This window comes from Peromyscus californicus, unplaced genomic scaffold, assembly GCF_007827085.1.
Source record: "Peromyscus californicus insignis strain IS unplaced genomic scaffold, ASM782708v3 Scaffold_4__1_contigs__length_199733344, whole genome shotgun sequence".
NCBI lineage: Eukaryota > Metazoa > Chordata > Mammalia > Rodentia > Cricetidae > Peromyscus > Peromyscus californicus.
In genome coordinates, this window is record NW_026294562.1 from 186,546,838 (window position 1) to 186,603,053 (window position 56,216).

Genomic DNA, 56,216 nt, shown 5'->3' on the forward strand with positions numbered 1-56,216 from the left:
CTTAGGAATCCTGGTTTAGGCTCCTCTTTGTCTGTAGGGGATAGAGGAAGGGGGGTTATTGAGGTTTCACATCATGTAAATTTTTATTTTTCCTGTGGAAACAAAAGCATAATTTTCCCAATATCTTGAACTGGTAATTTAACATTTCTTTTTAAGCAATACCAGGACAGAGAAGGGTTAACAAGAGAAGCTGTTGGCCAGCAGAAGAGACCTTGAAGTTATCACAGTAAAGGAAGGGAGGGGGAGCAGTGGACATAGAGCATGTCCTTGGCTGCCAGTGTTCCTGAAAAAAAAGTTTTTGTTAACTCCTCTGACTAAAGTCAGATTCTCTGCTCAGTGTTCACACAGGTTTTGCCAATTGCAGGCAGTCCCCATTACCCTGTCCAGAGCTCCTGTCTTTGCCCGCCTGTACCGAGAGCACGTACCCCCACCCTCCTGAGAGCAACCAGCTGGCTGCAGTCCTGATAGCAAGAGAGCTACAGAGGGAGGGAGGTAGCCTTTGCTATGCCTCTCTCTCCTCCTCTTCCTCTAGGAAAATAAGGGAGGTTAGTAGACAGAAACAAATAACATTTACACAGACAATTCAAGTACCGGTACATCAGCACTGAGACGATGGCCTCATTCACAGCCAGCAGGTCCCTCTTACAGTATGCAAGCCCCACCTGGCAGGAGCTACCTGTTTATCTCAGTTCAATCAGGGAGTGGGGGTGGGGGACCCAGTTCCCTCTATTGTGGCTCCGCATATCCTTTCAGTGGGCTAGGCAAAGGTCTAGTGGAGAAAAAGGGAACTGTCCCATAGCATCCGTCACAGTCAAGTCAACAATGAGAACAGTTAACATATTACACATAAGACCAAGGGCACACGAAAAAAAAAAACTTTGCCCCAACAAAACAACCAACAAAGCTCCAAGCACAATGACAGCCTGATGTGCTCTGGGGGGCAGGGGTAACCCTCCAGGCTCAGTCACACCAAAAACAATCCAGACTGGAGGATCTCTGTCCTTGATGAAACAGACATCAGGGGCTTCCACATCCCTGTCAGACATGCACCTTTTTTTCTTGGAAGAGAAGGAGAGAGTAAAGTAACAATGATCATAATAAAACACATACATATACATACACAAAAAAACCCCACAAAATGGCTCTGACAAATTCCCGGGACAAAATACAAAGTGGCACTTCCTCCCACCGTGGGGGAAGATACCCAAAGATGCTCCTAAACCAAATGGTCACCTCTGAGGTGACCTCAAATGGCTCGAGACCAAGAGGTCTCTTGCCCAAATCAGGGAATGAGACGTCTCTCTTTCCCTCCCAGGATCACTGTCCGGACACGTCTGTCCCAGTGAGAGCCTGCAAAGTACAAATCAAGCCTGCAAAGTACAAATTGAGCCTGCAAAGTACAAATCGATCGACCGGTACAAAACAAAAGTAACATGACAGACACAGACAAGACAGAGAGCGCTCTTACTGGTAGATGTCAATAAACCTCTGGACACTTGAGGGTCCTGGTGGGGTCTCTGGGGTTCCCGGCCAACGCACCAAATGTTATGCCCAGATTGGGACCCCAAAGACAAACCACCACAGACCTTAGGTTCAGAATGCAATTAGCATGGTTTATTTTTATCTCTGTTCTCTTTTAATTGGGTGAGGGTATGTAACCTTTGAATTTACTGGTTGGTGGTTACAATTTATTACTTTGGGGGCAGTCCAGCACAAGTCCCAGGCTTTGTCCTTGAGCCACCATAGGGGCTGGCTGGTCAAGCATGTACTGCACATAACTCTAAGTTGGTGAGGGGCCCCAGAAAGTAAACATCTGGCTAAACTTTGAGCAGTCTTTTGTTCATGGCCCTACCAGAAACTGCTTGCTCAAGTCTCAGAAAACTGAAATTGAGGCCTGATCTCTGAGAGAAGACTGAGCAGCCTGTTATGGCATCTGCTTGGTCCTTTCACTTACAATAGCCTTTCCCTTCAGAGCTGTAACCGTTATAAACATATCTGAGATGTGTATTTCCAGGGGTTTGCTGGGCTTAGACTACATATAGGGACTATTTTTGTAGTCAAAGTGCCTAAGTTTTCATGGTAACTGGTTGTCACAAGATCCATATGGAAAAGGAAACACATACGAGAACTATCCAGTAGACAATCATAAAACTGCACATAAGGTGCTGCAGCCCACGCATACCCCAGGAAACAAGGTTGAATAAAATATGTAAAACTACAAACTCCTGTGTGTGCTTGCACGTGCATGTGTGCTGGAGTGTGGGTGTGTGCTTTGTTCACAGGGAATAAATAGTGTGAAATGTGTTCCCTCAAATTGAAGAAGAAAAAGAATTTAATCAAAAGTTAATAATCAAATTTGAACCTACTTAGACAAGCATAGACAATTACTCACTGCCTCAAAAGGCAAAAACATAGATACAGTGTGGCCGTGCCAGGAGTCACACAAACACAGTCGACACTCAAGATCCAGTCACTTAGATTCTGCCCAGTACTGAGCTGGACTCAAGACAGAGACTCCCCCACATTCCACCATGAGTTGTTTGTGAAAAGCAACAGGAACAGTCCTCAGCTGGGCACACTCGATGGACACACAGGTTTAGAGGACTCACCCAGCAGAGTCTATCTGGCTATGTGGTCAGTAACTGTGATGCATGTGGAGTGCTGTGGATGGAGGCCATGAGGAAAGGTGGGAGAAGAATCATGACCCTACATGCCAGGGAGTTCCTATCCACCAGTAAACAGCATGTCTTGGCGGTAACTCTACTTCTAACACATCTGTGTCAGAGAGGACTCATGAGATGTCATGTGTGGCTTTCAGTCATCTGAGGCAAGTTCACCACCTGGAGCTCATCCTACCATGTCAAGTGTTGGTGTTTCTTTTCACACAGGTTCATGGAGGACACAGGGTCACTCCAGAAAGAACTTTGGCTTATGCAGAGGCAGGGAAGCTGATTTCTAGTAAACTGACTGACTTTTGCTTCACAAAAGGCTTTTTTTATTGTTATAAAATTTACACCTTAATTCTCGTATATTATTAAAGGGGCCTGCCTTAATAATATATTTCCCAGGGGCTCAGAAGAGAAACTATGAACGAGAGATTTATTTTCGGGAAATGAATCTAAGTACACCAAGCTCTTTGTCCATCTACTTTATTCCTCTTTGATAAAATCTACACAGCTACAGTTCTGTACTCAAGCCTAGTTCCTTTCTGTTTAATTCTCTCTATATTTATCTACTGTTTCCACTAAGTTCTACCTTAATTCTCTCATCTTAGTTCTATCTCCTCTAGGTCCTTCTCATCTTGTTCTTACCCATGTAGTACTTTCCCATCTGGCTCTTCCTCATCTTCCATCTTGTCCTCAGTTCTCTAGTCAAAAGTCCTCTCCAGTCCAAATCTCCAGTATCCTCTCTTCATTCTCCGTACACTTCAGTTCCCCTCAGTCTCTGAGGTGCTCAGTTATAAACCCAAGCCACAGTGGTCCTCTGACAGAGCAAGTCACCAGGCTTGAATTCTTAATGGGGTCATAAAGGCAGGTAAGAATTTTCCTCAGGCAGTGGCCCTCAGGCTTTCTTTTACAACTCAAATGGGTGCTAATGATAGGTTAGTCAAGACAGGAATTTATGTGCTCGATTGTGGGGTGTTTACCCACCAAACCCACAGTTCCCCAGAGTTTTCTTGCATGTGAGCAGCAGGAAATATTAGATAGAAGGATTTATATTGCAGAGATAAACAGATAGAAAATAAAGGATAGCCTCGAGAGGGCCTGGAACCTTTTCTAATGGGCCCCAACTGTCTCTGCCCAAGGGTATTTATAGAGAAGCCAAGGGGTAGAGCAAAAGACCTGTGCTCCTCCCCCAGCACAGCCAAGTGCAGACCATCTCAGACACCTGCACTCAGGCCCATGGTCCTAATCATCCTCTCTATGTGGACCTGCTGGGTAAAGCCACCAGGAACCTGACAACAGGCTCCCACACTAGATCTACATTCCTAGAAGAGTTTAGGTAAGAAATTAGGAATCTATTTAGTAAGACTGTAAGGAAGGAAGGTCTCACCCTAAACTGCACAAGAAATAAAGCTATCTGCCTGACCTAGGAGACAGGTGTTGTTTCATTTGGCCTTGGATGCTTGGTAGGTGTTTTAGATAAAAACACTGTTAGGAGTTCTTGGAAGCATGCACAGCATTTACAAGAAAATCACTGTAGGATCCAGCTAATATGTGTGTGTGTGTGTGTGTGTGTGTGTGTGTGTGTGTGTGTGTGTGTGTGTGTGTATAAAAGCTAAAATATCACCAAGTCTTCTTAAGCCAAGGCTTGACCTTTGGAGAAGTCCTTGACTTTTCCAAGTAGTAGCTTTGGTGATAGTAGCTGAATTCTATTACGTTTTCCTATGGCTTGCAGCCCTTAGTAAGTCAATTTCCCCATACAGGACCTCTCAATTTTCTGAGTCCTCCTACAACCAAGTTGTGCATAGGTGTGAACCTTTCAGGAAGAACTCAGATAAGATTTACATGCTTCAAGTAGAGGATATCCAACACTAAAGATAACAATCACAAAAGGCAGATCAAAGCCTAGTTGCTAAGACTCCTGAGTACAACCCAGCTGCAATGCTCTAAAGGAACTCCTGCTACAAGACCAGGAGAGGGCAGCACCTATTCTCAATGACAATAATGCCTGTGGGGAAGTAGGTGTGAAAGAGTTCATAGCACTTGGTACAACTCTGGTTCAAATCGAATGCCCAGTCACTTATTCAGGACAGGAAAAACAGCTGCCCATGAAATCAAGACCATTATAGAGAAACCTACAGAGACAACCGAACCAAGCTAGTGGGAACTCATGAACTTAAGACTGGAGCCTGCATGGGACTGGACTGGGCCCTCTGCATAAGTGAAACAGTTGTGTAGCTTGGTCTGTCTTTAAGGGGCCACTGGCAATGGATTCCGGATCTATCTCTGGTGCATGAGCTGGGTTTCTGGAGCCAATTACCTATGGTGGGACCACTTGCACAGCCTTGAGGCAGAGGGGAGGGACTTCGTCCTGCCTCAATTAAATGTACCAGGGTTGCTGACTCACTATGGGAGGTGGGCTGGGGGCTGGGGGGCGGGGACCAGGGCAGAGAAGGAGGAGGGATGAGAGGGGCATCTATGGTTGGTATGTAAAATGAATAAAAAATTTCTTAATAAAAAAAGGAATTTGAGAATGAAAATGAAATAATTGAAAATATAGGGAATATTTATATATGAACCCATATATGTCCAAGGTTATAAGAATTCGTAAAATAAATGAATAAAAATAAATCAATAGGAAAGAGATGCTATATCCATGTAACATGCTGGACATGACAACTCACAGAAGTGCAAAAGACACAGGGACCAGGGACTGGGATAGAGATATCCCCTTAGAAATGGATGTAACAAAATATGTGGGACATATCCACAATGTGAGAGCATTACAATAAACATATTTTCATTATTTCTTTGAAGACAATTACATGCATAAAATGTATTTGATCATGTTCACCACACACTCTAGGGGACTTTTCTTTCCTTTTATGAGACAGGGCCTGATATAGCCCAGGCTGACCCTAAACTCATTGCATAGTAAGAGTTTCCTTAAGCTCCCAATACTCTTAGCTCTGCCTCCTGAATGATGTACTCAAAGACTTGAGCCACAACATCAGATTTATGCAATACTGTGAATCGAAGCCAGACATCTAAGAATATCACACAAGTACTCTACCAAGTGAGCATTTTTCTGATTTAGTAAAGGACATACACAGACAGACTTACAAGATAGTAATTATTCATAATTACATAGATACAAAGAGGAAATTAAGGAAATCTTTTGGGCTCAGCAACACCAGGAGGAAATACTCAGTGATCTCTATTTCATTCTCCATGTGACATACAGGACATATGTGTGCCCTGAACCCATGCTTTGAAGTGATACTAAGTTAGAGAATTTTCTCCATGTGACACATTCCTAGCATGGGGTCATTACTGAAGAGGAGGCTGAAAATTTTTAAGACCCAGACAATGAATGATGACAATAATCTCTTTCATGGACACTGAAGAACAGTCAAACATCTGAGCTCACAGTGGTTGTGATGACATCTACAAGCCCCATCTAAGCTCAATGCAGAATAAATCCAGTACACGGATGGGAGATGGGCACAAAGTCTCACCCAGAGATGAAGAGCTATTGGCATTTCATGCCTATTGAAAGAGGGAGAGTCAGTTTTCATTACTGGTGTATGCCCAAGACTATGGGAGAACAAATTGAGCTGCATGGGAGGAAGAGAACAGAAAGTTAGGTGTGTAAGGAAAGGCAGTGGATTTTCTACAACTAGCAGATTACAGAAGGAATCAAGAAGAAAATCAGGTCAGTGAGGAAGGAACCAGCAAGGGAGGGTGAGGGAGAAGAACACAGGGTGGGAGGGTGGATTTCAGCAAAACACAATACATACTGATACGACATTTTCAAACAATTAAAATATTAAGCCCATGGCCAGGTTTGGTGGCCCACACCTTTAATCCGAACACTTGGGAAACAGAGGCAGTAGGATTTCTATGAGTTCCAGCCCAGTCTGCTTTACATAACCAGCTCCATGACAGCCAGAGCTCCACAGAAAGCCTGTCTCAAATCAACAACAAAAATAATTAACTCATAAGCATAAGAGAAAGATAGCAGATGAAAAAATTAAGTAAATCAGAAATTGAAAATTACAGAATAAAGTGCCATCAATCACTATCAATAAAGTGCCATCAATCGCTAGTACTAAAAATAAAAGGAAATAAAATATTTTTACTGAGCTCACTTTCTCTTCAACTAGGTGGCATTGCAGACACCAACATACAGGTCTTTGGCAAGGTCCTGAAGAGCAAGACCATCACCCTCCAGGGCCAACCCAGTGAGTGACTCCATTGAAAATGACAAGGCTGAGATCTAAGACAAAGAAGACAAGTCACCCTACCAGAAGTGACTGGTATTTACACTGGCAGATAGAGGGTGGCTGTACTCTGGCCAACAGCAAAGTCCACAAAGAGTCCAACACACCAACTGGTGCTGTGCCTGTGTGGTGGCATCAAAAAGCCATTCCTTTGCCAGTTTCTCCAGAAACACAACTGTGACATGTCCATGCACTGCTGCCCAGAAGTACTTCCCACATCGGCAGTCCTGTGTGGTCAACTGCCTCAAGAAAATGGGTGGCCACACCAACAACCTGTGCCCCAAGACAGTCAAATAATGCTGAAACCTTGTTTGGCCCGGGTCACCCAGGACCCAATGAATATGTTTTGCCTGAAGCAGAAGGACTAAGGAAAGTGATGATGCTGATTGGGCCATTGACACAGATCAGTGCATGAGTCCCTGCTGCCAAGCTTCAGCCCTGACTCTGACCCACATTATGCAAGGACAAATCTGCCTTCTGTAGTTGTCCTTTGACCTCTATGAGTGTGCTGTAGTACCTGTGAATGTACACACATAATGAGGACAACAGGTGTAATTGTTTATTATTAAATAGGTGTAATTTAAAGATATAAGTGTAAATAAATAATTTCAATTTAAAGTTGTAACAGAAAGTGTACACATCAAAAAAGAACAAATGTCCAGAAATAGCGGTACACATTTGAAACCCAGCACTTGAGACTATGAGAAAGAGGGTTATACATTTTATTGCATGCAGATGTACACAGTGAGACCCTTCACAGAAACCTGCGAACATTTTGGATATGAAGAAGTTTTTCACATAAAAATGTGAAAAGGAATCAAGCAAACCCACATGTGAGTTTGTATTTCTTATGCGTAATATTCATACATGTCTGATATCACTGGTCCTGGCAATGATGAGGACAGATGAGACAGACACTGACGGGATTATGGAAATATCACCCATGGAAGAATTGATTGCAGAGTCTACTACCTGACCTAGACACAGCCTTGGGGAAGTCAGCGCCTGGTGCCTGAGGAGGGCACTTCCCCTTCCTGTGTGGCTGCTAGTATAACCACGTCATGGGAAGTGCCCTGCCTCCAGAGACCACACCCTATGTCTCCTGACCCTCCAGGCAGTCTCTGTAGCTCTGCCCATAAGTACAGTTGCAGCCTCCAGGAGGAGATGCCATGACCTTCACCATCACAGCCCTGATCTATATGGGTGAGATGTGAAAATGGGGAACAGATACTGTAGTCTAGGAATAACAATGCCGCACAGCCCAGCACTGGTCCATCTGGAAACCCGAGGGTCTCAGGAGATTCTGCAGATGGTGGAGGTGGGGGGGCTGCTTAAGCTTCAGGAACAAACTGCTCAAAAGTAACTCTCTTATAGGGCTGATTCTGGGCCTCAGAATCCCAGTGCTGGGAGGTGAGTGAGTGTCTGCAGATGTCTTGACCTTCACTTCTCATCAAATCTTGAAGCCATGCCTGGGCAGTGAGGATGGAAAATAACACATGTGTGCTGCCCCTGGGGATGGCTGGAGGGTCAGGTTTGTGGACTGCAATCTGAGAATGACTGTCCTGGGTACCAGCTGCTCATTTCCTTGTAGTGCTCTCCCTAAGCCTATCCTCCTGGTACAGCCAGACTCTGTGGTCTCTGCACAGACTACAGTGACCTTCATGTGTGAGGGGACCACAGGAGCCAAAGAGTACAGTCTCTACAAAGATGGACACAAATATTTAAGGCACATAGAGATTCCACAGAATCCTAAGACCAAGACTGAATGCTCAATCGCAGAAATAGATCACCGCCATGCAGGGCGATATCGCTGTCAATATCAGACCCATGATGGATGGTCAGAGTTCAGTGACTCCCTGGAGCTGGTGGTGACAGGTGAGAGGACACATAGGGTCCCCAGCCTCAAGACTGACTCTCAAGAGGTGGGTCTATTCACAGGGCTACCCCCACCTCACAGCCATAGAGGATAAGGAGGCCTGATACATTTAACTGATTCCTCCTTTTCTCCTAGGAGTCTACAGTAAACCCAGCCTGTCAGCCCAGCACAGTCCTGTGGTGACTGAAGGAGGGAATGTCACCCTCCAGTGTGTCTCAGGGCAGTCATATCACTGGTTCATTCTGACTAAGGAAGGACCACCTAAGCACTCCTGGACACTGGTCTCACAGTATAACTACTCTATTAAAGAGATCCAGGCCCTGTTCTCTGTGGGCCCTGTGACCTCCAGCCAAAGGTGGACATTCAGATGCTACAGCTTTAACAAGAACAGCCCACAGGTGTGGTCAGAACCTAGTGACCCCCTGGAGCTCCTGGTCTCAGGTGAGGAACTCCAGCCTTTCACTAATGATGTTGAAAAGATGCAGGTGCTCAGGGAGGCCTTGGTGTGTGGTGTGTGTGAGGGGCCAGAGCTCCTGAGCCCATGACCCAGAGCATGGGAGAGAGAGGGACACAAGACACAGAATCCAAGGCAGAGAGTGACAGAAAAGCCCAGGAGGTCCAGGACGGAGATGAATCCTTATGGACCTTCTGTTACTCTGGATCAGCTCATGTGCCATCCACAACAGCTAGGGGAACCCCACAGAAAAGAGGGGGAAGTGTTGCAGGAGCCAGAGCACTCGGGACATCAAGAGAACATGGCTGACAGAATCTACTAAGCAGGGATCATGAAGACTCACAGAGACTGGAACAGCAGCCACAGCGTCTGCATGGGTCTGCCCTAGGCCCTCTGCACATGCTGTGGTTGTTTACCTTGGGTGTTTTGTTTTGTTTTGTAGAGTTTCTCTGTGTAGCTCTGTCTGCCCTGGAATTCACTATGTAGACCAGGCTGGCCTTGAACTCACAGAGATTTGCCTGCATCTCTTTCCTGAATGCTGGAATTAAAGACATGCACCACCAATGCCTGGCTCATTTGGGATTTTTGTTAGACTCATAGGAGTGGGGATGTCTCAGATTCTTTTTCCTGCACATGGAATCTTTTCCTCCTACTGGGTTTCCTTGTCCAGCCTTAATATGAGGGTGTGTGGCTAGTCTTATTGCATGCTGTTATTCTGTGTTCAGTTAATATCACTGGAAAACCTGTTCTTTCTGAAGGGAAACAGAGGAGCAGAGGATCTGGGGGAGAGAGGATGTAGGAAGGCTGCTGTCAGGATGTATTGTATGAGAGAAGAATAAATTAAAAAGAAAAAAGTGCCATCTGCAACTGTGACTTTCTCTGTGCCACATTCAGACAGACCCAACTTCTTTCTCTTACTTCCTTGCAGGGACCCTCCACAAACCCACCATCAAGGCTGAGCCAGGCTCTGTGGTCACGACAGAAAGCCCCCTGACCATCTGGTGTCAGGGGACCATGGATGCAGAAATACGTTTTCTGCATAAAGAGGGAAGCCAGAAACCCTGGGACACACAGACCCCAGAGACGCCTGAGAACAACGCCAAGTTCTCCATCCCTTCTGTGACACAGCAACATGGGGGACAACATCGCTGTTACTGTTACAGCTCAGCTGGCTGGTCAGAGCGCAGTGACACCCTGGAACTGGTGGTGACAGGTGAGGGGACAGTCAGGATCTCAGCCCCAGGCTCTGCTCTCAGGAGTATTCCCCTCCCACAGCCTAGACCTGGAGAACACTGTGGCTGTGTGAGTCTATGAAACAGTCTGCCTCCTTCTCTCCTAGGAATCCACTATAATAAACCCAGCCTGACAGCCCTGCCCAGCCCTGTGGTGACCTCAGGAGGAAACATGACTCTCAAGTGTGTCTCACAGGATGAATATGATAAACTCGTTCTCACCAAGGAAGATCAGAAGTTCCTCAGCTCCATGAACTCACAGTATATATACCATATCAGGCAGTGGCAAGCCTTGTTCTCTATAGATCATATAACATCAGACCACAAAGGGACATTCAGATGTTATGGTTACTACACCCATACCCCACGGTTGTGGTCAGTACCTAGTGAGCCCCTGGAAATACACATCTCAGGTGAGTCAGCCCCATCATTGACCAATCCTGTCCCACTAGGTAGTTTTGGGTAAAGAGTCGTTGAGGGTCATGTGGTGGTGGCACACAACTTTAATCTGTTGGCATTCACTCCATGGCAAAGGTTTAGGGTATCAAAAATGGGAGGCAGAGGCAGGCAGAGTTACAGGAAAGGCGCCAAAGCAACACAGAGAAACCCTGTCTGGAAAAAACAAAAAAAAAGTGGTTGAGGAAGAGTCTGGTGGCTGAGCCAGAGCCCTACTCTTGGGGAGAAGCAGTGACATGTGCAGGGCAGGATGGAAGGGGATAAGTGTTTGGTAAAATCCACCTCCTCAATCACTAGCCTGTCACCTTGCATCTAAGTCTGTCCAGGAAGCCCTCCTTGCTGACTCACCAAGGCCATATCCTGGACCCTGGAAAGAGCCTCACCCTGCAGTGTTGCTCTGACACCAACTATGACAGATTTGCTCTGTACAAGTTAGGGGAAGCTGACTTCACCCAGCATGGTGTCCAGTGGACCCAGAGTGGCCTCTCCTTGTCCAACTTCACACTGGACCCTGTGAGCAGCAATATTGCAGGTCAATACAGATGCTATGGTGCACACAACCTCTCCTCAGAGTGGTCAGCCTCCAGTGACCCCCTGGACATCCTGATCACAGGTGAGGGCTAAACAGATTCCCTCAGGTACCTAACCTCAGCTTGGGTTCTCATGGGGGAGTTAAGGAGGTGGTGGCTGGGATGAGGGACAGGATCTTATTAAGAAACAGATGTAGAGGCAGGAGAACAGGAGAGGGGCTCAGGCAGAGAAAAGAGACAGAGTACCAGGTGCTCAGGGCAGACCCAGGTGAGGTGTCAGCTCAGAACATTGAAGGCAGCCTCTCATCCTCCCTCTTCTCTTTAGGACAGCTTCCTGTCATTCCTTTCCTCTCAGTGAAGCCTAACTCCACAGCACACTCTGGAGACAACGTGACCCTGCTGTGTCAGTCAACATACCCGGTGGACACTTTCATTCTGTCCAAGGAGGGAGCAGCCCAAGAACCCCAGTGACTAAAACCAAAGTCTGAAGCTTGGGATTTGCAGGCAGAATTCTCCTTGAGTGCTGTGACCTCTGCCCTCTCAGGCACCTACAGGTGCTATGGATCTCAAGACTCATCTCCCTATCTGCTGACACAAGCCAGTGCCTCTGTGGAGCTCACTGTCTCTGGTAAGGTGACCCTGAACTCTCAGAGTGACTTACAATTCAAACCCTAGGAGAGCCCTTGACTTGGATGGGATTAAGGGGACAATAGGAAGGTTATTCAGAAGGCAATTTGCCTGCCACAGGAGTAGATGCCAGCCACGGTCTTTCTAGTAATATTTACTCAATCCTCTACTACAGTCTAGTTTGGGTAGACAGCATGAGAATTTTAGGGAGTTTACAGGGCAGATGTAGAAGAGCGTGCAGAGGTAGGTCCCTGGTTAACATCTAAACCTCACCCTCCTACTGTTCTTTTTCCTGGGACCCATTAGAGCCTCAAGTCCACCACCCTCAAGACCTATGCTAACAGCTGGTAAGTATCAGGCACCTCAGTGTAGGGAGTATGCTCTGTCCCCAGGCTGCCTGAGAGCTCTTAGCCTGGAAAAGTCCTCATGTCTCTGTTACTTCAGCTTGTGAGTGTGGGAGTAAACAGAGATATCAACAGAGACCCAAAAAGCCCAGGGTTTAGTTTGTGCTACAGAACGTGACATCCAGAGAGAGATTTTTAGGCTCAGCATGGAGGACTGGACAGCTGGATAAGATGGAGAACAGGAAACCCAGACACTCACCTCTCCATCCTGCCACTAAGGTCTTGAGAACACACTTCTCAGCTCTATGGAGTCAGGCACCAGAAGGCTATGTAAAGACTGTTGTAATGTGGGATCCTGATGGACAACAGCTAGTTATGGACTTCACACAGCTGCTTCTGAAAATGCTGACTTGGACAAATCCTTCTGTTTCTGGACTGCTGATAATCTTCATGAAAAAGGGAGAGTGTGGCCCACACCTTTAAGTTTCTTTCTGTGGTGACTTTGGCATGACTTATGACAGAAGAATGATCCAGAACTTGATTCTGTGGCAGATCAGTCTCACAGTGGTAGGGACATGTGCAAGGGTGAGGCACAGGGCCATGGCAGGGAATTCAGGATCCTTCTTTCTATATCATGGGGCACAGATCTAAAATACTCTGTGAGTTCTGTGACCTCCACTCTCAGAGGCATCTACAGGGGCTCTGGAGACCTCAACTCATCTCTTTATCTGTTGTCATGTGTCATTGCTCTTGTGGACAGCTCTTGGTCCCAGATGAAGTAATCCAGATCATTCTGAGTTGAAGGGGTTTCTCAACATTCTCCATCTAAAACAATTATTCGTTGGGCTGGCTGGTGGTGGTACAAGCCATTAATCCAGCAGTTGGGAGGCAGATCCGGGTGGATATCTGTGAGTCTGAGGCCAGCCCGTTCTACATAACAAGACCCAGGTCAGGCACCTACACAGAGAAACCCTGCCTCGAAAAAAATTATTGGTTGAATTGGATTATAACTGCTGCAGGGAATAATTCAGTTGGATATTCACCATTATGATGCTGGAGGCCAACATGGATATTTCTAGGAATGCTCACTATAGTTCTTGCTAGTGGAATCCAGAAGGTTTCAGTTAGTCTGAAAGAACACCTGGGGGAGGCATGGACAGACATAGGATACTAAGCAGAAAGTGGTCCCCAGTGACAACCTCTGCTCACCACTCCAATTATCAGTATTCACAGACCCTTGCACTCAGTGTACCCATAGGCCACTGTGTCTCCAGGGGATGAGGAAGCCTTGTTGCAGTAATTACAAAGCCTGCTGTACTTTCCTTCTGTTCAAAGCAGACCCACATCCATAGCTCAACTGTACAAGATATAATTCATCATGATGATTTATTATGAAGTCTGCAGCATTTCTCTTCAGGGTGAAATAGAGAAACTGAGACTGTATGGGTTCAGCCTCCTTTTGTGAGGTGACAGATAAGAATGTCTTTTGCCTGCCCTTGGTGTGCTCATCTGAACAAGAGAAGGTTTAGGGATAGGACCTCCAGGTATGATCCACCACTGACCCTTAAGTCTCTTAAGTGATTGAAGACATGAACGACACTCTCCTCACACTATACCCTGTCTGTTTGTCTCAATAACTATTATGTGTAAAGATGACTAAAATAATGGTTAGATATGTCAGTCTTGGGATCTATGCTTAGTGTGAGCTATCCAAGCTATTGGGGAAACTATTAGGTGAAACCCCAATGGCTTACTACCTACTGCCTTTCCTGGTACACACACACACACACACACACACACACACACACACACACACACACACACACAGGCACACGCACAGGCACAGGAACAGGCACAGGCACAGACACACACACACACAAACACACACAAAGGCACACACACAAACACACACATACACACATACACACACACACAAATACACACACAGAGTCACTTCACACCTTCGTTTGAGAACCAGGACTGCAGAACACTCTGTATGATACGGCCCACACCTTGATCCTGCATTTCTCACATGGTATGTGAGAGAAAAGAGATGTAGGACAATCTCCATCAGTAGGATGTGATCTTAAGTGAACTGGACATAGAGAAATTTCTTGGTCTGATGTGGCCAAGAACATCTGGGAAAGTTTAGCAACAGTAGTCAGGTTCTCAACACTCGCAGAAACTGTATCTCACCTCTGATTCTACATGGTAATTTCTCCTCAAGAACACCTGTGTGATCCCTGGATACTCAGAAGGGATCTGGGGAATGCACAGATCACAGGAGAGATAGAGGGGTCTAAGTATGAAAATGGAACAAACACTCAGCAAAAACACCCCTTTAGAAAATCATCCCAGACTGAGGATGTGAGTCCACACAACCTCTGCTGAGTTCACCAGACATAAAGACACCACACTCAAAAATGGTCCTGTGGCTGCTCAGTGCAGTGACTTAGGATCAAGGCCAATAATGTTTTAATAATTTATTCTACTCTGAATTGATATTTTCACTGATATTTGAACAATGGTGCTAAAAAAAAAACTACTAAGAATAGGGGAAGGAACCAGCTATGCCAGGGGAAAGATTCATCCCAGATCTTCCTGAGCTTATAGAATGAGAATGGAGGGTATTTACAGTAAATGAGAAAGTGAAACACTCAGGTCTGCTAAGCATGCACCCATCCTTTCCTCTTCTTTTGTTCTTGGTATCATTTGAGACTATCGCTCCATCCTAGAACATGCCTAAACTCAAGAGAGTTGAACAAAGAGAATTAAAATCATACCACTGAAAAAAGAGGGTCCAAGCTCCATCCATGGAAGGCGTGATCTCTGGTTAGATATTGAGTTATCTTGGGAACATTTAGTAATCTTGGGGGCACTTAGTTATCTCAAGGAAATTTTGACTGTTCCTAACCCCTGTAACTTCTTTGTCCACAACCACAGCCTCAGAGAACCAGGATCACACAGTGGAGAATCTCATCAGGATGGGGATGGCTGTCATGATCCTCATAGTCCTTGGGATTCTGGTCTTTGAGGGTTGGGGCAGCCAGAGACAGATCCACCATGCAGCTGAGAGGTAATCAGAAGAGAAAGAAGTACATCTCTCAAGGTTCCAGAGTCTGAGAAATAAATCTGATGATTCAAGCTTTCTGTAAGAAAATCCATTTCTTATGTGAGATAATTGTATAGGATCCAAATGTGATTTGGATGAAGAGGAAGGTGTGAGTATTGTGGTGAGATCTTTCCTCAGCCAATTCATGTCCCAACACCTGCTGTGGGCATTTGCTAACTGAACCAACATTTGTGAATCTATAAAGTGAGGGACTATGCTGTCCCATCAGTCTGACTTGGGTCCTCATTTCTGTACATGTTTTTTCTTTCCCTCCTTCTCATGTGTCGTTTTCCATTTTTATACATTGCCACATTCTCCATGGCAGGAGGCTCTGTCTGTTTGACAAAAACAAGTAAGGTGCCTCAATACCAAAATGATGAGTAAAATCAGAGCCAAGAATTCAAATTACTCTGCCTATGATGCCCCCAAAACGTCTCTGTGACCCCCCTTCCTTTCAGTCTTCAAAACCTATACTTCATGGAGTTTCTTTTTAAATATAAAACAAATAATACCACACTGGTAGAATAAGGACTGTCAAGGTAGTGTAGGTATAACAAAGAAAGTGTTTTCCTAACACAATTTCCTGATTTGTGGCATTTGCTGACCACTCTATATAACCCCATCAAAGACACCTTCACAACAGCAATGTAACATCACAGATGTGATGTTGAGAGAGTTGCATGAAGTTTATGTGTTTTTCATTTCATTCTGCACTACCTATTTTTCATATATGCAAAAGAAATTGGCATGCTAATCAAACATCTCAGAAACACCTCGCTTGGATGAATTATCATACAATGATTCATAAATTCTACATAGAAAATCATGTGTTATCTTCAAACAATGATAGAGGTGTTTATTTCTCTCTCTTCTTTTTACCTCTATTGAGATGCTCTTTTACTTTTCTGCCATTTCTGTATTAGCTAAGTCTCAAGTACAATGCTGGAAATGTGTTAAGAGAGGAGTTTCTCTTACCTTCTTCAGGATTTAATGCAAAATTTCTGCTTTCTCACCATTCAGTATGATGATAACTTTGGTGTTTTGGCACATGAAATAATTCTAACTCTAGAATTCTTTGTTCCTAATTTTTTCTAAGTGTCCATGATGAATGGCTGTGGGATATTGACAAATGCTAACTCTTCCTCAAAAGCTGTCCCCATTATGTATGTTTATAATTTTAACCTTGTTAGTTTCATTAGTACCATATGGTTTTGAACGTTGAATGGGATTCCATTATTGGGTAAATTCTACATATTTGTGAGGTATTCTTTTCATTTTATACTACATTCTCATGGCTAAAAACAGGATATGTTTGTCTTTATAAGTCACTTGGCCTTTTTCCTTTGCTGCTCTTAATATTCTTTCTTTATTCTGTATGCTTAGTTGTTTAATTATTATGTGGCGAGGGGACTTTTTTTGGGGGGTCTAGTCTGTTTGGTGTTCTATAGGCTCCTTGTATCTTCATAGGCATTTCCTTCTTAAATTGGGAAAGTTTTTGTCTATGATCTTGTTGAATATATTTTCTGTGCCCTTGAGTTGGTATTCTCCTCCTTCTTCGACCCATATTATTCGTAGGTTTGGTCTTTTCATGGTGTCCCAAATTTGTTGGACATTTTGGTTCATGACTTTGTTGGCTTTAGTGTTTTCTTTGACTGATGAATCTATTTCTTCTACTGTGTCTTCAACACCAGAGATTCTCTCTTCCATTTCTTGCATTCTGTTGGTTATACTTGCATCTGAAGTTCCCAATCGTTTACTCAGATTTTCTATTTCCAGCATTCCCTCTGTTTGTGTCTTCTTTATTTTTTCTATTTCCCTTTTCAGGTCTTGGACTGTTTACTTCATTTGTTTCATTGCTTTTTCTTAATTTTCTTTCAGTACTTTATTGTTTTTTTCCAGGACTTTATTGATTTCTTCTAATTTGTTGGCCCTTTCTTCTAGTTCTTTACAGCGTTCTTTCCATTTTTTTTGTCTTTTCCTCTACACAAGCCTCTACCTTCTTCATGATGTCATTCATAAGGCTGTTTTCTTCTGCTTCTTCCAACTTCTGATGTTCAGGTCTAGGTGTTGGAGGAGGGCTAGGTTCTGGTGATGCTGTATTGCTATTCATTTTGTTGTATGTATTTCTGCCTTGACGTCTGCCCATCTCCTTGTGGTTTGTTCTTGGCCTTATCAGCACACTTGGTTCAGACAGAGCTGACAGATTCAGGAAGTCTCTCTCTCTTGTCCAGATGGGAAGTCCAGGGCAGGATGGGAGCTCTTGTCCAGAAGGGAATTCCGGGGCAGGATGGGAGCTCTTTCTATCTCTCTCTATCTCTCTATCTCTCTCTCTGTCTCTCTCTGTCTCTCTCTCTCTGTCTCTCTCTCTGTCTCTCTCTCTCTCTCTCTCTCTCTCTCTCTCTCTCTCTCTCTCTCTCTCTCTCTGCTCCAGAAAGGAAGTCCGGGGCCAGATGGGAGCTGGGAGCCGGCCTCTAAGTCTCAAGAAGTGGCTGGGTTCTCGGGTGGATGGGCGTGGGGGCAGGGCATGGAGATTGCAGGGTCTGCCGGGGTCTTGGAGAAGGGGATCCTTCCCAGTGAGGCTAGAAGAGAACCTGCCCATTGGCCAGAACCTGGGGCCAAGTTGGGCAGGTCTTCCCAGGAGTGGCTGGTGCCCAGGGATGTGGTCTGGACCCAGCTAGGGCACTCACCTGTGCTCCAGAAAGGAAGTCTGGGGTAAGATGGGAGCTGGGGGCAGGCCTCTAAGTCTCAGGGAGAGGCTGGGGTCTCAGGCGAATGGACGTAGGGGCAGGGCGTGGAGATTACAGGGTCTTGGAGAAGGGGATCCTTCCCGGTGGGGCTAGAAGGGAAGCTGCCCAGTGGCCAGTGACTTATAAAGGCAAACCCATCAGAATAACACCCCATTTTTCAATGGAGACTTTGAAAGCCAGAAGGACCTGGACAGATGTAATGCAGACACTAAGAGACCATGGATGCCAACCTAGACTAATATACCCAGCAAAACTTTCAATCATCATAGATGGAACGAACAAGACATTCCAAGACAAAGCCAGATTTAAACAATACTTATCCACAAACCCAGCCCTACAGAAAGCACTAGAAGGAAAATTCCAACCTAAGGAAGTCAGATACAACCTCAAAAACACAGGCAATAGATAAAGCCACAGCAGTAAACCCCAACGAAGAGAAGTACACACACATCACCACCAAAAAATAACAGGAATGAACAATCACTGGTCATTAATATCCCTCAATATCAATGAACTTAATTCACCAATAAAAAGACATAGGTTTGCAGAATGGATATGAAAGCAGGACCCATCTTTCGGCTGCATACAAGAAACACATCTCAAATTCAAAGATAGACACTACCTAAAAATAAAAGGCTGGGAAAAGACTTTCCAATCAAACGGTCTTAAGAAACAAGGGGGTGTAGCCATCCTGATACCCAGCAAAATAGACCTAAAACTAAAATCAATCAAAAGAGATCAAGAAGGGCATTACATACTCATCACAGGAAAGATCCACCAAGATGAAGTCTCAATTCTGAACATTTATGCCCCAAACACAAGGCCAGCTAGACTATTTAAATAGTCCAATAACCCCTAACAAAATAGAAACAGTCATTAAATTCTCCCAACCAAAAAACCCAGAACCAGATGGTTTCAGTGCAGAATTCTACCAGATCTTCAAAGAAGAGTTAATACCAATACTCTCTAAATTTTTCCAAACAATAGAAACAGAAGGAACATTACCAAACTCCTTCTATGAGGCTACAAAATTACCCTGATTCCTAAACCAAACAAGGATACAACAAAGAAAGAGAACTACAGACTGATCTCCCTCATGAACGTTGATGCAAAAATACTCAATAAAATACTGGCAAACAGACTCTAAGAACACATCAAAACAATTATCCACAATGATCAAGTAGGCTTCATTCCAGGGATGCAAAGGTGGTTCAACATACGAAAGTCCATCAATGTAATACACCATATAAAAAAACTCAAAGAAAAAAACCACATGATCATCTCCCTAGATGCAGAAAAGGCATTTGACAAAATCCAACACCCCTTCATGATAAAGGTCTTGGAGTGATCAGGAATATAGGGGAACATACATAAACATAATAAAGGCAATTTACAGCAAGTCAGCAGCCAACATTAAATTCAATGGAGAGAAACTCAAAGCAATTCCACTAAAATCAGGAACGAGGCAAGGCTGTCCGCTCTCCCCATACTTATTCAATATAGTACTTGAAGTTCTAGCCAGATCAATAAGACAACATAAGGAGATTAAGGGGATACAAATTGGTAAGGAAGAAGTCAAACTTTCCCTATTTGCAGATGACATGATAGTATATTTGAGCGACCCCAAAGATTCCACCAAGGAACTGATACAGCTTATAAACACCTTAAGCAACATAGCAGGATACAAGATTAACTCAAAAAAATCAGTAGCCCTCCTATATAAAATGGACAAAGAAGCTGAGAAGGAAATCAGAGATACATCACCCTTTACTATAGCCACAAATGACATAAAATACCTTGGGGTAACACTAACCAAGCAAGTAAAGGATCTATATGACAAGAACTTTAAGTCCCTAAAAAAAGAAATTGAAGAAGATGTCAGAAAATGGAAAGATCTCCCATGCTCATGGAAAGGCAGGACTAACATAGTAAAAATGGCAATCTTACCAAAAGCAATCTACAGATTCAATGCAATCCCCATCAAAATACCAACACAATTCTTCACAGACCTGGAAAAAATAATACTCAACTTCATATGGAAAAACAAAAAACCCAGGATAGCCAAAAGAATTCTGTACAATAACACAACTTCTGGAGGCATCACGATCCCTGACTTCAAGCTCTACTATAGAGCTACAGTAATAAAAACAGCTTGGTACTGGCATAAAAACCGACATGTGGACCAATGGAATCGAATTGAAGACCCTGACAATAATCCGCACACCTATGAACATATAATTTTTGACAAAGAAGCCAAAAGTGTACAATGGAAAAAAGAAAGCATCTTCAACAAATGGTGCTGGCATAACTGGATATCAACATGTAGAAGGCTGCAAATACATCCATATCTATCACCGTGCACTAAACTTAAGTGTAAGTGGATTAAGGACCTCAACATAAATCCAGCTACACTGAACCTGCTAGAAGAGAAAGTAGGAAGTAGTCTTGAATGCATTAGCATAGGAGATCACTTCCTAAATAGAACACCAGTAGCAAAGACACTGAGAGAAACAATCAATCAATGGGACATCTTGAAACTGAGAAGCTTTTGTAGAGCAAAGGATACGGTCAACAAGGCAAAGCAACAGCCTACAGAATAGGAAAAGATCTTCACCAACCCCACATCTGACAGAGGACTGATATCCAGAATATATAAGGAACTCAAGAAATTAGACATCAAAATGCCCAACAGTCCAATTAAGAAATGGGCTATAGAACTAAACAGAGAATTCTCAACAGAGGAAGCTCAAATGGCTGAAAGACATTTAAGGAATTGCTCAACATCGCTAATCATCAGGGAAAAACAAATCAAAACAACTCTGAGATACCACCTTACGCCTGTCAGATGGCTAAGATCAAAAACACTGAAGACACCTTATGCTGAAGAGGATGTGGAGCTAGGGGAACTCTCCTCCACTGCTGGTGGGAATGCAAGTTTGTACAACCACTTTGGAAATCAATATGGCGCTTTCTTAGAAAATTGGGAATCCATCTCCCCCAAGATCCAGCTATACCACTCTTGGGCATATACCCAAGGAATGCTCAACCACACCACAAGAGCACTTGTTCAGCTATGTTCATATCAGCATTGTTTGTAATAGCCAGAACATGGAAACAACCTAGATGCCCTTCAACTGAAGAATGGATAAACAAAATGTGGTACATATACACAATGGAGTACTGCTCAGCAGAGAAAAACAATGACATCATGAGGTTTGCAGATAAATGGATGGATCTAGAAAAAATCATCCCGAGTGAGGTAACCCAGACTCAGAAAGACAAACATGGTATGTACTCACTCATAGGAGAGTAATAGATGTGGAACAAGGATGAGTGGACTGCTACTCACATCACCAGGGAGGCTACCTGGAAAACGGGACCCCAAGAAAGACACGGGGATGGCCAAATGACGGAGAAATGGATGAGATCTACATGAACAGCCTGGATAGGAATGGAGGTGATGAAGGGCGAGGGTTGAGGGAAAGAGAGCTTGGGGGAGGGAGAGATCCAGGCTGGATCAACAACTGAATGAGAACAAGGAATAGGTGACCATGGTAAATAAAGACCACATGAGAATAGGAAGAAGCAAAGTGCTAGAGAGGCCCACAGAAATCCACAAAGATACCCCCACAACAGACTGCCGGCAATGGTCGAGAGACAGCCCGAACTGACCTACTCTGGTGATGGGATGGCCAAACACCCTAATTGTTGTGCTAGAAACCTCATCCAACTACTGAGGGATCTGGATGCAGAGATCCATGACTAGGCCCTGGGTGGATCTCTGGGAGTCCAATTAGCGAGAATGAGGAGGGTTTATATGAGCAAGAATTGTTGAGACCAAGGTTGGATAAAGCACAGGGACAAATAGCCAAATGAATGGAAACACATGAACTATGAACCAATGGCTGAGGGATCCCCACTGGATCAGGCCCTCCGAATGGGTGAGATAGTTGATTGGCTTGATCTGTTTGGGAGGCATCCAGGCAGAGGGACCGGGTCCTGTGCTCATTGCATGAGTTGGCTGTTTGAAACCTGGGGCCTATGCAGGATTGTTTGGCTCGGCCTGGGAGGAGGGGACTAGACCTACCTGGACTGAGTCTACCAGGTTGACCTCAGTCTGTGGGGAAGGCTTTGCCCTGGAGGAGATGGGAATGGGGGGGTTTGGGGGGAAGGTGAGGGGGACGGGAGGGGGGAGAACAAGGGAATCCGTGGCTGATATATAGAACTGAATTGTATTGCAAAATAAATTTAAAAAAAGGAAAAAAAATTTAGAAAAAAGGGAAAAAATTTAAAAAAATTTATTGGTATTTACAATAAATGAAAGTAAAATGCAGAAGAAAACCCCAGCTCTCTTAAGCATGCACACATCCTATTTCTTTTCTTCTGTTCTCAGAATCACTTGAGATTTTCAGTCCTTCCCAGATCATGCCTAAACCCAACACAGTTGAACAAAGAGAATTTAAAGTCATAACACTGGAAACAGAGGATCCAGGTTTTGTCACAATAAGGCAGGGGACCTGGGTGGACATTTAGTTATCTTGGGAATATATAGTCATATTGAGGAAATTTTGACCATCAGTAACCTCTGTAACTTCTTTGTCCACAACCACAGCCTCAGAGATCCAGGATCACACAGTGGAGAATCTCATCAGGATGGGGTTTGCTGCCATGATCCTCATAGTCCTTGGGATTCTGGTCTTTGAGGCTTGGGGCAGCCAGAAGCTGGCCCACCATGCAGCTGAGAAGTAATCAGAGAAGAAAGAAGTACATCTCTCAAGGTTCCAGAGTCTGTGAAATAAATGTGATGATCCCCAGAATTCCATAAGAAAATCCAGTTCTTGCACTGAGGAACTGGAGAGAGAATGTCCAGGGAACAAATGTGTTTTGGGTGCAGAGGCAACCTTGGGTGTGATGAGATCCTTCCTCAGCAAATGACTTGACATCCCTCCACCTACTGTGGGTGTTTGCTGACTGAATCAACTCCTTTATTGATCTATATAGTGAGGAAATATCCTGTCCCATCTGCCTGGCTTAGCTCCTCATTTCTGTACATTTTTTCTTCACCTCCCCATGCATCTTTTTGCATTTTAATAAATTGTCACATTTTCTGTGGCAGAAGCGTCTCTCTATTGAACTAGAAATAAAGAATGTACCTCAATAACAAAAAAGACAAGTAAAGTCAGAGCCCAGAATTCAAAGTCACTCTGCCTATGATATCTCAAAACTCTCTTTGTGACCCTCCATCCTTTCAGGCTTCAACACATGTTCTTCATGGAGTTTCTCTTGAAATATAAAGCCAATGTTACCACACTGGTAGAATAAGGATTAGATGGCAAGACAGCGTGGGTAGGACTTTGACAGTGTTTTCTTAACACAAATTTCTGATTTGTAGCAGCTTCTAAACACTATAAACATCCCCATCAAAGAAACCTTCATAACAGCAAAGTAACATCACAGGTGTGAGGGTGGTGAGTCCTGAATGAGATTGGTGTGTTTTTCATTTCGTTTTCCACTGTCTATTTCTCACATATGAAAAGCAATTGACTTGCAGACCAGTCATCCCAGATTCACCTTGCTAGGAAGATTTATCATACAATGATTCATAATTTCTACATAAACAATCATGTTCACACAATGACAGTGGTATTTATTTCTCTCTTTTATCCTATGCTTCTGTTTCTGTATTAGCTAAATCTCAAGTACAAAGCTTAAAATGTATGAAGAGAGGTGACTGTTAACTTCAAGACTTAATGAAAAATTTCTGCTTTTTCACAATTCAGTATGACACTAACATCAGTATTTTGATACATTAATTAGTCTGACTCTGGAGGGTCTCTGTGACTAATTTCCTGTGACTGTTCATGATAAATGGCTGTGGGACACTGACAAATAATAACTCCTCATCAAAAACTGCCTCCATTATATATGTTTTTAATTTTAACCCTGTTACTATCATTAATACCAAATGCTTTACAATGTTGGATGAGATTTACATAATGGATAAATTCTACTTTTTCAGGAGGTGTTCTTTTCATTTTATAATACATTCTCATGGCTAACAGCAGGATATCATCTGAAGAACTCACATTTAATTAGTATTTTCCCGCTGTTAACATTATAGAATACTTAGCAAAGTCTCATGAATATGATGCCACAGATTACTTGCTCTTCAGGACTGTCTCTACAGGTTGCAGGAATGATATTTTTGTAGATTTTCCAGCTGTGTTCATGGGATGTTTTAACCTATAATTTGTTTCTTCTAATTACTTTTCTTGATTTACAGTTAGGTGATGCTGTCTTTATAGCATGGATTAGGTTACAAGTTCCATTCTCTAGACCTGAATGTCCAGTTAGTTAATTAGGTAGCCTGTACTCAATTTCTCCCTCTCCCTAGCAGATCCTTTTGTTTGGGTTTTGTTGTGTTATTGGGTTTTTTCAAGACAACATCACTCTGAAGAGCCCTGGCTGTCCTGGACTCACTATGAAGGCCTGGTTGTTCTTAATCTTACAGATTATCCACCTTCCTCTGCCTCAGAAGTTTGAGTTTAAAAGAATGTGCCACCAGAACTACCAGCTGGGCAGGAATTAGGAGACTATCCATGCTATCAAACACTACCTCACTCTGTCCTCATGGAAAATGTTACCTGTTCCTGTCATACTTTCATCTGAATCTTGTAGGCCCTTGGAGGGAGGAAATATGTCTTGGTCCAGAAACATGATGCCTAAGATAAATCTGGAAATTGATACTCTGATAGTTATTACATTGGAGGTCAATGGGAGACGTACAAGGAACTGGCATGCAATGTGACACCACCCAGCCGAGACTCTCTAAGGTCCTTTTTACTCTGTGCACAAAACTAGTTTACAGGAAGTTATGCAATGTGGTGAGGGGAACAGATTGCTCACTGAAGCATGAGCAGAATCTATTGTCTCTGCCTCAGGGAAGAAATGGTTGTCCTATCTTCAACCATTACCAATACTCCCTAATACTTCAGACTCTTTTACATGAAGCTGTCAGGGGAGGAATGAGCACCACCAAAGTGATCCAGAAGAGAAAGGGCTGGTTGGTTCCAGCAAAGATGCCCAGGATCTGTGAAATTGTAGACCCTCCTCCTATACCTACGTCAGTGAACTACATTCTGGCTCAGATGCAAGTGACTGTGTCAGGAGTCCCAAACCTTGCTTCCATGTGTTGTCCCTTGAGAGGGTAGCATCAGGTTCTGACGTCTCTTAGAATCATTAATCAAGAATGTGCCCCATGGTCAGGACTAATGTGTAAGCTGATCAAAGCACATCCTCAGGTGAGGTTCCCTATTTCCCAGGTGACTTTAGTCTACCTCAAGATGAAAAAACTAAACAATGCACTCTCCCACCCTGATTCTTATGCTCAGAAGTTAGAATCTATATATGAATTCTCCCACGCCACTGAACTAGTTGATTCTCACACTAACCCTGAAAGACACGGCACTGCCTCACTGTACCCAAAGAGGGGTGGATATAGATTAATACCATCTTCAGTTTGGACGTCAGCAAATGATATTCTTGTACCTTAGAGAGCAGCCAGATTATTTGATCCCCAGAGCATTAGTGCTGAGGGTATTGAGTCAGGATCTGCAGTGTGATATCAGGAACTGTGGACAAGATAGAAAGTAACAGAGGGAAAGAAGCAGAGTCAGAAGTGTGGAAGAAGAGGAGGGAGTAGGAGGGGCTTCCTGTGCCAGAAATGAGGAAGTCAGAAGGGTAAGGAAATTGCCAGTTAGAAATCACAAGCCCAGGCAACGAAGGAAGTCGGCTTCCCCAGAGTCACCTAGGGCTTGCATAACTCTGTGGAAACCTGCTCTTTCACTATCTGTGATGGCCATGGTTAATGATGAAATCAATCTCAGGGGTAAAGAGCATTATTTGGATTCTCCATCCTTCTATTCTCTTTCTGATAATAACCAAAAACAGTCCCAATCTGAGCTGTTGTGTTACTGTCCCTGGGACATCAGCACAGCCCAAGTGCAGTGAAGACTCAAGACATCTGTCATACTCTTGATTCATCCACCATCTGTAGCACTCTGGGCCTCTGTCCCCACTTCATCCTTTACTCTGTACACTTTATCCTTCTGCTCTGGGCCCTACCTTCTGCCATGCTGATAATATTCCAAAGGCTCTTCTTCCTCCAGTATCACAGAATCCTTTCCTGATGTGCACAATCAGGAAAGCTAATCTATCCCCAGCAAACCTATTCTTCCCACAAAGCAAATTCAGATGAGGACACAAGCTGCATCTACTACACAGAGAGAGAGACACAGACAAAAATATAGAAACAGGAGCAGAGACAGGGAAACAGAGGCTTAGAGAAGCCTATAGAGATATACAGAGAGAGAGAAGGAATGTGAGAGAAAGAGAGAGAGAGAGAGAGAGAGAGAGAGAGAGAGAGAGAGAGAGAGAGAGAAAATATGACCCTTCTAGCACTAAAATTCCTGTGCCTCTCACATTTGCTTTCCTAGGACTATAAGAAACTAAGGAATACCACTGCAGCCTTTGAACACTGATTTCGACAAAGAAATGAGCTCATGTTGGCCCATTGAATGGATATATATTAAGGAGCTCAGTCCTTCTTAGGGGCACACTGGAAAATCACAACTTACTACAATGGTGGACACATTGTGTAGATTCAGATTACTACTGGAGATTGATCACAATTTAGTGCAAATTGGTTCCTTCTACCATCAGCTTTCCACAACAATTGACTCCCAAGAGCAGCAACAGAGTCCAATATTCCTTTGCCTAAACATTTGCCTTATTTAAAGATGAAAGCACAGATCATATCCATTGCACAAGGGTAAGATGGAGACACAGCACTCTGCAAGAGTTTCACATTTCAGAATGGTTGTTGGTCTTCCTGGATCAATGAGCACTCCTAAATGGGTCTTACATTGTGATCAGGCCTGGAGCCCACCCTTCTTCAATGCAGCCTCAACCCTTGACTCACTTGACTCCCACTGTTAGAGAGACTTCACTCTCTAATTGCTACATTCTATGGAGCTCCCTCATGTGTAGAAAGCTGCCACTAATTTACCCATCATTGTCACTTTTGCAAATATGTCTTCAGTCCAAGGAAGGAACCAGTTGGTGACACCAGTCACTCTCTGGCCCAGGACTAAGTGGATATGACATGTTCCCAGTGGTTAATAATCACTACATGGGTATTAGAAGGAAGGAGCAATTCTTGCACTAAACAGACGTCTGGAAGGCAGGGTTTGTCTCCACAAGAACTGTAGTCATGTGATCAGTGTGTCTCCATGACTTTAGAATCCCTGGAAAAGCAACAGCCTGTATCTTTACAAAAGCATCTTCAAGACCAGGACCATAACTAGTTGTCTTAAGAAGCCAAGTGAAATCTAAATGGACAGGTTGAAGAAATGAAGGACACACATGCAGAGATTCTAAGACAGAAGGAGCAACCACCTCTCCAACACTGGGGAGATTCGATCCCCTCAGAATAGGGAAGGAGACACTGGGGTCAGAGTAGGTTCTGATTGTGGGAGCATCTGGACTTACATTTGCCTTCTCCTGCTTCAGAAAGCCTTGGAAGGAAGATAGCTTGTTCCTGACATGTATCTCTCCCTCCCATCATGTCCTAAGGTCTTTACATTTCCAAAACTCTTTTTTACGAGCCAGGAGTTTCCTTCAGCACCCTCCAGCTTGGGAATCCCCAGAGAGCAGAGCTCATGGGTCTCAAAACATGATCAAATCAGTGGTGGGACTAAGTACCTGAGATGATGTGACCAACACACTCAGAGAAACACATTCTGCTCCTGACCAACTCAGCACATAAACCGACCAATCCCTGAGCAGGAAAACCGACCAATCCCTGAGCAGGAAAACCGACCAATCCCTGAGCAGGAAATCCAGCCAATCTTTGATCGTGATAATTCCCTTAGCAAAGAGGAGAAGAGAAATAACATCTTTCACCAGAGCAGGAGCAGAACTGCTACATGTCTTCAGGTAAACTCCCTTAGCAGAGTAGAGCAGAAAAATAATGTCTCTCCTACAAGGGAGCAGAATTGCTACATTCCTGTGGGGAAAACATTCCCCCACAAGAACAGAGGTGTAAATGTTCCAGAGAAGCTAGGAAATAATAAGGACCCTGAGGGAGACTTATGGATCACATTGGGAAGGGGAAACAGTGGAGATCTCCATGAATAAACTGGGGATGTGGAGGGGCAATGGAGGGGATTGAGAACATGAGGGGATGAGATGGTTGAGCTAGGGCACAGACAGAGTGGGAGAGCAATGAAAGAGTTATCTTGATAGACGGAAACATTATGGGGCAAAGGAGAGATCTAGTCCTAGGAAAATTTCCAGGAATCCACAAGTTCAACCCCAGATTAGACTACTAGCACCTGGCCTACCCTGGTAATCAGATTAGTGAATACCCTAACTTAAATCAGATCCTTCATCCAGTAATTCATGGAAGCAGATGCAGAGATCCACAACCAAGCACCAGGTCAAGCTCTGGGAGTTCAGTTGAAGAGAGGAAGAGCGATTATAGGAACAAGGCGTCAGGGGGGGTGAAGATCATGATGGGGAAATCTACAGAGACAACTGAACTAAGTTCATAGGAACTCACATACTTTAGACAGACAGCTGTGGAACCTGCGTGGGACCAGACTAGACACTCTGCATATGTAGAGAGTTGGACAGCTGGGTCTGTTTGAGGGGCCCCTGGCAGTGTGATCAGGATCTATCCCTGGAGCATGAACTGGCTTTTTGGATCCCATTACCTATGATCAGACACTTTACTCACACTTGATGAAGCAGGGAGGGGCTTGACCCTGCCTCAACTGAATGTATCAGGCTTAACTGTCCCACCATGGTAAAACTTACTCTTTTGGAGGAAGGGATAAGAGATGGGTCAGGGGGTGGAAGGTTGGGGTAGAGGTAATGGGAGGAGGAATGAGAGGGGGATCTGTGGTTGATATATAAAATAAATTAAAAATTAAAAAAAAACAGAGGTGTAGATATTGCCTGGCTTCTGCCATTCATAATACCGTTTCCTTCTAAGATATAGGTATCACCTGGCTTCTGACGTCCAGGATAATTTTTCCTTCAGAGCTTAGGTATTGCCTGTCTTCCATTGGCCAGGATACTTTTCTCTTTAGAGCTATAGGTATTCCCTGGCTTCCGACAGCCAGGATATATTTCTCTTCAGAGCTCTAACATTTAAAAATATAGTCTGGCTTATGTTGGCCAGAATACATTTCCCTTCAGAGCTGTAAAACTTACAGGTATAGCCTGGCTTTTGACAGCAAGGATACCTTTCCCTTCAGAGTTGTAAAACTTACAAACATGCCTGAGTTGTGTATTTCCAGGAGTTCACTGGGCTTAGACCACATATAAGGACTCCTTTGTGGCCATAACATCTAAACTTCCCACTATACCTGGTTGTCAGAGGACCCATATGGAAAAGATCCTAGAACTTCCCAGGAGAGATACATATTGTGAGTCCAGTGGCTTGGAGAATGCCCCATCTTCCGTGGTCAAAATGAACCTGTCATATCTCTCCCATGAGAAATACTGGAGTGTCATGCTCCTTCTTGAGACCGCCACAGAGCTGGACAGGGCTGACAATCTAGCTGACAGGGCTGAAGAAGAATCCTACAAAGAAGAAAGTAGCATGTTACATGTGCTCATGCAGCCTACTTCATCCTTAAGAGTTTCCCTATGGGAGGAAAATACCCTTGAGAACAGACCCCTTTCATGAAGTTAGGGACTTGGTCTGGACACCTAATGTGTCCTCTTTTCTGTCCCCACCACAAGATAGGAAGGCAAACAGAGCGTACATAGCCTTTAGGTGGTGGGATCTCCCTTCTATCACAGTCTGTCCTTACATCAGCCTCAAAGGAAGAAGAATTGCTTTCTTTGGCCAACTGTCTTTGGTTTCCCAAATGCTTCAGCTCAACAAGGATCTAGATTATTATTTATAGAATGAGTTTCATGAAGCACAGGCAGTGATCAAACTCATGATGGTCCTCCCTCGGCCTCCTGTGTGCTGGGATTGTGGGCCAGTGATGAGCTAGTCTTTTCTTACAGAATGAGCTTTTCTGTAGAATCTTCTATATCAGTCTGGATGATTTTCATGTCATCAATGGCCAGGACTTAGCAATTAATGTCCTAGTTTCTTCCTGAGAAATAACTTCCTAGCTGAGAGTGATCTAGGGTGGCCATTTTCCCTCAGGCCTCCATGTCAATCTTCTTTGCTCATTCATCCAGACCATCCTCACTGTGTTGTGAGGTCCTAATCACAACCAGTCTGCTCCCAAGCTGTTAAGTAGTTTTGAAGACATTACATGAATTTTCCTGGAGACACATAAACACTGCGTACTCATCCAGATGGGGCTTAACTCACAGAAACAATGACACAACTCCACCAAGCCAGGCTTGGTGAAGGAGTTAGTTTTATTTTATAGATATGAAAGGTGAATTAGCATCTGTTTAATGTCCACATCACTGAAGAAAAGATTTTCCCCAGCAACCTTTAACTGCCTATCTGCTATCTGTCCTTTTTTTTTTTTTAATTTATTTTGCAATACAATTCAGTTCTACATATCAGCCACGGATTCCCTTGTTCTCCCCCCTCCCGTCCCCCTCACCTTCCCCTCAACCCCCCCCCCAATTCCCATCTCCTCCAGGGCAAAGCCTTCCCCACAGACTGAGGTCAACCTGGTAGACTCAGTCCAGGTAGGTCTAGTCCCCTCCTCCCAGGCCGAGCCAAACAATCCTGCATAGGCCCCAGGTTTCAAACAGCCAACTCATGCAATGAGCACAAGATCTGGTCCCACTGCCTGGATGCCTCCCAAACAGATCAAGCCAATCAACTCTCTCACCCATTCAGAGGGCCTGATCCAGTGGGGACCCCTCAGCCATTGGTTCATAGTTCATGTGTTTCCATTCATTTGGCTATTTGTCCCTGTGCTTTATCCAACCTTGGTCTCAACAATTCTCGCTCATATAAACCCTCCTCATTCTCGCTAATTGGACTCCCAGAGATCCACCCAGGGCCTAGTCATGGATCTCTGCATCCAGATCCCTCAGTAGTTGGATGAGGTTTCTAGCACAACAATTAGGGTGTTTGGCCATCCCATCACCAGAGTAGGTCAGTTCGGGCTGTCTCTCGACCATTGCCAGGAGTCTGTTGTGGGGGTATCTTTGTGGATTTCTGTGGGCCTCTCTAGCACTTTGCTTCTTCCTATTCTCATGTGGTCTTCATTTACCATGGTCTCCTATTCCTTGTTCTCCCTCTCTGTTGTTGATCCAGCTGGGATCTCCCGCTCCCCCAAGCTCTCTTTCCCTCAACCCTCGCCTTTCATTACCCCCACTCATGTCCAGGCTGTTCATGTAGATCTCATTCCATTTCTCTGTCATTGGGTGATCCCTGTGTCTTTCTTGGGGTCCTGATTTCCAGGTAGCCTCCCTGGTGATGTGAGTAGCAGACAAGTCATCCTTGTTTCATGTCTAGTATCCTGCTATGAGTGAGTACATACCATGTTTGTCTTTCTGAGTCTGGGTTACCTCACTCAGGATGATTTTTTCTAGATCCATCCATTTGTCTGCAAACCTCATGATGCCATTGTTTTTCTCTGCTGAGTAGTATTCCATTGTGTACATGTACCACATTTTGTTTATCCATTCTTCAGTTGAAGGGCATCTGGGTTGTTTCCATGTTCTGGCTATTACAAACAATGCTGATATGAACATAGCTGAACAAGTGCTCTTATGGTGTGGTTGAGCATTTCTTGGGTATATGCCCAAGAGTGGTATAGCTGGATCTTGGGGGAGATTGATTCCCAATTTTCTAAGAAAGCGCCATATTGATTTCCAAAGTGGTTGTACAAGCTTGCATTCCCACCAGCAGTGGAGGAGAGTTCCCCTAGCTCCACATCCTCTCCAGCATAAGGTGTCTTCAGTGTTTTTGATCTTAGCCATTCTGACAGGTGTAAGGTGGTATCTCAGAGTTGTTTTGATTTGCATTTCCCTGATGATTAGGGATGTTGAGCAGTTCCTTAAATGTCTTTCGGCCATTTGAGTTTCCTCTGTTGAGAATTCTCTGTTTAGTTCTATAGCCCATTTCTTAATTGGACTGTTGGGCATTTTGATGTCTAATTTCTTGAATTCCTTATATATTCTGGATATCAGTCCTCTGTCAGATGTGGGGTTGGTGAAGATCTTTTCCCATTCTGTAGGCTGTTGCTTTGCCTTGTTGACCGTTTCCTTTGCTCTACAAAAGCTTCTCAGTTTCAAGAGGTCCCATGATTGATTGTTTCTCTCAGAGTCTGTGCTACTGGTGTTCTATTTAGGAAGTAGTCTCCTATGCCAATGCGTTCAAGACTACTTCCTACTTTCTCTTCTAGCATGTTCAGAGTAGCTGGATTTATGTTGAGGTCCTTGATCCACTTGGACTTAAGTTTTGTGCACGGTGATAGATATGGATCTATTTGCAGCCTTCTACATGTTGATATCCAGTTTTGCCAGCACCATTTGTTGAAGATGCTTTCTTTTTTCCATTGTGCACTTTTGGCTTCTTTGTCAAAAATTATATGTTCATAGGTGTGCGGATTAATGTCAGGGTCTTCAATTCGATTCCATTGGTCCACATGTCGGTTTTTATGCCAGTACCAAGCTGTTTTTATTACTGTAGCTCTATAGTAGAGCTTGAAGTCAGGGATCGTGATGCCTCCAGAAGTTGTGTTATTGTACAGGATTCCTTTGGCTATCCTGGGTTTTTTGTTTTTCCATATGAAGTTGAATATTATTCTTTCCAGGTCTGTGAAGAATTGTGTTGGTATTTTGATGGGGATTGCATTGAATCTGTAGATTGCTTTTGGTAAGATTGCCATTTTTACTATGTTAGTCCTGCCTATCCATGAGCATGGGAGATCTTTCCATTTTCTGACATCTTCTTCAATTTCTTTTTTCAGGGACTTAAAGTTCTTGTCATATAGGTCCTTCACTTGCTTGGTTAGTGTTACCCCAAGGTATTTTATGTCATTTGTGGCTATAGTAAAGGGTGATGTATCTCTGATTTCCTTCTCCGCTTCTTTGTCCATTGTATATAGGAGGGCTACTGATTTTTTTGAGTTGATCTTGTATCCTGCTATGTTGCTGAAGGTGTTTATAAGCTGTATCAGTTCCTTGGTGGAATCTTTGGGGTCGCTCAAGTATACTATCATGTCATCTGCAAATAGGGAAAGCTTGAATTCTTCCTTTCCAATTTGTATCCCCTTAATCTCCTTATGTTGTCTTATTGCTCTGGCTAGAACTTCAAGTACTATATTGAATAAGTATGGGGAGAGTGGACAGCCTTGCCTCGTTCCTGATTTTAGTGGAATTGCTTTGAGTTTCTCTCCATTTAATTTGATGTTGGCTGTTGGCTTGCTATAAATTGCCTTTATTATGTTTAGGTATGTTCCCTGTATTCCTGATCGCTCCAATACCTTTATCATGAAGGGGTGTTGGATTTTGTCAAATGCCTTTTCTGCATCCAGTGAGATGATCATATGGTTTTTTTCTTTGAGTTTGTTTATATGGTGTACTACATTGACGGACTTTCGTATGTTGAACCACCCTTGCATCCCTGGAATGAATCCTACTTGATCATGGTGGATAATTGTTTTGATGTGTTCTTGGAGTCTGTTTGCCAGTATTTTATTGAGTATTTTTGCATCAATGTTCATGAGGGAGATCGGTCTGTAGTTCTCTTTCTTTGTTGTATCCTTGTTTGGTTTAGGAATTAGGGTAATTGTAGCCTCGTAGAAAGAGTTTGGTAATGTTCCTTCTGTTTCTATTGTGTGGAACAATTTAGAGAGTATTGGTATTAACTCTTCTTTGAAGATCTGGTAGAATTCTGCGCTGAAACCATCTGGTCCTGGGCTTTTTTTGGTTGGGAGACTTTTAATGACTGTTTCTATTTCGTTAGGGGTTATTGGACTATTTAAATAGTTTATCTGGTCTTGATTTAACTTAGGTATGTGGTACCTATCCAGAAAGTTATCCATTTCTTTTAGGTTTTCCAGTTTTGTCGAATAGAGGTTTTTGAAGTATGACCTGATGATTCTCTGGATTTCCTCAATGTCTGTTGTTATGTCCCCCTTTTCATTTCTGATTTTGTTGATTTGGATGCTCTCTCTCTGTCTTTTGGTTAGTTTGGATAAGGGCTTGTCTATCTTGTTGATTTTCTCAAAGAACCAACACTTTGTTTTATTAATTTTTTGTATTGTTCTCTTTGTTTCTATTTTATTGATTTCAGCTCTCACTTTGATAATTTCCTGGCGTCTATTTTTCCTGGGAGACTGTGCTTCTTCTTGTTCTAGAGCTTTCAGGTATGCTGTTAAGTCTCTAGTGTGAGATTTCTCCAACTTATTTATGTGGGCATTTAGTGCTATGAATTTCCCTCTTAGTACTGCTTTCATAGTGTCCCATAAATTTGGATATGTGGTGTCTTCATTTTCATTGATCTCCAGGAAGTCTTTAATTTCTTTCTTTATTTCTTCCTTAACCCATTGGTGATTCAGTTGGGTATTATTCAGTTTCCATGAGATTGCAGGTTTTCTGTAGTTTTTGTTGTTGTTGAAATCCAACTTTAGACCATGGTGGTCTGATAGAACACAGGAGGTTATTCCAATTGTTTTGTATCTGTTTAGATTTGTTTTGTGGCCAAGTATGTGGTCAATTTTAGAGAAGGTTCCATGGGGTGCTGAGAAGAAGGTATATTCTTTTTTCTTAGGATGGAATGTTCTGTAGATATCCATTAAGTCCATTTGAGTCATGACATCAGTTAAGTCCTTTGTTTCTCTGTTAAGTTTCAATTTGGGAGATCTGTCCAGTGGTGAAAGTGGGGTGTTGAGGTCTCCCACTATTAATGTGTGGGGTTTTATATGTGATTTAAGCTTTAGTAATGTTTCTTTTACATATGTGGGTGCCCTTGTGTTTGGGGCATAAATATTCAGAATTGAGACTTCATCTTGGTGGATCTTTCCTGTGATGAGTATGTAATGCCCTTCTTGATCTCTTTTGATTGATTTTAGTTTGAAGTCTATTTTGCTGGATATCAGGATGGCTACACCCGCTTGTTTCTTAAGACCGTTTGATTGGAAAGTCTTTTCCCAGCCTTTTATTTTTAGGTAGTGTCTATCTTTGAATTTGAGATGTGTTTCTTGTATGCAGCAGAAAGATGGGTCCTGCTTTCGTATCCATTCTGTAAGCCTATGTCTTTTTATAGGTGAATTAAGTCCATTGATATTGAGGAAAATTAATGACCAGTGATTGTTCATTCCTGTTATTTTTTGGTGGTGATGTGTGGGTATTTCTATACGTTGGGGTTTACTGCTGTGGCTTTATCTGTTGCCTGTGTTTTCGAGGGTGTATCTGACTTCCTTAGGTTGGAATTTTCCTTCTAGTGCTTTCTGTAGGGCTGGGTTTGTGGATAAGTATTGTTTAAATCTGGCTTTGTCATGGAATGTCTTGTTCACTCCATCTATGGTGATTGAAAGTTTTGCTGGGTATATTAGTCTAGGTTGACATCCATGGTCTCTTAGTGTCTGCATTACATCTGTCCAGGTTCTTCTGGCTTTCAAAGTCTCCATTGAGAAATCGGGTGTTATTCTGATGGGTTTGCCTTTATATGTCACTTGGCCTTTTTCCTTTGCTGCTCTTAATATTCTTTCTTTATTCTGTACGTTTAGTTGTTTAACTATTATGTGGCGAGGGGACTTTTTTGGGGGGTCTAGTCTGTTTGGTGTTCTATAAGCTTCTTGTATCTTCATAGGCATTTCCTTCTTTAAGTTGGGAAAGTTTTCTTCTATGATCTTGTTGAATATATTTTCTGTGCCCTTGAGTTGGTATTCTTCTCCTTCTTCGACCCCTATTATTCTTAGGTTTGGTCTTTTCATGGTGTCCCAAATTTCTTGGACATTTTGGTTCATGACTTTGTTGGCTTTAGTGTTTTCTTTGACTGATGAATGTATTTCTTCTACTGTATCTTCAACGCTAGAGATCCTCTCTTCCATCTCTTGCATTCTGTTGATTATTCTTGCATCTGAAGTTCCCAATCGTTTTCTCAGATTTTCTATTTCCAGCATTCCCTCTGTTTGTGTCTTCTTCATTTTTTCTATTTCCCTTTTCAGGTCTTGGACTGTTTCCTTCATTTGTTTCATTGATTTTTCTTGATTTTCTCTCAGTATTTTATTGTTTTCTTCCAGGACTTTATTGATTTCTTCTAATTTGTTTGCCCTTTCCTCTAGTTGTTTACAGCGTTCTTCACATTTTTTTGTCTTTTCCTCTACACAAGCCTCTAGCTTCTTCATGATGTCATTCATAAGGCTGTTTTCTTCTGCTTCTTCCAATTTCTGATGATCAGGTCTAGGTGTTGGAGGAGGGCTAGGGCCTGGTGATGCTGTATTGCTATTCATTTTGTTGTATATGTTTCTGCCTTGACGTCTGCCCATCTCCTTGTGGTTCGTTCTTGGCCTTATCAGCACACTTGGTTCAGACAGACCAGTGTTCCAAAAGGGAAGTCAGTGTTCCAAAAGGGAAGTCCGAAGCAAGATGGGAGCTGGGGGCCGGCCTCTAAGTCTCAGGAAGAGGCTTGGGGCTCAGGCGGATGGGCGTGGGGGCAGGGCGTGGAGACTGCAGGGTCTGCCAGGGGTCTTGGAGAAGGGGATCCTTCCCGGTGGGGCTAGCAGGGAACCTGCCCGATGGCCAGAACCTGGGGCCCAGTTGGGCAGGTCTTCCCAGGAGTGGCTGGTGCCCAGGGATGGGGTCTGGGGCAAGGAAGGGTACTCACCAGTGTTCCAAAAGGGAAGTCTGGAGCAAGATGGGAGCTGGGGGGCGGCCTCTAAGTCTCAGGAAGAGGCTTGGGGCTCAGGCGGATGGGCGTGGGGGCAGGGCGTGGAGACTGCAGGGTCTGCCAGGGGTCTTGGAGAAGGGGATCCTTCCCGGTGGGGCTAGCAGGGAACCTGCCCGATGGCCAGAACCTGGGGCCCAGTTGGGCAGGTCTTCCCAGGAGTGGCTGGTGCCCAGGGATGGGGTCTGGGGCAAGGAAGGGTACTCACCAGTGTTCCAAAAGGGAAGTCTGGAGCAAGATGGGAGCTGGGGGGCGGCCTCTAAGTCTCAGGAAGAGGCTTGGGGCTCAGGCGGATGGGCGTGGGGGCAGGGCGTGGAGACTGCAGGGTCTGCCAGGGGTCTTGGAGAAGGGGATCCTTCCCGGTGGGGCTAGCAGGGAACCTGCCCGATGGCCAGAACCTGGGGCCAAGTTGGGCAGGTCTTCCCTGGAGTGGCTGGTGCCCAGGGATGGGGTCTGGGGCAAGGAAGGGTACTCACCAGTGTTCCAAAAGGGAAGTCCGGAGCAAGATGGGAGCTGGGGGCCGGCCTCTAAGTCTCAGGAAGAGGCTTGGGGCTCAGGCGGATGGGCGTGGGGGCAGGGCGTGGAGACTGCAGGGTCTGCCAGGGGTCTTGGAGAAGGGGATCCTTCCCGGTGGGGCTAGCAGGGAACCTGCCCGATGGCCAGAACCTGGAGCCGAGTTGGGCAGGTCTTCCCTGGAGTGGCTGGTGCCCAGGGATGGGTTCTGGGGCCTGCTATCTGTCCTTAGGGAGAGGTATCATCTCCTGGGATTCTACATGAAAGAATACCTGAATGGGCCCAGTCTTATATTCATCACCTTTAGGCCATCATAGGGACTAGGAGATTGAGAAGGCAAGTGTAATCCCTTGCCTGCAGGACAGCATTCCACAGCAGGGGAAAATGCAATTGATGCTTCAGGGCAGATGCAAAGCAGAGAGAGAGATACAAACCACATGATTTTACAGCTCACAGGGAGCTTCTATCCTGGAGAGGAGCACAGAGAGATACCCAGGGAGATAGGGAGGGAAATGGGGCTCTTTTCTTGGCACTCTGGTTTTATGTTTCCTTTGCTAAGTTGTATCCTGTAGGTCCCTCCTCCAATTCTTATTAACACAAATCATTACATCTCCCAAGAAGCAACGTTCTCATCCATTCTTGTCTCTTTGGTATGCCATATTTCCCCATAAGATTGAATACCCTTGGTTGTCTATTTTTTTAATTATTCTCATCTTCTATGTCTATGTATTTATTTGTATCTGCTTTGTTGTACCAAAATGTTGCTCCTCTGCACCACACTACAGCTCAGTTGATTATGTTTGCATCCATGGACCCCTTATTATGATCCAGCAGTACACAAATCCAGTGTCAGGGCTCATGCCTATAATCTAAGCATTCAGATGATGGAGGCAGGACAATCATTTATGCCACACAGTGTGTGCATTTAATATCAGCCTGGGATATATCAGACCATGTCCACCAACAGACAAGTGAATGAACAAACAATCAGACACCTATACTGCACAGGTAATCCCTAACTTTTCCTCATATCCACTTCTAAGGAGACATGCTCATGCTCTTTCAGACACAGCATCACCCAAGCCCTTGCATCTTATTCATCCTTGTGTCTGGTCATACACAGTATAACACATAGTGTTTCTTTCCTAATTATTCACAGATACTTGTTTTCTCTGACCTGAGAGGATGTGATGAGCTAACCCTGTGAATCAGTCATACTTTCACTCAGGAGTCTAAAGTTTCATATCTAATTTATCATTTATCTTAACCAAGGAAGATTATAACTATCTAGTTTTTAACTACATCAAAGACCTCAGAAGGATATAATATTACCTAAGTAAACAGGAATTGCATTGTAAGCAACTTTCAAAAATCTAGAATGACAGAGACAGCTGGCTGCCTGGACAGTCACCTAAAGTTCTTCTGCAATATTGGGACATCCATTTTCAGCCCATAGGCCTAGAGTCTCAGTCATTCTTTTCTCTGTGTCCTGTAGAATGTCTGGCAGTTTCTTCCGCCCAAGCAGGAACCTGAAGGACCATCACCTTGAAAAGTTCAATGGTCATCTTCCTATGGGTCCTGCATGTCCAGTTGATACAACATTTTGTCAAGCAGTCCAGGCAAGAACAGTTTCTTGCCCAAATGGCTATGTTTTCCAAGAAGAAGATAAATTCCATATGGAGTGTCTTCGACACCCATCATCTTCCTTGAAGTAATTGGTCCTGGCAGAAGCAAACATGTCTCTTTGTCCAGAAAAGTCTAAGTTTTTAAAACATTTTAAAGCTGGGTGTGGTGGCACATGCCTTTAATTCCAGCACTTGGAGGCAGAGGCAGGTGGATCTACGTGAGTTCGAGGCCAGCCTGGTCTACAGAGTGAGATCCAGGACAGACTCCAAAGCTACATACTCTGTAGGTCTTTGAAGTGTTTAAAGATTACCTACCTAATTGAATTTATATATATATATATATATATATATATATATATATATATATATATAAACATGACTGTAAGTGTGACTATCATAGAAGACTAATTATTAATTTGTATTTCTTAATTATCCATTACAATTTAAATGAGTTGCATAAACATATCTTAAATGAGAGTAGAAATAGAAATATACATACAGTATAACAAAATTAAATTTGTATCAATAAACTAAAATCTATAGCAATATAAAACATTTTAAACAAGTTGCTCTTTAAAAGTAGGGTCAACAATCCACCCTTTTATCCTATCATATCTACATCCTCTATTTCCATATCAGAAGGGACTGTAACCCTCCAGTGTTGGTCACAGTACAGTCTTAGAAGATTCATGCTGTCAAAGGGAGGGGAACACATCATGAGTATTCTTGCACCCTAAACCCACCCCTAGTTCATAGATACACAGCATGTTCATCCTGGGCCAACAAATGTTGACCCACATGAGCTCATACAGATGTTCCACTTACTACAAGAATAAAATCACAGGTGTGGTCAATGCCCAGCAACACCCTGCAGCTTCTGGTCATAGGTGAAGAAGTCCCAACCCTATACCCCTGATTTCAAGAACTTAAGGTCTTTTCATTTCTTTGTGTTTGTGTATTTTTTCAGTATCCTTTTTTATTTAAAAGTTTTCTTTCATTTTACATATCAATCACAGTTCCCCCTCCCAACCTTCACCTGCTCACCCCACAAATTTCACCTACCCTACTCCCCTTCATCCACTCCTCAGAGAGGGTAAGGCCTCCCATGGGGAGTCAACAAAGTCTGGCAGATCAAGTTAAGGCAGGACCAAGTCCCCCCACCACCACCACTCTATCAAGCCTGATCAAAGTATCCCTCCATAGGGAATGGGCTCCAAAAAGCAGTTCATGCACTAGTGATAAATCCTGGTCCCATTGCCAGTGGCCACACCAACCCCCCAAGCCACACAACTGTCATGCACACTGAAGTTCTTTTCAATAGCTGTGTACTGAGGAGAGCCATAGATGGTGTGTTACTGAATGGAGTCGAGTTCTCCTTTGTGGAGTGTGAGATAAGGGGAGACCTGCATCAAAGGATGGGAGGGGGCAAATGTAGGGTGAGAATTAACCCACTGCCCATCCTCCAAAGAAGCATATCCAAGAATTCATCAATGGTGGCCAAGACAGGCTCTGTTCTAGGCTACTTAAGAGACTTCTGTCCAGTGTCTCCCTGATGTCCAAAGATGGAGAACTGATACCCATTGTTCTCTGGACAAAAGCTTAGACTGGATTCTCTCAGAATGACTTCCTGTTGAGCTCTGTGAGGAGCTGCGGGGCACAGAGATCAGTCTCTCTCTCTCTCTCTCTGCCCCCAGTGAGCTGCTGGACATTCTGTCCTAGAAGATGAGTCCAGCAGGTATAGTCAGAAGTCTACAATTGACACAGGTGCCACTAGAGGATTCCAGAAGGTGATAAGCATTATAACCATTTGATAACTGGAGGGATAATGTTGAAGAGCAGAGTGCTGGAAGTGGGCTAGTGATAAGAGACACAGAAACACAAGTCCTCAGAGGCTGGCATGGTGAGATTTCAGCTGAGAAAATGTAGGAAGCTATTTGAACACCCTTCTCTCCCACACAGCTCTCAATACAGCCTTCTCTGTCGGTGCAGCCAAGCCTGATGGTGTCCTTAGGAGAAGACAGGAACCTGCTCTTTCCATCATGAAGCTGAGTGGAAAGTTTCTTCCTGTCTAGGGATAGATTAAAACCCTGAACTAAGGGGGCTGGAGAAATGGCTTAGAGGTTAAGAGCACTGACTGCTCTTCCAGAGGTCCTGAGTTCAATTCCCAGCAACCACGTGGTGGCTCACAACCATCTGTAATGAGACTATGACCTCTTCTGGTCATATATGCTGTATACATAATAAATAAATAAATCTTTAAAAAATCCTGAACTAAATATTAGCAAGAAACACCCCTGGGCAAGTGGATGAAATGACAGACATGATCCAAATAAGCATACTCCAGAATGTAAGGTTAGGTTAAAAAAGGTAAAACTTCAAACTCATGTGTGTCTGTGGATATTCATTTGTGGCAGGGTGTGGATGGGTGTGCTTCATTAACAGAGAATAAATAATGGGAAGTGTTTCCCCTTGACTTGAAGAAGAAAACGAATTTGATCAATAGTCAATAATCAAGATCTGAACATATGGGAAAAGGATAGAAAATCACTCACTACAACAAGCAACAAGACACTAGACGTGGGGTGGCTGCATCAGGAGTCACACAAACACAGCCTACATTCAAGTTCCAGCCACTTAGTTTCTGCCCAGTACCGAGGTGGACTCAAAACAGAGACTCTCCTGCATCCACCATGAGCTGATTGTGAAAAGCAACAGGAACTCTCCTCAGCTGGGCACACTCTGATGGACCCACAGGTTTAAAGGACTCACTCAGCAGAGTCAATCTGGCTATTGGTCAGTAATTGTGGTCCATGTGGAGTGCTATGGGCAAGGTTGGAGAAGACTCATGACCCTACACCCCGGGGAGTTCATATCCACCAGCAAACAAGAAGCCTCTGCTGTAACTCTACATCTGACCCTTCTGTGTCAGAGAGGACTGGTGAGATGCCATGTGTGTCTATCAGTCATCTGAGGCAAGTTCACCACCTGGAGTTCATCTCACCATGTCAAGTGTGGATGTTCAGTTTCTTGCAGGTCAGTGAAAGAAACAAGGTCACACCAGGATGAATTTTAGATTTTGCCACAGCAGGGGAACCACCTTCTGGTGAACTGACTGACTTTTGCTTTGCAAAAGGCTTTTTTATTGTTATACAACTGACAAGTCAATTTTCCCATACCAAAACCTTTTATCTGAAGCTTCCCAGAGAAAACAAATGCCAAAGCAATTCTCAGGCCCAAGATGTCTCAGTTTTCTGAATCGTACTACAACGAAGTCATGTATAGGTTTGAACCTTTCAGGAAGAGCTCAGATAAGATTTACATACTTCAATCAGAGTATAGAGAACACAAAAGATAACAATCACAAATGGCAGAGCAAAGCCCAGGTGCTAACACTTCAGATTACAAGTCAGATGCACATGCTCTGCAGGAACTCCTGCTACTCAACCAGGAGAGGGCAGCATGTCTACTACTGACAGTGATGCCTGTTGGGAGGTGGGTATGAATTAGCTCACAGCACTCAGTGAAATCCTGACTGGTTCAAATGGCATGCCCCATCACTTCTTCTCAGGTCAGGAAAAACAGCAGCCCATGAAATCAATAGGAAAGAGACATTCTAGCCATGTGACATGCTGGACATGTCAACTCACAGGGGTGCAAAGACACAGAGGCTGGGATAGGAATATCCTGTAGAAATGGATGTGATGAAATACTTGGAACATATCCACAGTATGGGAGCTTTATAGTAAATATATTTTCATTATTTCTTTGAAGATAATTACTTGCATAAAATGTATTTGATCGTGTTTATCACATACACTAGGTGATATTTTTCTTTCCTTTTATGAGAGAGGGCCTGATACAGCCTAGGATGATCCCAACACATTGCATAGTAAGAATTTCCTTAAACTCCCATTACTCTTAGCTCTGCTTCCTGAATGATGTAGTCAAAGACTTGAGCCACATCAGATTTATGCAGTACTGTGAATCAAACTCTGACATCTAAGAATGTTACACAAGACTCTACCAACTGAGCATTTTTCTGATGTAGTAAAGGACATACACAGACTTACAAGATGGTAATTATTCATATTGACATTGATATAAAGAGGAAATTGAGAATGTTTTTGGGCTCAGCAACAAAAGGGGGAAATCTTCACTGACCTCTACACCATTCTCCATGTGGCAAACAGGACATGTGTGGCCCATGAACCCATCTTAAAGTGATGCTAAATCAGAGAATTTTCCCCATGCGACACACTGCTATCGTGGGATCATTACTGAAGAGAAGGCTGAAAAATTTTAGAACCCACACATGGTAGATGATGACAATAAACTTTTCTGGACATTGCAGAACAGTCGAACATCTGAGACCACAGTGGTTGTGATGAGATCTACAAGCCCCATGAAAGCTCAATGCAGAACAAATCCAGTAGGTGATGGGAGATGGGCACAAAGTCCCACCCATAGATGAAGAGCTAGTGGCATCTGATATCTACTGGGAGAGGGAGAGTCATTTTCTTTAATGGTGTGGCCCTGGGTACTATGCCCAAGAATATGGGAAGCACAAATTGAGCTACATGGAAGAAAATAGAAAATAGAAAGTGTAAGGAAAGGCAGTGGATTTTCAACAACTAACAGGTCACATAAGGAATCAAAAGGAAATTTATTTGTTTGTTTTTACCTCTTTATGTGCATTGATATTTTGCCATGGGTGACAGATCCCCTGGAACTATAGCTACAGACAGTTGTTAGCTGCCATGTGGGTGCTGGAAATTGAACTTGAGTCCTCTAGGAACAGAAGTCAATGCTCTTAACCACTGAGCCATCTTTTCAGCCCCGAATGGACATTTTCAAACAATTAAGATATTAAGACCTTGGCCAGGATTGAAGGTCCACACCTTTAATCCAAAAACTTGGAAACAGAGAAGCAGGAGGATTTAATTCCCTTAGTTCCAGCCCAACCTGGCCTACAGAACCAGTTCCAGGACAGCCAGGGCTCCACAAAGAGAGGCTTTTCAAAATCAACAACAAAAATAATTGAATGCATAACAATAAGAAAATGAAAACAAATGAAAAAATTTAAAGTAAGATCAGAAATTCACAGTTACAAGAATAAGTGAGTGTAGCTCGGGGTCGAGTATGTTCTTAGAATACTGGAGGCCCTGCCATCAATCCCTGGCACCAAAAGAAAAGGGGAATAAGGTATTTTTACTGAGCTCTCTTTCTCTTCAAGTAGTTCACCAAACAGACACAAATATGCTGATATTTGGCAAAGCCCTGAAGTGTAAGACCATTGCCCTCAAGGTGTAGCCTGGTGACGTCATAGAGAATGTCAAGGCTGAGGTCTAAGACAAGGAAAGGATCCTACATGGCCAGCAGCAGCTGCTATTTGCTGCCAACAGATAGAGTGTGGCTTCACCCTGGCCAACAGCAAGGTCCAGAAAGAGTCCCACTGTTCACCTGGTGCTGTGCCTTTGTCATGGCATGATAGACATCCCTTTGCCAATTTCTCCAGAGATACCACTGTGACAAGGCCATGTATTGCTGCCCACACGGTTGGTTTTAATGTGAGGTGCAATGTTATTCATTAAGCGGCCCTGTTACCATTCGAGAAAGGCGACAAACAAAACCCACAAACAGTTTTATTAGGAGAAGGAACGACAGAAGAGAGTGTGACCAGGCCTGTGGAAGACATGTGCAGAGAGAGAGGAGAGGGAAAGAAAAGAAGGGGGAGGAGTCTGTCTGTATCCAGCTTCTTATCGATTCCCCTGCACATGCACACATGGGCTTATGGAGCTACACCACACATGTGCATAGATTGCATGATCCCAACTGCGCACAAATTTTGCGATTACACAGTGCATGGATTACGTGGGATGTAAGGCCTCTTTCTTGGCTACTGAACTGGGCATGTGTGGCCATGTAGCTAGGGGAGTAGCCAGGAATTCCAATACACCTGAATGCCTGTGGGGTCAAATGCCTCAAATTGAAGGGTGGCCACACACACAACCTGTGCCCAAGAAAGTCAAATCATGCTGGGACCTTGTTTGGCCCAGGACTCCCGGGAACCAATGAATGGTTTTTGCCTGAAGCAGAAGGACTAAGGAAAGTGATGATGCTAAGACCAGGCTATGACACAGAGCAGTGTATGAGTGCTGCTGCAAATCTTCAGCCCTGACTCTGATTCACATTATGCAGAGAACACTGCCTTCTGTAGGTGTCCTCTGACGGCCATGCATGTGCTGTGACATATGCGAATATACACACATGAAGGAAAAAAGTGTAATATGTTATTACATAAGTGTAATTTAAAGGAATAAGTGTAAATAAATGAATAAGTGTAATCTAAAGTTGTAATGGAAAGTACACACGTCAAAAGAACAACCAACCAGAAATAGAGGTGCACATTTCTAACCCAGCACTGGAGACTATGAGGAAGAGGATTTTACATTTTATTCCATGCAAATGTACACAGCAAGACCCTTCACACAAACCTTTGAACATTTCAAATACTAAAAAGCATTGCACATAAAAAATATGAAATAAGGCAAGCCCACATGTAAATTTGTATTTCGTATGTGTAATACCCATACATGCATTTTTCACGTGAAATATTTATACGGTTTCATCCAGGTGGAACTGACAAAGATGAGGATAGATGAGACAGACTCTGGTGGGATTACGGAAATGTCACATGAAATAACTGATTACCTGACCTAGCCACAGCCTTGGGGAAGTCAGAGGCTGGCTCCTGAGGAAGGAAGTTCCCCTTCCTATGGGGCTGCTCAAGTACAACCATGTCATAGGGAGTGTCCTGTCTCCAGTGACCACAATCTGTGTTTCTTGTCCATCCAGACAGTCTTTGTAGCTCTGCCCATAAGCACGGTTGCAGCCTCCAGGAGGAGATGCCATGACCTTCACCTGCACAGCCCTGCTCTGTCTGGGTGAGATATGGATAGCGGGAGGGGATACTGTTGCTTAGAAATGATGCTGCTCCACAGCCCAGCACTGGTGGATTATAAAACCAGAGGGCAGAATCTGCTCAAGCTTCAGGGACAAACCTCTCACAGGGAACTCTCTTTCAGGACTGACTCTGGGCCTCAGGACCCCAGTGCTGGCAGGTGAGTGAGTGTCTGCAGATGTCCTGACCTTCACTTCTCATCATTCCTGCAGCCATGCCTGGGCAGTGAGGATGGCGAACAACACATGTGTGTTGACCCTGGGCATGGCTGGAGGGTTGGGGTTGGGTCTGCAATCTGATGGCTGTCCTGGGTCCTAGATGCTCTTTTCCTTGCAGAGGCTCTCTCTAAACCTATCCTCAGTGTACAGCCAGACTCTGTGGTCTACAACAACACTATGGTAATCTTCTTGTGTGAGGGGACCATAGGAGCCAAAGTGTACAGACTCTACAGAGATGGATACCAATATCTAAGGAACACACAGAATCCACAGAATCCTAAGAACAAGGCTGAATTCTCAATCTCAAAAATAACCCATCAACAAGCAGGACAATATCAATGTCAATATCAGACTCGTGATGGATGGTCAGAGTACAGTGACGCCCTGGAGCTGGTGGTGACAGGTGAGAAAATGCACAAGGTCCCCAGCCTCAGGCTTCACTGTCAAAAAGTGAGTCTGCTCTTAAGGGTGCCCTCCCCACCTCACAGCCCTGGAGGATAAGGAGGCCTGATACATTTAACTGATTCTTCCTTCTCTCCCAGGAGCCTACAGTAAATCCAGCCTGTCAGCGAGGCCCAGTCCTGTGGTGACTGAAGGAGGGAATGTCACCCTCCAGTGTGGCTCAGAGCAGCAATATGACAGATTCATTCTGACTAAGGAAGGACCACAGAGGTTATTCTGGATGCTGGACTCACAGTATAACTACTCTACTAGACAGTTCCAGGCCCTGTTCTCTGTGGGCCCTGTGACCTCCAACCAAAGGTGGACATTCAGATGCTACAGCTTTAACAAGAGCAGAAGACAGGTGTGGTCAGAACCTAGTGACCCCCTGGAGCTCCTGGTCTCAGGTGAGGAACTCCAGCCTTTCCCTAGAATGATGTTGAAATAATACAGGCGTCAGGGAGGCCTTGGCATGTGGAATGTGTGAGGAGCCACAGCTCCAGTGTCCATTGACCCAGAGCACAGGAGACAGAGGACACAAGATATAGAATCCAAGACAGACGGTGACAACAAAGCCCTGGAGGTCCAGGACAAAGATGAATCCTTATGGGGCCTTCTGTTACTCTGGATCAGCTCATGTGCCATCGACAAGAGCTCAGGGAACCCCAGAGAAGAGAGGGGGAAGGGTTGCAGGAGCCAGAAAGGTCGAGGACACCAGGAGAACACGGCCCAAGGAATGAACTAAGCAGGGATCATGAGGGCTCACAGAGTTGAAGCAGCAGCCATGGTGCCTAAATGGGCCTGTCCTAGGCCCTCTGCACAACGCTGTGGTGGTTTACCTTGGGATCTTTTTTGTTTTGTTTCATTTTTTAGAGTTTCACTATGCAGCCCTGTCTATCCTGGAACTCACTCTGTAGAGCACGCTGGCCTTGAACTCACGGCGATCTCCCTGCATCTGTCTCCTGAGTGCTGGGATCAAAGGCGTGCACCAGCATCACATGGCTAGCTTGGGGTTTTTGTTAGACTCATTAAAATGGGAATGGGGAAATCTCTGACTCTTGCCTGCACATGGGATCTTTTTCCCTCCTATTGGGTTGCCTTGTGCAGCCTTAATATGAGGGTGTGTGCCTAGTCTTATTGCATGCTGTTATGCCATGTTCAGTTAATATCACTGGGAAGCCTCTTTTCTTCTAAATGGGAAACAGAAGAGCAGTGGATCTGGGGGAGAGGGGAGGAGGGAGGCTGCTGTCAGGATGTATTGTATGACAGAAGAACAATCTAAAAGAAAATAAAAGTGCCATCCACAAGTGAGACTTACTCCCTGCCACTGTCAGACACACCCAATTCCTTCTCTCCTATTTCCTTGCAAGGACCCTCCACAAACCCACCATCAAAGCTGAGCCAGGCTCTGTGGTCACTTCAGGAAGCCCCATGACCAATGGTGTCAGGGGAGCCTGGATGCAGAAATATATGTTCTGCATAAAGAGGGAAGCCAGAAACCCTGGGGCACACAGACCCCCAAAGAAGCCTGAGAACAAGGCCAAGTTCTCCATCCCTTCTGTGACACAGCAACATGGGGGACACTATCGCTGTTACTGTTACAGCTCAGCTGACTGGTCACAGCACAGTGACACCTTGGAGATTGTGGTGACAGGTCAGGGGACAGTCAGGGTCTCAGCCCCAGGCACTGCTCTCAGGAATATTTCCCTCCCACAGACTAGCCCTGGAGAACACTGTGGCTGTGTGAGCCCATGTAACAGTCTGCCTCCTTCTCTCTTAGGAATCTACTACAATAAACCCATCCTGTCAGCCCTGCCCAGACCTGTGGTGACTTTAGGAGAGAACATGACCCTCCAGTGTGTCTCCAAGGAGGGATATGACAAGTTCATTCTCACAAAGGAAGATCAGAAGTTCCTCAGCTCTCTGAACTCACAGTATATATACCATATTAGGCAGTACCAAGCCTTGTTCTCTATAGATCATATAACATCAGACCACAGAGGGACATTCAGATGTTATGGTTACTACAACCATATCCCACAGATATGGTCAGTACCCAGTGAACCCCTGGAAATACACATCTCAGGTGAGCCAGCCCCATCATCGACCAATCAAGTTTTGTTACCCTGAGCATTTTGTCATGGACCTGTCCCACTGGGTAATTGCAGGTAAAGAGTGACAAGGAAGAGCCTGGTGGCTGAGACAGAGTCTGACTCCTAAGGAGAAGCAGTGACATGTGCCCGGGGGATGGGCAGGGATAAGTGGTAAAAAAAAAAAAAAAAAAAAAAAAAAAAAACAAAAAAAAAACAGCCCCTCAATCCCTAGCCTGTCACCTTCCCTCTAGGTCTATCCAAGAAACCCTCCTTGCTGACTCACCAAGGCCATATCCTGGACCCTGGAAAGACCCTCGCCCTGCAGTGTTGCTCTGACATCAATTATGACAGATTTGCTCTGTACAAGTTGGGAGGAGCTGACTTCCACCAGCATGGTGGCCACTGGACCCAGGCTGGCCTCTCCTTGGCCAACTTCACACTGGGCCCTGTGAGCAGCTCTATGACAGGCCAGTACAGATGCTATGGTGCAAACAACCTCTCCTCTGAGTGGTCAGCCTCCAGTGATCCCCTGGATATCATGATCAGAGGTGAGGAGCTAAATGGAGTCCCTCAGATACCAAACCTGTACATGGGCTCCCATGGGGGAGTTAAGGATGTGATGACTGCTTTGAAGGACAGACACCTTTGGCAGGAACAGATGGGGAGACGGAAGAGCAAGAGAGGGGCTCAGGCAGAGAAAAGAGACAGAGTCCCAGGAGCTCAGGGCAGATGAGATGATATCTCAGCTTAGAAAATTGAAGGCAGCCTCTCATCCTCCCTCTTCTCTTTAGGACACCTTCCCTTCAGTGCTTCCCTCTCAGTGAAGCCTAACTCCACAGTACACTCTGGAGACAACGTGACCCTGCTGTGTCAGTCAACATACCCGGTGGACACTTTCGTTCTGTCCAAGGAGGGAGCAACCCAACAACCCCAGCAACTAAAATCAAAGTTTCAAGTTTGGGAGTTCCAGGGAGAATTCTTCATGAGTGCTGTGACCTCTGCCCTCTCAGGAATCTATAGGTGCTATGGTTCTCAAGACTCATCTCCCTACCTGTTGTCATATGCCAGTGCCCCTGTGGAGCTCACTGTCTCAGGTGAAGTGACCCTGACCCCTCAGAATGACATCTAATCCAAACTGTAAGAGAGTCCTTGACTTGGGTGGGATTAAGGGGACAATAGGAAGGTTAGTCAGAAGGCATTTTATTATCTAAAGAAATAGATGCCACCACAGGTTCCACAAATGATGTCCAATCTATCCTCTGTTGCAATCTAGGTTTGGGGCAGACAGCATGAAGATCATGGGGATGTTTCATAGCAGATGTTGAAAAGCTAGCCGAGGCAGATTCCTGGGTATTCACCGAACTCTCACTCTCCTCTTGCTCATTTTCCTAGGATCCATTGGAGCCTCCAGCCTGTCACCCTCAAGGCCCATGCCAACAGATGGTGAGTATCAGGCACTTCAGTGCAGGGAGTATGCTGCATACTCATGGAGCCTCTGGCTGTTAGCCCAGAAAAGTTCTCATTTCTCTGTCACTTCAGCTTGTGTGTGTGGGAGTGAACAGAGATCCCAACGGAGAGCTCAGAAACCCAGGGATTAGTTTGTGCTACAGAAGGTGGCATCCAGAGATGTTTAGGCTCAGCCTGGAGGATGGGTCAGGTGGGTGACGTGAAGAACACAAAACCCAGACACTCACTTCCCCATCCTGCCACTAAAGGAACTAAAAACAAACATCTCAGCTGCATGGAGTCAGACCAAGGAGGCTATGTAAAGACGCTATTGGAATGTGGGGCCCTGATGGACAGTAGCTAGTTATGATCTTAATACAGTTGTTTCTACAGATGCAGAACTGGACAAATCCTTCTGTTTCCAGAAAGCTGCTCCTCTGTTTATAAATGGAAGTTTGAGGCCCACACCCTTAAGTTTCTTTCAGTTCTGGCCTTGGCTTCTCTTGCAAGAAGAATCCTCCAGGACCTGATTATGCAGTGGGGCTGTCCCACAGCTGTGGTAACATGTGCAAGGGTGAGGCACAGGGCCACGCCAGGGCATTCAGGACCCCTCCCTCTAGATCATGGGGGTTGGTTCTAGGATTCTCCATGAGTTCTACCACCTACACTATCAGGGGCACTTATAGGTGCTATGAATAAATCAACTCATCTCTGTACCTGTTGTCACGTGCCAGTGGCCATATGGAGCTCATATCCAAGGTGAGGGGATACAGATCTTTCTGAGATAAAGGGCATATCAGATTATACATTTACAACAATTATTGGCTAGGATTGGTTTACAAATTCTTCAGAGTGTCAGCCAGATGAATATTCACCCTCATGATGGTGGAGGCCAACATGGATATTTCTAGGAATGCTCACTACAGTCCCTGCTTATGCAACCCAGATGGTTTCTGATTGTCTAAAAGAGCATCTTGGGGAGGCCACAGACAGATATAAGATACTAAGCAGAAAACAGTCCCCAGTGACAGCCTCTGCTCATCACCCTCCACTTATCAGTATTCACAGACCCTTGCTCTCAGTGTACCTATGACCCCTGGTGTATCTATGGTAGGAGGTGGCCTTGGTGGAGTGAGTACAAATCCTGCTATACTTTTTTTCTGTTCAAAACAGGTCCACATCCATAGCTCAACACTACCAAATAGAATTTGTCATAAGAACCTGAACATAACAATGATCACATTAAGCAAATTAAAATCCAGCAGTCCCAGTCAAAATCTATTGCTTTGTGGAGTCTGCAACATTTCTCTTCAGGGTGAAATTGAGGAACTGAGACTTATGGGTTCAGCCTAGTTTTGAGGGGTGACAGCTAGGAATGTCCTCTGCCTGCCATTCGTGTGCTCATCTGAACAAGAGAAGGTTTAGGGACAGGACCTCAAGGGACAATATACCATTGACCCTTGAGTCTCCTAGAGTGATGGAAGAGCTACACCACTATCTCCTCACACTATAGCTGTCCTGTTTGTCTCAATAACTATTATTTGTAATGAGGAGAAAAGTAAGGGTTAGATATGTCAGTCTTGGCATTTATACTTAGTGTGGGCTAGCCATGCCTTTGGGGGAAATATTTGGTGAAAGCCCAGAGATGTACAATAAACTCTTTCCTGCTTCACACACACACACACACACACACACACACACACACACACACACACACACACACACACACTTCATGTCTTATTTTGAGAGCCATGACTGCAAACACTCTGCATGACTCTGCTCCACACCTTTATTTCCCACATGATATGTGAAAGGAAAGAAATGGAGGACAATCTACATCAGAAGGATGTGCTCCTACCTGAACTGGACATAGAGAAGTTTCTTGGTCTGATATGGGGAGGAACATCAGGGAAAGTTTATGAATAAGACACATGTTTTCAGTCTTAGCAGGAACTATATCTCATTTCTGAGAGACTGTAAGTTCTTTTCTCCTTGACCAGCCCTAGGTGGTCCCTGGGTACTCAGAACAGACAGGGCAAGTCTCAGATCACAGGAGAGATGGGAGGTCTACGTGGGACAAGAGAACAAACACAAAAAAAATCATTTAGGAAATCATGCCAAACTGAGAATGTTGTCCACACAACCTCTTCTGAGCTAAACAGAGATACCACATTCAGAATGGCCTTGTGGCTGCTCAGTGTCATGACTCAGGGGTCAGTGCCTGGAATGTCTTGTCAATTTTTTCTACTCTGAATTTACTGTTTTCAGGGGGTTTCACACTGGTCCTGAAGCATCTAATAAGAACTCCTAGTGGGAACAGAAACTGTCTCTGAAACTTTTACTGGCTTTGGGGACCCTACTCCCCATACTTGGTACTTTACCCCACCTTAATACATGGGGAAGTGCTCAGTCTTACCTCAGCTATATGCCATATGTTGTTGATACTCATGGGAGACCTGCCCTTTCCTAAACAGAAATGGAGGAGTGGATTCAAGGCTGAAAACAGAGGGACTGAGGAGGAGGGACTGAGAAGAGTAGCGGAAACTGTAGCTGGGATGTAACATAAACAAACAAACAAATAAATAAATGTATTTTTAAAAAATAAGAGAGGGAGCCCAGTTATAACAGTGAAAAGATTCATTCAAGACTTCATGAGCTTTTAGGATAAGTATTATTGGTATTTACAATAAATGAGAAAGTAGAATCCAGAAGAAACACCCAGCTCTCTTAAGCACGCACACATCCTATTTCTCTTCTTCTGTTCTCAGAATCAGTTGAGATTTTCAGTCCATCCCAGAACATGCCTAAACCCAACACAGTTGAACAAAGAGAATTTAAAGTCATAACACTGGAAGCAGAGGATCCAGGTTTTGTCACAGTAAGGCAGGGGACTTGGGTGGACATTTAGTTATCTTGAGAACATTTGACCATCAGTAACCTCTGTAACTTCTTTGTCCACAACCACAGCCTCAGAGATCCAGGATCACACAGTGGAGAATCTCATCAGGATGGGGTTTGCTGCCATGATCCTCATAGTCCTTGGGATTCTGGTCTTTGAGGCTTGGGGCAGCCAGAGGCAGATCCACCATGCAACTGAGAAGTAATCAGAAAAGAAAGAAGTACATTTCTCAAGGTTCCAGAGTCTGGGAAATAAATGTGATGATCCCAAGAATTCTGTGAGAAAATCCAGTTCTTGCACTGAGGAACTGGAGAGAGAATGTCCAGGGAGCAAATGTGTTTTGGGTGCAGAGGCAACCTTGGGTGTGAGATCCTTCCTCAGCAAATGAGTTGACATCCCTCCACCTACTGTGGGTGTTTGCTGACTGAACCAACTCCTTTATTGATCTATATAGTGAGGAAATGTCCTGTCCCATCTGCCTGGCTTAGCTCCTCATTTCTGTACATTTTTTCTCCCCCTCCCCATGTGTCATTTTGCATTTTAATAAATTGTCACATTTTCTGTGGCAGAAGAGTCTCTCTATTGAACTAGAAATAAAGAACGTACCTCAATAACAAAAAAAGACAAGTAAAGTCAGAGCCCAGAATTCAAAGTCACTCTGCCTATGATATCTCAAAACTCTCTTTGTGACCCTCCATCCTTTCAGGCTTCAACACATGCTCTTCATGGAGTTTCTCTTGAAATATAAAGCCAATGTTACCACACTGATGGAATATAGACTGTCTCACAAGACAGTGTGGGCAGCACTTTGACATTGTTTTCTTAATACATATGTCTGATTTGTAGGAATTGCTAACCACTGTAAATAACCCCATCAAAGAAACCTTCACAACAGCAAAGTAACATCACAGGTGTGAGGGTGGTGAGTCCTGAATGAGATTGGTGTGTTTTTCATTTCATTTCCCAATGCCTATTTCTCATATATGAAAAAAGCAAATGGTATGCAGATCAATCATCCCAGATTCACCTTACTATAAAGACTTATCATACAATGATTCATAATTTCTACATAGACAATCATGTTACATTCACACAATGACAGTGGTATTTATTTCTCTCTCTCTCTTTTATCCTATACTTAGGTTTCTGTATTAGCTAAGTCTTCAAGTACAAAACTGAAAATGTGTGAAGAGAGGTGACTCTTAACTTCAAGACTTAATGAAAATTTCTACTTTTTCACAATTCAGAATGATACTAACATTGGTATTTTGAAACATTAATTAGTCTGACTCTGGAGGGTGTCTGTGACTAATTTCCTGTGGCTGTTCATGATAAATGGTTGTGGGACACTCACAAATACTAACTCTTCATCAAAAACTGCCTCCATTATATATGCTTTTAATTTTAACCCTGTTACGATCATTAATACCATATGGTTTACAATGTTGGAAGGGATTTACATGAATGGATAAATTCTACTTACTCAGGAGGTGTTCTTTTCATTTTAAAATACATTCTCATGGCTAACAGAAGGATATCATCTAAAGAACTCACATTTAGTAAATGCTTTTCACATTGTTAACATTATAGAATGCTTAGCAAAGTCTCATGAATATGATGCCACAGATTACTTGCTTTTCAGGACTGTCTTTACAGGTTGCAGGAATGATATTTTTGTAGATTTTGCAGCTGTGTTCATGGGAAGTTTTGGCCTATAATTTGTTTCTTCTGATTTCTTTTCTTGATTTACAGTTAGGTGATGCTGTCTTTACAGCATGGATTAGGTTACAAGTTCCATTCTGTAGACCTGAATGTCCAGTTAATTAGGTAGCCTGTACTCAATTTCTCTCTCTACATAATCAGATCCTTTTGTTTGGTTTTTGTTGTGTTATTGGTTTTTTTCAAGACAAGATCACTCTGCAGAATCCTAGCTTGACTGGAGCTCACTATGAAGACCTAGTTGTTCTTAATCTTACAGATATCCACCATCCTCTGCCTCAGAAGTCTGAGTTTAAAGGAATGAGCCACCAGAACTAGCAGCTGAGCAAGCCCTAGGAGACTACACTTGTCTACCCCATCAATATACCACCTCAGTCTGTCCTCATGGAAAATGTTACCTGGATCTGTCAGACTTTCATCTGAATCTTGGAGGCCCATGGAGGGAGGAGATATGTCCTGGTCCAGAAACATGATGCCTAAAATAAATCTAGAATTTGATACTCTGATAGTTACTACATTGGAGGTCAATGAGAGACGTACAAGGAACTGGCATGCTACGTGACACCACCCAGCCCAGAATCTCTAAGGTCCTTTCTACTCTATGCACAACACTAGTTTACAGGAAGTTATGCAATGTGGTGAGGGGAACAGGTTGCTAATGGAAGCATGAGCAGAATCTATTGTCTCTGCCTCAGGGAAGAAATGGTTCTCCTATCTTCAACCATTACCAATACTCCCTAATACTTCAGACACTTCTACATGAAGCTGTCGGGGAAGGAATGAGCAACACCAAAGTGAACCAGAAGAGAAAGGGCTGGTTGGATCCAGCAAAGATGCCCAGTATCTGTGAAATTGTAGACCCTCCTCCTATACCTATGTCAGTGAACTACATTCTGGCATCAGATACAACTGATCATGTCAGGTGTCCCAAACTTTGCTTCCATGCATTGTCCCTTGAGAGGGTAGCATCAGGTTCTGAAGTCTCTTAGATTCATTAATCAAGAATGTGCCCCACAGTCAGGACTAATGTGTAAGCTGATCAAAGCACATCCTCAGGTGAGGTTGCCTATTTCACAGGTGACTTT

At 44.0% G+C, this 56,216-nt stretch overlaps 2 pseudogenes; both read left to right on the forward strand.

Moving 5' to 3' along the window:
* Positions 1–8,115: 8,115 nt before the first annotated feature.
* Positions 8,116–15,545, forward strand: LOC128124959 (leukocyte immunoglobulin-like receptor subfamily B member 3; annotated as a pseudogene).
* Positions 15,546–46,264: 30,719 nt separating this feature from the next.
* LOC128124960 (leukocyte immunoglobulin-like receptor subfamily B member 3) lies at positions 46,265–53,617 on the forward strand (annotated as a pseudogene).
* Positions 53,618–56,216: the final 2,599 nt, after the last annotated feature.